General features: G+C 36.0%; 1 long non-coding RNA gene across 1 annotated transcript; it reads right to left on the bottom strand.

Annotated features, from left to right (window-relative positions):
• Positions 1-47,016: 47,016 nt before the first annotated feature.
• On the bottom strand, positions 47,017-55,733 carry LOC124988260 (uncharacterized). Its single transcript, XR_007109399.1, has 3 exons — positions 55,626-55,733; positions 50,739-50,844; positions 47,017-47,154 (listed from the first exon to the last, which is right to left on the bottom strand). It is a non-coding gene; the product is annotated as an uncharacterized LOC124988260 (long non-coding RNA).
• Between the last annotated feature and the right edge of the window lie 16,356 nt (positions 55,734-72,089).

Below are 72,089 nucleotides of genomic sequence, written 5' to 3'. Positions count from 1 at the left end.
ACTAACATTTATTAAGCATGCTCAGTGCTAGATGCCATTGTGCCAGAAATGACTTCCTCAAGTTGCTCCTGATTGAGAAGCCAAAGTGACAAGTAAACTGATGACTATGGTACAACATAACTGTGCAATGATTGAGGAACTTTTAAAGTGTTACTTAAGTATTATAAAGTATGAGTATTATTTGAATGCACAGCAGGTTAGGAAAGATATCAAATAGTATACATGCTTATTCTATTATATTTCAAACTAGAACTTTCCTACAAAGTTTTATAAAGGCTCTCAATTATGATTGAAGAACAGGAGGCTCTTCTAATAACACAGAAATGGTTTGCTAGAATGTGATTTTTTTTTCTAGTAAGTTAACAAATATTGGCATTAATATACTAGTTACAGAGCTTGGCACCCAAATTTTGGAATAGGGGGCTATCAAAGCAATCTGCTTCAAAATGAAGCCAACAGGCTATTTCTGCCAAGAGATGACGGCAGTATTCTAAATGGAATCTTCTTGTGATGGTAGAACAATTTCTTATTTTCTTCTTTTTAATGGCATATCTTATTCACATTTGGTTAATAAATGTACATGCAATTGCCACTACAGAGCAAACTTGTAAAAAGTTTCCTTTTTAAATTTTTTTTTTTTTTAATACATGACAGTAGAATGTCTTTTGACATACATATTTGGGTTATGTTTGATCCACATTTATTTATGGAATATCATCATTATGTTACTCCCTTTGCATGCATCTAAATATCACCTAGTAACAGGACTTTTGAGCACATACTTAAGTCTTATGTGAAGCATATGCTCATTTAGACTGCTCATATAGTTTCTGAGGTATTGGTTGAATTATATAAACTAATCGAGGCATTGTGTGCAATCCCAAAGACCAGTGATAGTTATCTCTCCTTTCCAAGTTGAGGCAGAAGAAATTATAGAGAAGGAGAATTGTGAACATGTAAATAAGTGAAATTGAATAGTAGCAGTAAAATTTTATTTTAAAAAAAGGTTCAGGAAGTGTTGTGGTATAACTAGATTAGATGGCACCTGGCACAGGAAATACACTGGAATATGGGTGCAGGAGGACGTAGAGAAGGAGCTGTCTCCTTTTTGGACACCACTTCCAGATGCATAGTTTATTGCTGTGGGTGTGTGGTGGTAACTTTTGCTTTTCATCAGTATTTGATTCCTACTCTAGAAAATATAGTTTTGCTTCCTGTCTAGGATCATTTATCATACTGATTTAGTCAGACTCTAATGTCTCTGAGCAAGTATAAATTCCATAATATCAGTGAGACCCAAACTTTAGTAAGAAGCTCTGGAAACGCTTGAGTGTGCTTAACTGAAAAGGAAGATTTCCAAGCTTCTCCTGTGAAATTCTGTGTCAGTATACTGGGGCAGGGCCTTGGAAGCTGTGCCCCTATTAATATCCTCAGAATATTTTATCCTTATTTACTATTAATATTTTTGGTATACACTATATATGCCATTTGTATTGTTTATTTTGTAGATTACTATTTTGTGTCTTTTGCCAATTTTTAAACTTCTTTTTTACTGATTTATAACAAATCTTAAAATACATATAAATATATATATGTCCATATATATATATATCACTGATAAAGAGATACTAACTTTGATCTCTTATGTGTATTACAAATATTTTCCTGCAACTTTTTGCATATTTGTGGGGGGAGGTGGCACAGAGGTGGTTTTATGTGTGTGATAAGCAAGTAGTAAAGAGAAGATCTATGCCATATTCCATTGCTTAGAGAACAAAAACTAGAGTAATTGGTTTCAGTGGGATTATGTTTTTGAAACATTAACCAAATTTTAACAGATTTCCCCCTGGCATTTCCTGTTCTCCTTTGTTCCTCTTTCTCTGATTCAAATTTAGAGGTTATTCTAGACTCTTTGCTTTAGGGAAATGATGTATTGGCAAAAGAGCAGCAGAGGAGGAGCTATTTCTGGCTTTTAAGTTTCCAGAGCTCAGGGCTTGCAAATAATAGAAGAGACTGAGGGTAGTCAACAAAAGACTTCAGAGAAAACGACTAGCTGATCCTAGTTTTTCTACTCCCAGATTTTAGAAAAACAAGAAGAATGGTATTCCTTTGCCTGACATAAGAAATCACTTGGGAAGGAAGCTATGGGTTCTGAGATGGCAGGAGGCAGCCTCTGAGTAGAGAGCCTTGTTCCCTCCATCCTCAGGAATGTGTATAGGGATGGAATCCCTGACAGGTTTGCAGGGTCCACAAGAAGACAAACTTGTGGCCCATTTTCTTGGTTAATTTCTTAGTAATCCCAGGGAAGAAGGCAAGTCCAAGAAACAGTTTCTAGGATGTGTCTAGGAACACAAGACCCCAGATGGCTGCATAAAGTTTCCAGCTCTCTTACAAGGCAGAGAAACAGAATGAGTCTTTTATTCTTGATGTTTGAGAAAAATAGCAGAGGTTGATGCTCAATCTGTAGGAAACTTGTAGAGAGAGATAAAAGAGGACTCTGTGGCTGTGTGAAACAACAGTCGGAGGTTCAGTCCCCTTGCATTCTCTTCACACTATTTCTGGTGGATGCACAAACTAGATTCTCTGGGTGACTGCAGAGGCAACCTCAGGAAGAAGGCAGCAGGAGGTGTCAAAGCAAAGATTAAATTCATTTCTGAAAAATAGAGAAAGGAATACTTTTGTGCACCTCCAGTTTGTGTCCAGTGCTTCACCTAGTAAGATAGAACCTTGGAGCATCTGCCCTGAGGTCATTCCAATCCTTGGACAGGGGAAGCTTACACCCCCTGTTTGCTTCTCTGAACAAGAGCTACTGCGAAAGCCAGATGTGGAGGAGGGGTACATGTCAGAGAAGCACTCTGGAATCTAGGACACTTGATTCCCCTCCAGATTGCCCCCAGCCTCCAAACAGCTTTGTTTTAGTTAAAGTACCACAACAGTCCTATTTTCACCTGGTGTGAGAGATAGGATGAGTTTCCAGAATAGGGTGCCATCACCTTTTGCAGGGAGGCTTGGTCTGTTCTATCAGTCCCACATCTGACACTGTGCAGTCAGTTCAGTGTTTACAGGGGGAACTGCTTAATCCCCTACTTCCTCTTCTTTTAACTGGCTCTCTTTCTTGATTCTCTTTAATTGGCTCTAGTATTCTACAGTGCAGATTTAGTTTAGTTGCCTGGGTTTATTCATCAGGGGTCTAGCGCTCCAGCTCCTAACCTTGGACTGCATTTTCTGACCTTGGGACAGGGGTTGACAAACATTTTCTTCAAAGGACTATATAGTAAAAATTTTAGTCATATGGTTCCTGTTAAAACTATTCAGCACTACCATTGCAACAAAAAAACAGCATATGGAATATGTAAATGAGGAGGAGCATGGTTATGTTCCAATAAAACTTTATTTATAAAAAGGTGGCAGACCAGATTTAGCCAGTTAGCTTAGTTTTCTTCCCTTCATCTTTTATCTAAGAATCTTCTCATCAAAATCAAGATTTAGACTATGGTGGGAAGGGATAGTCAAAGCTAATCTGTTTGACTCTCCATGTGAGGTACTGGAATGATCTTGCACAGCACCACATAGACTGGTTAGTTGGTATTATTTAAGATTGACTAACCCAAGCTTTGAGAAGTGAACTGTGAGCTCTTGTCTTTGCTAGAAGTCAGAAAGACCTTACTTGTGGGACTGAGATTTTCAAAATGGCAGTGAATTTTGTCCCAATCAGCCTGGTACATAAAGGACAGTGTTTTTTTTTTTTTTTTTTGTGGAATGTGAGCATGCAGGTGGTGGTTAGATCAGACCTCATTTCTGAGGGAAGAGCCCTACTAGCATCTGCTGAGAGTTTTTTAGCATGTGTGAGCCTGCTGGTAGCCTGGGGGTCTTTAAAGCTGGGCTGGAAACACTCAGCATGGCCACTTTCTGCATCTGCAGTAATGAACTGCCTTCTGGGCTGCACTTCCCTTTTCCCAGACTCCCACGGAGCTTTAAGAAAAGTCCCTGCTTTTCACATTGAACTGGGGGTGAAGAGGAGGTAGTGTCTACCCCACAGGGTCAGAAGGGTTTGGGTGGACGGTCATCTGAAGCCAAGGAACAGAAGATCTGTGGAGGGAGCTGTGAATGAGCATGGTGAGCTAGTCACCTCAGAAACTCCCAGAACACAGTGACTGCTAGCATCTCTGAGTAAAATGAACTTTTGACAAATACATGGTGGGAACTGGATAATTGGAATTCACAATGAAATGTAAGCTCATTTCATATTTGGCAGCAGTTGAGACCACAAGATGGGTAAAAAGTGATTTCTAAACCACACAGTTACACTTATAAATGTACTTGCTATAAATTATATTTTAAGGTTACTTTGATGCCAATTCCTTATGGTAGATTTTTTTTTTAATTTTCCTCAAATATTTGGGAAGATTCAAAAATTTTAGTTACAAATAATTTTTTACAACTTTGTGAATAACATATAGTGTGTCTTTTTCAAATGATTTCCCTTGGATTTCTAGAAAAAGATTTGTCAAGTCAAATTTCATGAGCATTTCCTTGTTCCTGGAACAAATGGACACTTTGCATCCAACAGAGTGGCTTGTCTCATTCAGTTAGGAAGTTGGAGAGATCATTATGAATTTGACAGACAATTTCAATTTTATTTGATTACTAATTAAGTTGAACATTTTATGTGTTTATAAACCATTTGTATGTTATGTACTTTTTGATCTGGCAAGCATCATTATCTTCCTTCCCCAGATGAGGAAGCTCAGGTTCAGAGAGCTCAAGTGACTTGCCCAGAGTCAAACAGCTGGAAAGTTGCAGACCTGGAACTTCCACCTAAATTCTGATTCTCATTTAGTGCTCATTCAATTATACAATAGCATACTAAAAGAAGAGGAATTAGGGCTTTCTCAATTTTCTGTTTCTGATTCTCCTAAAGTATTCATCTTTTTTTTTCTTTTTATTAATTCCTGGAAATTACAACTGACACCAAAACCCCGGGGGAAATTTAGTATAAGAGCTTACAAAGTCTCATTCAAAGATGAAGGTCAATAGAGACAAAGTAGATACATTTTCAATCTGTTTTAATGAATCAAGACTGATGGAGTGAATTCCCTTTTGTGAAGGAAAAAAAGACGGTTCCTGTGGTTTTCTTTCAGAAGAAGATTTTATTCAGTCTTTGATTAGACTAAACAGAACATAATATTTCAAGGACAAAATTCACCTTTTTTTCCATATGTAGAAACACCTTCTCATTTGAAATCCACACTTACTTACTATTAAGACTTAAATTTGTAGAAAGTAAGATTGAGATTATATCAAAAAGTTGAAAAAGAAGACTAAGAAAGTCCTTCAGCAAAAGCCAAAGGAAGTTCTTTACTGAAGTTAATAATTTCTGTCTCCTCTTTTCCTTTATGGACTGTAAAGATCTGTTCTGAGTTCTTATCACTGAGACTTTTGTATCTTCTTCTGCCTTATCCTTTGATATTCTTTCAGTCTGTTACTTGTGCTTCCCTCTATAAATTTTTCCTGTTTTTAAAAAATAAATTTTATTGTATAAATTTAAGGTATACAACATACTCTTCTGAGATACTTATAAATAGTAAAATGGCACTATGGTGGAACAAATTAACATACCCATCATTTCACATGGTTATCCACCCTCCCCCATCCTTTACAATGGATATCTGACCTAGGGCAGCTGCCACAGGTGGTGCCAGCCCACTCACTCTGTTAGTCTCTATGTATAACATATACTGCTTCTACAACATGCTACTGCTTAAAAATCCCACTGCCCTGTGCCTCTGAATTTCCTGGGCATCTTTCCTTCTGAGAGTGGAAGCACACATTTCTTTTGCAATATTTTGTTCACACATGGATCTTTTCCTGAGAACTATCCTTTCAGTTCAGATCCAAAGGCTCAAAGGTGGGTCAGGGAAACTCTGAAGATTTGACTCAGGTTTGAATGACTTTTGGATCCAGACAAGGAGAAAAAGTAATTAGAGAAGTTATCAAGAGGAAGGGCAAGGACCTTTTCTTAGATCCACACCTAGTTTGAGCCTTGTGCAAAAAGAACCAAATATCTCTGAGACTTGAATATGGGCTAAGCGTTTTTCAAAAGGCTAAAACCAGATGCAGATTTTAGTAGTTCAACGACAATTTGAGAGCCTAATGTACAAGCTTCAGCCATAACAGGAAGTTGTAAAAGATCCAGACACTTGGAAAGATACCTTTTAAGAACCTCTAAGCCAAACCCCCCAAACCAAAAGTCAAATGTTCTCTCTGATATGCAGATGCTAACACACAACAAGGGGTGAGAAATAGAAGTTCAGTAGATTAGACTATGGGGAATGAAGGGAAGGAAGGTGGGACAAGAATAAGACAGTGGAATGATTCGGACAATCTTCCTATGTTCATATATGAATACACCACAGTGAAACTCCACATCATGTACAACCATAAGCCTGGGATCTAATTAAAATAAGATACACTCCATGTTTGTATAAATGTTAAAATATACTCTATTATCAAGTACAACTATAAAGAACAACAAAAACAAAAGAATCTCTTAGGTGAGAGGAACATTTGCTATAAGCAATTATGTTACTTTCTTGACTTGCTGGGTGCCAGAAGCATTTTGGAAGGGTTTAAGGGTGTTACATGGATACTGCTATATATTTAGACCAATTCATAATTTGTAGAACTAATTATTTTCTATTTATAATTGAAGATTATTGTTAAGTGTCAATATAACAGAAGTTCTTCAAAAATCACTGTGAATAAAAACAAATGTAAACTATAAATTATTAACTGGTAGATTTGATCAATATTTTCATTATTTTATATTTTCTTGATTATAAACTGAAACTCTAAGAATTGTCTGACTCTTTTATGCTTTAACATATTAAAAGAATCCCCTAAACTCAAATTTTGATTTGTATCAATTTAGATTTTTTATTTCCTTTCTCCTTTGTCTCTCCAGAGTAGTCCAATTTTAAAGCAAAAAATTAAATAATCTATCTAGATAGCATAGTTTCCTTGAATGCATTTTTCTATCCTTCATAGAATTTTAATAGTCTGTAAATGAAAGCGTATGAAAATAAAGATTACACATATAAAAATAACTGACATCAAAGTTAAAGCTAGAGTTGGTGGCCATCTGAATCTCACTTTTAGTTATTTAGGGAAAAAAAGGACTAATGAATTATTGACTTCAGTTATTATCCTTGCACGAATTCCAGCAAGAAAAATAAAAGTTTCAAATACTTTCATAAACAAAACTTTCTTTCAACTAAAAAGTCATATTGAGGGTGGGGAGAAGGCTCAGTGGTAAAGCACTTGTCCAGCATACATGAGGCCCTGGGTTCAATCCCTATCACCACATAAAAAATAAACAATAAAAAATGATTAAAAACAATCATATTGAAAAATGTTTTATATGGTTTATTGATTTGTGATATCCTTAAGATTAAAATGTTAATATATTAATATTTTAAAATTTAAAATAATAATATTTATTTTCAATATGTGTGGAAAGGAAGCTATAACTTCCAACTGCATGTATTATAAACATCTATAATTGAAGTGCTACTCAAATACACAGGTTCCATGTGAGAGCTGTTGGGAGTATATTTTCTGTTGTTGCAATTACTGATTTGGCTTTAATTGAAATTTTATTAACAAAGGTCTTTTGAATGTTGAGATTTCTTAATTTAGCAACATCCAACATCAATTTAAGAACTTCCAATGACTTCCCACTTATTGGTCCCTTGCCTAATTCTTTAACTTAAACAACAAATATTGATTTCATAATTAAGGAAACAAGTTCTGAATGTTTCCATGAGTAATGAGAAAACAGCAAATATTTTTATGTCTGTTTAATAGAAAAGATAATAAAACGTGCTTGCTGTAGGGACATTAAAAATCATGGAGCTGGTGGAGCAGCGACAGACCTCTCAGTCTGGCACTTACAGACTTTATAATAGAACGGATCACCCAAGGCCCTAGTCCCACTTATCCTTCACCAGCTTTGTGGCCTTGAGAAGCCCAGTTTCCTTACAATAAAACACAGGTACTAAGAGTCTCCTCTTCAAAGGGTTTTGGTGAATGTCAGATATGAAAGTGAACATAAAAATTTAGCTTTGTGCTTATGCTTTTTTCATTACAGTTCTTATAGTCATTATATTATTATTATGAACAAGTTTATCTCCCTTGTTTTATGAGATGAGGAAGTTGAGTTCCAAGAAGGTAAATGATAAACCCAAGGTACTTCAGCTTATATTTTTTATGCTACGTTAGATTTATAAAATATAACCTGGTACCCAAGTGAGATTATACTTAAAACACTGGGAGAGAAGAAAAGTTCATTAGATTAGATAAAGGGAATGAAGGGAAAAGAAGGGAGATGGGAATAGGAAAGATAATTAAATGATTCTATGTTCATATGTTTCATATGTTCATATATGAATACATGACCAATGAAACTCCACATCACATACAACCACAAGAATGGGATCCTAATTTGAATAAGTTATACTCCATGTATGTATACCAAAACACACTCTACTGTCATGTATATCTAAAAGAACATATTTAAAAAGAAACAAAACAAACAATAAACAAAGCACAATGGGATCTAACATCCCTAACATCTGTCTCTGAAAGTGTGAAGATAAGCCTACCAAACAGTCAAAGGCATTTAATCACCTTTTCACAAAACAAATATATACTCACATACATATTGAGAGAAACAAAATACATCACACGTTTATTTCCAATGTTACTTTAGAACATCTAATCCCTGAATGACTGAGAGAATGTCCTTGTGCTTATGTTTATTAAAGCTATACTCTAGAAACATCCATGAGGTAGTCAAAGATAGCAACTGTTCAGGAGTAGAACCCTGTGTCCAAGTTCTGCTGCCCCTTCTGAATCACTGACTGTAAACAAGAACCGTTCTGACTCTCCATGTATGCATCTACACATCAGGAATGATGATGATTACCTCTCAGTGCTATTATGAAGTTCAAAACTTTTAGAGATATAAATATGAATTTCAAATTCTAAACACTATACTTTTGAGAGGGATTAGTGAGCAAGCTTTAAAACCCAGTGGGTAGCAGGCAATTATGAAATTTTGTATGAAAACATGTTTCAGTTAACAAGATGAAAGGAAAACATAGGTTTTAGAGCTAAGGGAAAAATAATCAATAAGATTTTGAAATTTTTATTTTACCTAATCTACCTTGATTATGTAGTACTTAGTCTGATTTTCCCCCTCCTGTTATTTAATTTGCAGTTATGGTGTTTGAGGTAATTTTATATTTTAATTTGAACCCCAAAGTATAATTTACAATTAAAAAATAATCAATTTGAAAGAAACCTGCTGTTGTTCATAATTCCTATTTATAAGCTGATAATTTTGAAGACAAACGGAAAAGTATACCAGACTTATAAGTTGAAGAAGTATAAAAAATGAATAATGCAGATCAGAAAAATGAAAGTGGAGATTTTAGAGAACAAAAGAAGTCCTTAATTTTTTCAATGATGTGAATTCAAGTATGTCATCCCATTAATCATTGAGATGAAATAAGCTATTGAGATCCAAATTGTTGTGATAATTTACTATCCAGGTTATAGTTTAAGTGTGATTAGATTAAATCACCTTAGAAGAAATAGGAAAGAATAACAAAGGTCAGAATCTGAGAAAATAAAACATCATTTTTATATTATTTCTAAGCAGTAACTAGAGGTGAAGGAAGATAGTCAGTATAGAATATGATCAGTAAGTCCAGGGCAATGGCATGGATGTGGGAGCTGCTGGATTAAAGGAGAAAGAAGGGAGGAGTGGGACTCAGTGAAAACCAGAGAAAGATGCCCAATATAGGGAGAAAGTGTTCCATAAATGGAAATGCAGACATTTTTGCCAAATTATTGAAATTCATCTAGTTATGATCAGAGAAGGTTCTCATTGAAGAGCAGGCCCAAGTCAGAAAATAGGAGTTCAAGGGGAGGTCGTAGGGGTGGGGAGGACTTAAAAAACATTCCAAACCTAGTTAAAATTTTTTCTTCTATTTGATTAATTTAGATAACTTTTATTAGTATGTGTGAGAAACTACGACTAGCTAGAAAACAAAAGATTTGTCTGCAATTATTTTTTCATTATTTTCTAAAGAGGTCTCTTAATGAATACATTTAGATAGTATGTTTATATATATGTGTGTTTGGAAACTGTTAATATTTGTATAAAAGCCACAATCTTAATATGAGAACGTACTAAAACAAGTTCATCAAAATATTTTACATAGAACAAGAACAAATTATCTAATAGTGTCAAACCTAACAGAAATATGAAGTACCTTGTGTTTTCAGGGTGTTAATTGATATATTCAGAAAATACACACAGTATTTGAGCTTGAAATGATTTCCAATTAGATCACAAAATTACTGGGCTACAGGGAAATGGCCCCCAAATTGCAAAGATGACCTAAGTCAAATGACTGTGATTTCAATACAATATTTTACAGAAATAAGGCATGTCAGCAATTCAGTTTATAGAAGACATTAATTTATGAAACATAAAATTGGTTAAAATACAACATAAAAAGATAAGGGAATTTACAAAGTAAATTTTATACTTTAAGGTATACATGTCATGAAATATTTTTTTTCTTCTATGACCTGATTGAAAAAAAGGAACCTATTGAAAATATTAACTTAGTAATAGTGAAAATAATCTCTAAAACTATACAAGGCTTATATCAAATTAGAAAAATTATTAAGTGGTAGCTCAATAAATAACCATTCATTGATTCCCTGACCTTTAACCGATAATGGACTAAACACCTACTAAGAGGCAGGCACTGTTCCTTGTCCTGGTACAGCAGTGAACAATACAGGTATATGTCCTTTATCTTCTGTTGCAAACATTTCATTGGAAGGACACAGACAAAAATCAAATACACATTCAGTTGGTTTTAAGGCTACGGAGAAAAGTTAAGAAGGATAAAAAGGAACAGGGTGAGAAGCAATATTTTAGGCAATTAAGGAATTTGATGGGATGTATGTGAAAAGAAGCATGAAAGAAAAGAGAAATGACCGGGTGCGGTGGCACATGCCTGTAATCCCAGTGTCTCAGGAGGCTGAGGCAGGAGAATCATTAGTTCGAAGCCAGCCAGCCTCAGCAAAAACCGGTGCTAAGCAACTAATCGAGACCCTTTCTCTAAATAAGATACAAAATAGGGCTGGGGATGTGGTTCAGTGGTCGAATGCCCCTAAGTTCAATCCCCAGTAAACACCCCCCTGCAAGAAGAAAAGAAAGAAAGAGAGAGAGAGAGAGAGAGAGAGAGAGAGAGAGAGAGAGAGAGAGAGAGAGAAAGAGAGAGAGAGAGAGAGAGAGAGAGAGAGAGAGAGAGAGAGAGAAAGAAAGAAAGAAAGAAAGAAAGAAAGAAAGAAAGAAAGAAAGAAAGAAAGAAAGAGAGAAAGAAAGAAAGGAGAAAGAAAGAAAAGAAAGATGGCTATATAGTTATCTGGGAGAAGAACATTCCAGCCAGAGGTAACAGGAGGCTGCTTGGGATATTCAGAAAGTTGGGGGTGGGGGGTGGGTAGAGTAACTGGGATGCAGCAGGCAAGGTAGGTGAAGAGGAAGTAGGAGAGTATAGGGAGGGCTGCATCCAATAGGGCCTATGGCTACTGCAGAGGCTAGGATCTACTTGAAAGGAGATCAGAAGCTATCAGAACATTTAGAGCAGAGAGTGACATGACCTGATATCTTTTAGAAACATTGTTCTGGCTCTTATATGGAAAACAGACTACAGGGTCAAAGGTGGAAGTAAGGAGACAGTTATAGTAACGCAGGTGCTAGAGGTGGTTTGGAGCACAGTGGTGGGATAAAGAGAGGAGTGAGTTAAGGATGATTTCAACCTGAGCAACAGGTTGAATAAATACTGATCTAAGAAGTACCCATGTAAATAGAAAGTTTTGGTGTGGTGGTGGTGGTGGTGAAGGGGGTTGTTTTAGTCAGCTTAGCATTGCTGTAAACAAAAGACCTGAGAAGAACAACTTAGAGAAGGAAGAGTTTATTTTGGCTTATGGTTTCAGAGATTCAGTCCATGGTGCTGACTCCATGGCTCTTTGCCTGAGGTAAGGAGGAATATCATGGTAGAAGGGTATGGAGGAAGAAAGCATCTTAGGACATGACAGCCAGGAAGCAGTTTCATTCATCAGGGACAAAACATAAACCCTAAAGACACATCCTCAATGACCTACTTCTTCCAGCCACACCCTACCTGCCTACAGTTACCAGCCTGTTAATCCATATCAGTGGATTAATCCATTTACTAGGTCACAACTCTCATAATGAAATCTAACTATTTCACCTCTGAACAGACTTGCTTTGAGCTTTTGGGGGACATCTCATATAAGAGTCATAACAGGGTAGGTCAGAATATAATTTTGGGTATGCTGTATTTGAGATGCCTATTGGGCATATAGGATTCTAGAATTCAAGTGAAAGATTTAAGTGGAGATTGAGTTTGGGGAGTGTTTGGCATTAAGATGAAATTTAAAGCAATAGGACTAGATTTGCCATCTGAAGGATATGTGTATTGAAGAATAGAAGTTGCCCAAAGTACTGATCCTCCCGGGATCTTAAAGTTCTCCAACATTCAAGATTGTGAAACTAAGGAGGATTCAATGAAGGAGGACAAGCAGAAATAGTCAGCATTAGGAGGTGAGGAAGTGTTTCAAGGCAAGCATGATGACTTGTGGCAGAAAGTCACCATTGCATTTGGCAGTGTAGAGGTGACTGATGATCTTGTCAAGAAATTAGGTGAAGTAATGGTGATAGGAGCCCCACTGGAGAGTGTTCAGGGGGGACATTGCTGTAGTGGGAACAGAGTGGAGTCAACTCCTTCATAGTTTTGACGTAAAAAGAGGTAATCAAACAGTTTTTTAGAGGAGGATTTGGGGAAAAGTTGAGTTTAAATATCAGATCCAAAACATTTTTGATAACTCAGATAATACATATGATTTGGAGTGATAATATAAGAAACTCAGCTATATTATTTTCAGTTATTCCAGGTGCTTCATTTGCATTTCTGAAAATAAATTTATGTTTTATGCACACAATTACACTTAAAATTCACTGTGAAAACCTTGCCCAAAGCACTGACAGCTCTTCTTTTTTCATCCACATCCCTTATGATCTTTGTATCTAAATATTACATATACTTTCAACCTGCTGCAGGTAGTTATTACATTTGCCTTCAAAAATACAACTCAGAACATTTTTAAATCATGATGATTCTGTTAGATATTGTTGGCTGCCTGCGAAAAACCCACACTCACTTCCCCCTTTTTAACAGAATTCTAACGTTTTATGGAATGGTAACCTGTTTATCTCTCAGCAATGAAAATCTCACTGTCCTTTGCCAGATATTATGTTTGTGGCTATGGCAGTCCTATTATGATCATGAAGAAAAAAAGCCAATAAGCTGAGGATGGCAGAGGACAAGCATAATAAGAGCCTTGGTGTCTATGATTTTGTTGAGCCCCAAGTCTATAACCTCTTGCCAGTAGTCTTCTTATTATATATAGTTAAATGCTTCATCAAACCATGGTTACTCAGTTATACTGTTTCTTGTGGCTGAAAACATTCTTAACTTCTCTTGATTTTCTGGAATTCACAGGTAGAATCAGGTTAGATATCTCACTGAAAAAGCTCTTTATTCCCATTGGGGCACAGAGTCTATAATGCTGTACTATTAGTACTATGGAATCCATATTGTATTATTATTAATAACTATATCACTAATAATAATAGCTAATGCTTGCACTGATAGCATGTCTTATGTTCCAAGCACTGTTCTTGGAACTTATTATATTATTTCATTTAATTCTGTAGGGCAAGTACTATTATTTTTCCCAGTTTTCCCAGTTTTGTAAGAGAAAACTGATACAGGCAGAGATAAGTAACTATGCCAAGGTTATACAACTGATCAGCAAAGTTGGTATCTGAACCTCTAATGTCTATCTCTGAAGTCTATCCTCACATGATTGAGGCTCTGCAGGGATTTGAGGAGCCTCCTTTTGCCTGACTTTTAACTTCTCTGGCAGTAATTGCCTTTGTGCTCTATGTGATCACCAGATGTCCTATCTTGGTTCATTCTTTTCCCTACTGGTGTGTTTCAATCATCTCATTATAAGTATAGGGTTGAACAAAGCCTTTATCTTCCAAGAGGAAGGGATTGAATGTGTCAAGCATCTTCACCTCCTGTTACTTTTGACTAGGCTATAATATTGCAATACTTTCTTGTTAACTCTTTCTACCCGCCCATTCTGTAGAGTTATCAGTGCTGATTATACTTCCCTTTCCTTGGTAAATGAGCTGTGTTTTCTGAGTTGTATCAACTCAGTCTATTTACACTGCTAACATAGATTGTGTGAAATGGAATATAATAATTGTGCAACAGAAAAAATTAAATGTCTGCATATATCCACAGCAACTAATGTACCACTTCACATATGATTACTAATAATTACTTGTGTACATTCATAAATTGTTTATTGATATAATAATGTAAAATTTTCTGTCTATACATATTACACATGTTGTATATATTGTCAGTTTAGTTTTACAAATCTCTATGATGTATTATCAGCTCCCATTTTATTGAGGCCCAGGGTGGTTATATAATTTGTCCAAGGTTTCATTGTTTATAACTGACTATATCATCTCCATATAAACTTTGGCCATCTGGTACCTCTCCTTCCTAATCATTATCCTCAATTTTAATGTATACTTATTTTTATGAAAATTGATTGATGTTTTTCTCATCTATAAGGAATGATTCATGTTGTTATTTACTCAGCATTTATTACCATTATCTAAAACATTGACTGGTACATGGTTGCTGCTCCTGAATGATTGAAAATAATTGTTTTAATATTATATTTAAAATATTATAGCAGGCCTTGGTGGCACACTCCTATAATCAAGGCTGCTGTGGAGGCTGTGGAAGTATCCCCAGCCAGAGGCCAACCTGGAAAACTTTGCAAGACCCTGCTTTAAATGATGTAGCTCAGTGGTAGAGAGTCCCTGAACTACAAAAGAAGGAAGGAAGGAAAGAAATAAAGAAACAAAGAAAGAAGAAAACAAAGAAAGAAAGAAAGAAGATATATATTAAATATAATAAATAAGAAAAAGTTATGCAACCAAGATTCAGACAAAATCTGACTCCAAATCCTATGTTCTCTGGCTGGTTTACTCCTCTGCCTTTCAAAGCACCTAATTCAGACGTGTCAAGTCAAACACATGCAGCCACTGTCCTGTTCCTCCAGCACAGAGGGCTGAACGGCCATTGTCCTTGCATTGGGTATGGCTTCAGAATTCTTCACTTTGGACAATCACTAAATATTGACTAAGATGTAAAATATATTTGCCATTTCTGAATCTAGAAGACAAATGAAAAAAAGTTTGTCTTATCTAACCTGTAGTAGCTCTGTCTCCTCTATAAACTAATCAAAAACACCTCAGGGAAAAAAGCCTGAATGTGAGGAACAACCATTTCACTTCATCATACTTATTGACAGACTTGAGAGTGAACAGAAATCTATCTACCACCTATCAGCTATCTATCTATCTATCTATCTACCTATCTATTATCTACATGGGGGAGAGAGAGAGAAACCACATTTTACTCTCTAAAAAAATTCACTAGAAATCTCCCTTTTCAATACACAGACCCCACGTTCTATAAGCCAGAATAGTAGACACCTCTTTATCTCAAATGAGTTAGGTATATCCATGAGATGTCTGAACAGGGAAACTGCCATCTCAATGTAACTTTGCCTCATTTAATGATTTGTATTTTATGTAATATTGTTCAATTATTTGTCTTTTTTTTTTTTTTTTTTTTTTTGGGTGCTGGGGATCGAACCCAGGGCCTTGTGCTTACAAGGCAAGCACTCTACCAACTGAGCTATCTCCCCAGCCCCTGTTCAATTATTTGTTCACACACCCACTGCAGTCAAAACCAACCTCAAAATGGCTACCAGGTTCATAATTCCCTCTGGGGAAAAATGCACATTTCCTGATGAGAGACGTATTCCTGGGGAGTCCCCTAACCATGTGTTGCTTGACTGCTACTGCATAACCTCAGCCTTTACCACAGGTGATAGAATTGGATGTGAAAATGAATGCAAAGAATGTACAGCAATAGGCTGGGTGAGGAGCTTTAAGGCCAAGAGACCCTTGCATTATCTCAGGAAGTTTAAAAGAGAGATAAGAGAGATAAACACCCTTCTGCTGTGAGGACATTCACAGCAGAAGCAGATGCTGAGGATAGAGCACAGCACTAGGCAGAAGCCAAGAAGCAATGAGGTTGGCAAGAAAGTAGTGATTTTTTTCTAGTTTGTGTGTATAAAAAATATAGAAGGCAAGACATACATGTCTTATTAGTCCAAGGTCCTGAGAAATAATTTTTCTCTTAATAAGCTGTATCTTATATAAAATCAGGATGCCTTCTTTATAATATCTTCTTTCACAAATTACTTTTAATAATGTTCTCCCAGTATTTTCCAAGATATAAATTTTTTATGATTTTCAGATTTGCCTTTCTTTATTATTCCAACAATTATTTGCTGTTTGATTTGTATTCCCCAGAAAACACATCATCTGTTCATAAATTCTCAGCACTTTCTGTATGCAGTTCCCACAGTGTTCTGCATAGTATAATACCAAGTGTTTAAATTGGTCAATAAAGACAAAGGAAGCAGAGTGCTTTAGGAAATGGAATTCTAACTTAAGAGACACTATACCTCATATAGGAAGAGAAGGAGATGGTCATTGATTAGGTGCTGGATGAGTGTAGAGTAATGACTAAGGTAAATGGGATTTGCTAATTTTATGTCTGAGTAAATACACTAATAAGGATACTGACATAGGTGGCTGTTAATCAGCATTTCTGTTAACAATATGACTGAGAAATATTGATTTGGCTGTGACTACAGACTTACACTAAATGCAGTATGACCCTGACTGATCTTTTGCCACAGGATATATCTGGCATAATTCAGGGTAATCAGGAAGTAACAAGGATACACAATTCCTCCTGTTTTTGGTGTCTTTTATAATCAGCTATGTCAGTATTACTTTTATTTCATTTACTAGTTAATATATGAAGATATTTTGAATTTTAAATCCAATATATCTTTATATGAGTGTTACTTCATGACAATTTTCTAATAATTAATTGATATTTTGTTTTTCTTTTATATTTCTCAAGTTTATCTGGTTGGCTAGCTTATTCTTTTTTGTTTTGTTTTTTACTGGATAGTAGTTAATCAATATTAATATTTTATAGAATTTTTCATTAACTGATTTTTATTGTCTTTCGTTAAAGATTTTTCTTATTGAAGAAAATTTAGAAAACTGAAAATAAAAATTCTTGAAGTTACAAAGATGGCCAGTTTTTTTTCCTACACACAAAACATTATCATATTATAATACTTGGAAGGAAAAAGAATGAATTTGGGTGTTGGAGAGCTAACACTTATTCATTTTTTGTATCTAATTGAGAGAACTCAAATTGGAAATCACATGTTCTTTAAATAAAGATACAAATAGAAACTTGTACCAATCTCCCCTATTCTGAATATTAATTAGCTACTTTTACACCTAAAGAAGTGAGAAAAAGAATAGCATTGCGTTTTGTAGAAGGAAAGATAATGAAAATAAGATCTAAATTGGAAATTCATTTATAATAGGGAAGATTAATGTTGCAAGAAGTATTAGTTGTCTTCTAATATCTACTCTCTTTTTTGTCTGTATTTTTAGGTGGGCATATGGTAGCCCACTATAATAAGTGCAAATCAGCTGATGTGCAGTTACTGGAATAGTTTCTAGCTAATGACAAGCTAGAGAACAGTGTTTCAAAAACGTATTTCTGTGAACAGCTTTTGGGAATCTTTCTTTTAAAAAGGGTTACTAAATGCTCTTTGCCCTTTTCTTATTTCTTCTTCTCCTTTGGACCATGAGGACAAAGACAAAATGATGTACTGGAAAGAGCCTGATTCTTTTTTTTTTTTTTTTAATTCTTAATTTTTTTTTTATTGTAAACAAATGGGATACATGTTGTTTCTCTGTCTGTACATGGTGTAAAGGCATACCATTTGTGTAATCATAAATTTACATAGGGTAATGTTGTTTGATTCATTCTGCCATTTTTTCCCTTCCCCCCCTCCCCTCCCACCCCTCCCCTCCATCTATACAGTCCTTCCTTCCTCCATTTCTGCCCCCCTCCCTAAACCCAACTCCAACCCCAACACTAACCCTTCCCAGCCCCCATTATGTGTCATCATCCACTTATTAGCGATATCATTCTTCCTTTGGTTTTTTGAGATTGGCTTATCTCACTTAGCATGATATTCTCCAGTTTCATCCATTTGCCTGCAAATGTCATAATTTTATCATTCTTTATGGCTGAGTAATATTCCATTGTATATATATACCACAGTTTCTTTATCCATTCATCAATTGAAGGACATCTAGGTTGGTTCCACAATCTGGCTATTGTGAACTGAGCAGCTATGAACATTGATGTGGCTGTATCTCTGTAATATGCTGATTTTAAGTCCTTTGGGTATAGGCCAAGGAGTGGGATAGATGGGTCAAATGGTGGTTCCATTCCAAGATTTCTAAGGAATCTCCACACTGCTTTCCAGAGTGGCTGCACTAATTTGCAGCCCCACCAGCAATGTTAGAGTGTACCTTTCTCCCCACATCCTCGCCAACACCTATTGTTGCTTGTATTCTTGATAATCGCCATTCTAATTGGGGTGAGATGGAATCTTAGGGTGGTTTTGATTTGCATTTCTCTTATTACTAGAGAGTTGAACATTTTTCCATATCTTTGTTGATTGCTTGTAGATCTTCTTCTGTGAAGTGTCTATTCATTTCTTTAGCCCATTTGTCAATTGGATTATTTACATTCTTGGTGTAGAGTTTTTTGAGTTCTTTATAGATTATGGAGATTAGCGCTCTATCTGAAGTATGATTGGCAAAGATTTTCTCCCACTCTGTAGGCTCTTTCTTCACATTGCTGATAGTTTCCTTTGCTGAGAGAAAGCTTTTTAGTTTGAATCTATCCCAGTTATTAATTCTTGCTTTTATTTCTTGTGCTATGGGAGTCCTGTTGAGGAAGTCTGGTCCTGAAGCCGACATGTTGAAGCTCTGGACCTACTTTTTCTTCTATAAAATGCAAGGTCTCTGGTCCGATTCCGAGATCCTTAATCCATTTTGAGTTTAGTTTTGTGCATGGTGAGAGATATGGGTTTAGTTTCAGTTCTGTTGCATATGGATTTCCAATTCTCCCAGCACCATTTGTTGAAGAGGCTATCTTTTCTCCATTGCATATTTTTGGAACCTTTGTCTAGTATGAGAAAATTGTATTTATTTGGGTTTGTGTCCGTGTCCTCTATTCTGTACCATTGATCTACCTTTCTATTTTGGTACCAATACCATGCCGTTTTTGTTACTATTGCTTTGTAGTAGAGTTGAAGATCTGGTATTGCAATACCCCCTGCTTCACTCTTTCTGCCAAAGATTGCTTTAGCTATTCTGGGTTTTTAATTCTTCCAGATGAATTTCATAATTGCTTGCTCTATTTCTGCAAGTTACATCATTGGGATTTTAATTGGAATTGCATTGAATCTGTATAGCACTTTTGGTAGTATGGCCATTTTGACAATATTAATTCTGCCTATCCAAGAACATGGGAGATCTTTCCATCTTCTAAGGTTTTCTTGAATTTCTTTCTTTAGTGTTCTGTAGTTCTCATTGTAGAGGTCTTTCACCTCTTTTGTGAGATTGATTCCCAAATACTTTATTTTTTTCGAAGCTATTGTGAATGGGGTAGTTTTCCTAATTTCTCTTTCTGAAGATTCATCACTTATGTATAAAAATGCATTAGATTTATGTGCATTGATCTTATATCCCGCTACTTTACTGAATTCACTTATGAGATCTAAAAGTTTTCTGGTGGAATTTCCTGGTTCCTCTAAGTATACCATCATATCATCAGCAAATAGGGATAGTTTGAGTTCTTCTTTTCCTACTCGTATCCCTTTAATTTCTTTGGTCTGTCTAATTGCTCTGGCTAGAGTTTCAAGGACGATATTGAATAGAGGTGGTGAAAGAGGGCATCCCTGCCTTGTTCCAGTTTTTAGAGGGAATGCTTTCAGTTTTTCACCATTTAGAATGATATTAGCCATGGGTTTAGCATAGATGGCCTTTACAATGTTAAGGAATGTTCCCACTATCCCTATTTTTTCTAGTGTTTTGAGCATGAAGCGGTGCTGTATTTTATCAAATGCTTTTTCTGCATCTATTGAAATAATCATGTGATTCTTGACTTTAAGTCTATTGATATGGTGAATGACATTTATTGATTTCCTGATGATGAACCAACCTTGCATCCCTGGGATGAAACCCACTTGATCATGGTGCACTATCTTTTTAATATGTTTTTGTATGCAATTTGCTAAAATTTTGTTGAGAATTTTTGCGTCGATGTTCATTAAGGATATTGGTCTGAAATTTTCTTTCTTTGATGTGTCTCTGTCTGGTTTAGGAATCAGGGTAATATTGGCTTCATAGAATGAGTTTGGGAGGGTTCCCTCCTCTTCTATTTTATGGAATACTTTGAGAAGTATTGGAATGAGCTCTTCTTTAAAGGTTTTGTAGAACTCAGCTGAGAACCCATCTGGTCCTGGACTTTTCTTTGTTAGTAGACTTTTGATGAACTTTTCTTTGTTAGTAGACTTTTGATGACTTCTTCTATTTCATTACTTGAAATTGGTCTATTTAAATTGTGTATGTCCTCCTCATTCAGTTTAGGCAATTCATATGTCTCTAGAAACCTGTTGTTGTCTTCGAAATTTTCTATTTTGTTGGAGTATAGATTTTCAAAATAGCTTCTAATTATGTTTTGTATTTCAGTCGTGTCTGTTGTGATATTTCCTTGTTCATTCCGAATTTTAGTGATTTGGGTTTTCTCTCATCTTCTCTTTGTTAGTGTGGCTAAAGGTTTATCAATTTTGTTTATTTTTTTGAAGAACCAACTATTTATTTTGTCAATTTTTTGTATTGTTTCTTTTGTTTGAATTTCGTTGATTTCAGCTCTCAGTTTAACTATTTCCTGTCTTCTACTACTTTTGGTGTTGGTCTGTTCTTCTTTTTCTAGGGCTTTGAGCTGTAGTGTTAGGTCATTTATTTTTTGAGTTTTACTTCTTTTATTAAATGCGCTCCATGAAATAAATCTTCCTCTAAGTACCTGCTTTCATAGTGTCCCAGAGATTTTGATATGATGTTTCTTTGTTCTCATTTACCTCTAAGAATTTTTTAATTTCCTTCCTAATATCTTCTGTTATCCATTCATCATATAGTAGCATATTGTTTAATCTCCAGGTGTTGGAGTAGTTTCTGTTTTTTACTCTTTCATTTAATTTCTAACTTCAATCCATTATGATCTGATAGAATACAAGGTAGTGTCTCTATCTTCTTGTATTTGCTGACATTAGCTTTGTGGCATAATATATGGTCTATTTTAGAGAAGGATCCATGTGCTGCTGAGAAGAAAGTGTATTCGCTCTTGGTTGGATGGTATATTCTATAAATGTCTGTTAAGTCTAAATTATTGATTGTGTTATTGAGATCTATGGTTTCTTTGTTCAATTTTTGTTTGGAAGATCTGTCCAGTGGTGAGAGAGGTGTGTTAAAATCACCTAGTATTATTGTGTTACGGTGTATTTGGTTTCTAAAATTGAGAAGGATTTGTTTGACATACATGAATGAGTCACTGTTTGGGGCATAGATGTTTATGATTGTTATATCTTGCTGATTTATGCTTCCCTTAAGCAGTATGAAATGTCCTTCTTTATCCCTTCTAACTAACTTTGGCTTGAAGTCCACATTATCTGAAATGAGAATGGATACTCCAGCTTTTTTCCTGAGTCCATGTGCATGGTATTTTTTTCCCCATCCTTTCACCTTTAGTCTATGGGTATCTCTTTCTATGAGGTGAGTCTCTTGCAGGCAACATATTGTTGGATCTTTCTTTTTAATCCAATCTGCCAGTCTATGTCTTTTGATTGATGAATTCAGGCCATTAACATTCAGGGTTATTATTGAGATATGATTTGTATTCCCAGTCATTTGGTTCATATTTAAAATTTTTGACACGACTTGGTTCCTCCTTTATTTGACAGTTCCTTTAGTATAATTCCTCCCTTTGCTGATTTGCTTCTTTATTTTTTATCTCTTCCTCATGAAATATTTTGCTGAGAATGTTCTGTAATGCTGGCTTTCTTTTTGTAAATTCTTTTAGCTTTTGTTTATCATGGAATGATGTTATTTCATCGTCAAATTTGAAGGTAAGTTTTGCTGGGTATAAGATTCTTGGTTGGCATTCATTTTCTTTCAGAGCTTGAAAAATGTTGTTCCAGGCCCTTCTAGCTTTTAGGGTCTGGATTGAAAAATCTGCTGATATCCGTATTGGCTTCCCCCTGAATGTAATTTGATTCTTTTCTCTCACAGCCTTTAAAACTCTGTCTTTATTTTGTATGTTAGGTATTTTCATTATAATGTGCCTTGGTGTTGGTCTGTTGTAATTTTGTGTATTTGGAGTCCTATAAGCCTCTTGGACTTGATTTTCCATTTCATTCTTCAGATTTGGGAAATTTTCTGATATTATTTCTTCAAATAGATTGTTCATTCCTTTGGTTTGTTTCTCTAAGCCTTCCTCAATCCCAATAATTCTCAAATTTGGCCTTTTCATGATATCCCATAGTTCTTGGAGATTCTGTTCACGATTTCTCACCATCTTCTCTGTTTGTTCAACTTTGATTTCGAGGTTAAATATTTTGTCTTCAATATCTGAAGTTCTGTCTTCCAGCTGTTCTATCCTATTGGTTACGCTTTCTATGGAGTTCTTAATTTGGTTTATTGTTTCCTTCATTTCAAGGATTTCTGTTTGGTTTTTTTCAATATCTCTAACTCTTTATTGAAATGATCTTTTGCTTCCTGAATTTGCTCTGTAAACTGTCGATTGGTGCGATTGTTCAATGCCTGCATTTGCTCTTTCATCTCATCATTTGCTTCCCTAATCATTTTCATTATGTACATTCTGAACTCCCTTTCTGTCATTTCTTCTGCCATGCTGTCATTGGATTTTATTGATGTAACATCTAGATTTGTTTGGGGCATTTTCTTCCCTTGTTTTCTCATATTGTTCAGGAATCAGTGGGTCATTAAGATATTGCAGATTTCCTCTATCAACTTATAATGTCCCTGAAGATTGCTAGTATATCCCCTCTTACCCTTCAGTAGCCTGAAGTCTTGGAGGAGGTTGATAATGCAGAGCTCCACAAAGAAGCTGCCTCTCTAGGGGTGGTGACCCTCAGGTGGGGTATATTCCCTGCTAGTGGGCAGAGGTGTCTCCACTTGTTGACCAATGGTCATCCAATGGGGAACTAGACTGCGGGCTGAGGCAAGGCCTGTTTGTGCCTGTGTCTCTGGTTTTACCGTCCCTGTGGGAAAACCTCCCCCGGCCGGGAAGACTCACTCGGTGGGGACGTCTCACTGGTCAGTTGCCCTCCTAGTGGTTCCCCTCAATCTACAACTATCACCTGGGCTGGGCTGTCTTCCTCTGCAACGATCCCAGGGACCTGGACCTACGTCCTGGGCCTGGGAGCCTCTCCTTTCGCAGGCGAGTCTCCTTAGGCTGCCTCTCCCAGAGAATCTGCCCGCCGCCCTGGAAACTTCACCCCGCCCCTAGGCGTGTCTCTGTGCGGCTCTTCCAGCAAGAAGCCACCTAGCTCCTGGGACCCTGCTCTGCACCAATCGCTTGGCTATGCAGCCCCTCCTCTGAGCCACCACCTGGAGCCCTGTACAATAGCTCCAAGACCCAGAGACCCGCCACACACCTCCTCCTCCGGACAGCCGCCCGGTTTCCGACGCAGTCACTAGGAGTCCAAACAACTCACTTCGGGTCTCCTCCTCCCGCCAACCACCCGTAGCCCTAGGCAGTCACTCCAAGTCCAAGTGTCCCGCCCTGTTCCTCCTCCTCCTCCTCGGGGTACCCCCCCGGGTGTTCAGGAGCGGTGGCTCCGAGACCAAGTGACTCACCACGCTCCTCCTCCAGGCAGGCCACCGGTGTTCAGGAGCGGTCGCTTTTAGTCCAATCAACTCACCACTCGCCTCCTCCTCTGGCAACCACCTGCAGCTCTGATGCAGTCACTCCTAGACCAAGCGTCCCACCGCTCTCCTCCTCCAGGCAGGCCACCAGTGTTCTGGAGCAGTTATTCTGAGTTTAAACAGCTCGCCACTCAGCTCCTCCTCTGGCAACTGCCTGTGGCTCTGATGCAGTCACTCCTAGGTCAAGCAACACGCCGCGCTCCTCCTCTTCCTCCGGGCAACCTCCCGGTGCTCAGGAGCGCTCGCTCTGAGTTCAAACAGCTCACCACGCAGCTCCCCCTCTGGCAATCGCCTGTGGCTCTGATGCAGTCACTCCTAGACCAAGCGTCCCGCGGCGCTCCTCCTATTCCTCTGGGCAGTCCCCCAGTGTTCAGGAGCGCTCGCTCTGAGTTCAAACAGTTCACCACGCAGCTCCTCCTCTGGCAACCGCCTGTGGCTCTGATGCAGTCACTCCTAGACCAAACGACCTGCCGGGCTTCTCCTCTTCCTCCGGGCAATCCCCCGGTGTTCAGAAGCAGTCGTTCTGGGTCTAAACAGCTCGCCACGCAGCTCCTCCTCAGGCAGCCGCCCGGAGCCCCAGCGGTTGCTCGAGTCCAAGCGCTGTGCTGAGCCGCCTCCTCTACGATGATCTCAGTTGTCCGTGTTTACTGCTCCAGCAGGGGGAGGGGCGTCTTGCCGAGCAACTCTACTTCACAAATTCCCTGCGTTCCGGGGCTACCGCCCCATCCAGGACGCCTCCCCAACGGGAAAGACTCACCTGGCGGCTTTGAGTTGGTCCCAAGTCTCTCACTATCTCCTCTTTTGAATCTTGCGTCCTGGAGCAACGTGAAATGCAGCCGCCCTCTAGTCCACCAACTTGGCCCCCAAGAGCCTGATTCTTTAAGGTCTTCATGAAAAAGTCACCATGCTGACCCAAGGATCCCTCTCTGAACTTTTATGTGACAGAGACAGAAAACTCTACATTTATTAAGCCACTGTTACTTGGACTTCTTGTTATAAAATCCAAATCCTACCTCATAAAATCAATGAAGCTAAAGAATGTCTCTTCAAAAAAAGTAATAATATCTGCAAATCTCTAGGTAGACTTAGCCCTACGAAAAAAGGAAGGAAAATGAAGATTAAAAATAGAAGACTCAAACCTATGATATGAAGGAATAAAAAATAGGGCTTAAGTTCTGCTAGCATTACAAATATAAAAAGAAGACAGTATGAAACATTTATGGAATAAATTTTTAAATGTAGATGAAATGCTAAGAATTCTATCACTCATCAACTTATGAAAATATAGAAAACTTGAATAGATTTATAACAATTAGGGAAATTTATTAAGTATTTAAAATTTTTCCTATGAAGCAAACACCAGAACCATTTTATCAGTAAGTTCTATAATATTGCTCATCAATTTATATGGTAAACTGCATTATTCTTTCTAGAGCTAATCAGAATTTACATCACAGGATAAAACAACTTTGTCATTACATATTATCTTTTCAAATATTCCTGGATTGGTCTGTTATCTTGTTTGGATTTTTGTGTCTGTATTTATACTTTGGCTGTTGTATTTCTTACTTTTAGTGCCCCTTTTGTATTTTGGTTCTATTTTGTAAGATCTTCATAAAATGAGTTGTGGGAGTTTCTCTTTTCTTTGTGAGCTCTGAGCTTGCCTAAAGATTAGGATTCGATGTAGATTAATTATCATTTTGTTTCACAGCTCTCTGTCCTCCCAACTTTATCTTTCCTGGAAGCAGCATGCTTTCATTTTTTGTGTGTTTGTTTGTTGGTACCAGGAATTAAACCCAGGGTCGCTTAACCACTGAGCCTCATCCCCACTCCTTCCCCTCTTTCTAATATTTGTTTTGAGACATGGTTTTGTTTAGTTGTTTAGGATCTCCCTAAGTTGCTGAGGCTGACTTTGAACTTGCAATCCTCCTGCCTCAGCCTCCCAAGTTGCTGGGATAACAAGCGTGATCCACCATGCATGGTAAGCAGTCTGCTTTCTGACCCCACTGATGTTGGACTTGGCCATGTGACTCCTTGCCTAATGGAATGTGTGTGTGTGACATATGCCACATCCAATTAGAAGCTGCAATGCAATTAGATGGTTATACAGGGTCTTTCTTGATCTTGTGTCCTCAATAGTGAGAAAGACACATTAGGATAGAGCTACTTTCTTCTGAGTCTCAAAATTAGAAGACACCTGTAGAAGGTATGATCCCAACATACAGCAACAAAAGAACAAATTTGCATGAATGAAAATAACAATGTAAACAAGAAGTATATATATGTTTTTGTGGGGCGGGGGTACAAGTGATAGAACCCAGGACTAGGGCCTCACATATGCTATTCAAGTGCTCTTCCACTGAGCCACATTCCCAGCTAGAAATACATATATGCTGAATAGCACACTAGAACTTCAAGATTGCTTGTACACAGCATACTCTAGCAAGAATTGATTAATAGTCTATATTTTAGAGATTTTGCATATATCAAAATTATTGTTGTACTCGCTAAAATGGTCATCTACTTCCAAGATTCTTCCCATATTTGATCATTAAAATTCTGCTGTGAGGAAGAGCTTCCTTTTCTCACCTATTTATTTATTTATACCACTATGGACTTGTGAGTATTTATTTTACTCTGAGTTATAATCCACACTCTCATTATTTTTTTATAGCTCAAATTGTCTAAGCTTTGGTTATTGGGAGCCACTTCAAGTTAACTCCTATTTTTTTTTAAATGTCCAATTTTCTTGTTCTCTGGACTGAAAAGATGTTCAAAGATCATCATGTACTTTCAGCATCCAGCCCTGGAATCAGCCATTTCTCCAAGGAGCTCTCTTACTTTTTACTGGAGAATGATACTTAAAAATGAAGATCTGGGTACTAGGTGCACACATAGTCACTGGAGTATTATTATGACTTTTAGGCCTCCATCAGCAAACTGAGCTAAAAAAATAAGTACTATTATAGTAATAGTAGCAGACATGGATGTATATTAATGGACATGTATATATCAAGTTAAAAATGTGTATTTAATGTATATTAAATATCTTGAGTTCATATTGACACCATTGGTTTCAGCTCCAACTCCTCTTTCCTTATTTGTTAATTACTTTCTTTGACAATAAGAAATCTCATTGTCCACATGTATTTACTTATTACTCAATCCTCCTATACCCATAATAAGTGTCAGAGTTGCCAAATCATATCCTTGTGAAAACAAGTTTACTAAGTAGAGCACAATATTTATCTATGGTTATTTCTGTCTTCAGCCTTGAATATGTTGTTAAGCATTCCTTTCCAGAGTGATCTTTAGGTTAGCTCTTTTCCTTCCATTCCTTCAGAGTGACTATGCTATTCATTTGAAATGCAGTTACGTTCATTTTTAACAGTGCATGTTCCATTCAGTTTTCTTCCCGCATCCTGTTTGATTTTATATATATTTGAGTCTGTGAAACATGAACATGTTTCAAAAAGTCAGAGGTATAGAAAAGATATGCTCTCAGAAATGCCACTTCTTATCTCTTCTACCCTGTTCTCATCCTCCCATCCTTTCCTTCTCATCCCAACCCACTCCTCCAGGTAACTGTTATTAGTTTCCTGGGACTGCCTTAAGAAATTGCTATAACCTTCAAGGAAGGCTTGAGACAATAGGAACTTGTTCTCTCACAACTCTGGAGGGCAGAGGTCTGCAGTCAAGGTGTCAGCAGGTCCGCCTTCTCCAGGGCCTCTGTGTGGAAACCAATCCCTTGCTTCTTTCAGCTGCTGGCAGTTCCTTGCAGTCCTGGATTTCTTTGACTTGTAGCCACATTTGTTCCAAACATGGCTTGTTTTCACACTGCCTATCCTCTGTGTCTATGTGAAATACCCTCTGCTTCTTTCTTAGAGGAACTTTTCTGATTGAATTCAGGGCCCATTCAGATAATTCAGGATCCTCTTCCCACCTCAAGATTCTTAATTACACCTACAAAGAACCTTTTGCCAAATAAGGTAACACTCATAGGTTCTGGAGATTAGGGTATAAACACACCTGCAGAGCCATTACCCACCTAGCATGATAACTAATTTCACTAGTTTCTGGTTAATTTAATTTATTTATTTATTTTGACATTGTAACTTTTATTTCTTCTTCATATACAAAACATCAGCAGAAGATTGAGTAGGCAGGTATTGGTCAAGATACCCCTTAGCAAATATATTTTCTGGGGAGGAACGGCTTTCACCAATCCCACTGCAAAGGACAGAGCATTCTAGACACAACCAGTCAGTCGGTGGGAGGCTGGGAGGAGCAGAATTCTGCTGCTGCCACCCCCTCACCTCCACAAGGAAAAGTAAAAATCACATTTAAAAATAGCAGAACTATCCATAGACTGTCAGAGAAATGTCTTGCCATTCTCTATGGTGACGCGTTCATGGGTTAACATGAGGGATACAAATGTACTTGGCCAAGGCCTGCGTGGTGTTCCCACGTGCCTCCTCTTAAGCACATTTGAATGGTCTCATTCTGTCATGGGATTATTTTACCTAAGGTTATGGAAGTTAAGAGGATGAGATAAAAAGATACCTTGTCTCAGGAGGTCTCCTGATCCTAGCACTGTGTCATCTGACTCCTGATTCATTTCATTTCGGCTTGCCTTGGCCACCAGACTAGATCCTGGAAAACACTACCTGCCTATTTTTTTTTTTAATTGTAAACAAATGGGGTACAACTTGTTTCTCCAGTTGTACATGAAGTAGAGGCATACCATTTGCGCAATCATACATTTACATAGGGTAATGGTGTTTGATTCATTTTGTTATATTTCCTTCCCCACCTCTCCCACCCATCCTTTTCCTCTATATAGTCCATCCTTCCTCCATTCTTGCCTCCCTCCCACCCCCCACTATGTATAATCATCCACTTATCAGCAAGATCATTTGTCCTTTGGTTTTTTGAATTTGGCTTATCTCACTTAGCATGATATTCTCCAACTTCATCCATATTCCTGCAAAAGCCATAATTTTGTTCTTCTGTATGGTTGAGTAATATTTCATTGTATATATACACCACAGTTTCTTTATTCATTCATCTATTGAGGGGCATGTAGGTTGGTTCTACAATCTGGCAATTGTGAATTGAGCAGCTATGAACATTGATGTGGCTGCATCACTGTAGTATGCTGATTTTAAGTCCTTTGGTATAGGCCAAGGAGTAGGATAGCTGGGTCAAATAGTGATTCCATTCCAAGTTTTCTAAGGAATCTCCATTCTGCTTTCCAGAGTGGCTGCACTAATTGGCAACCCCACCAGCAATGTATGAGTGTACCTTTTTCCCCACATCCTCGCCAACACCTATTGTTGCTTGTATTCTTGATAATTGCCATTCTAATTGGGGTGAGATGGAATCTTAGGGTAGTTTTGATTTGCATTTCTCTTATTACTAGAGATGTTGAACATTTTTTCATATATCTGTTGATTGCTTGTAGATCTTCTTCTGAGAAGTGTGCTCATTTCCTTAGTCCATTTGTTGATTGGGTTATTTGTATTCTTGGTGTAAAGATTTTTGAGTTCTTAATAGATTTTGGAGATTAGTGCTCTATCTGAAGTATGATTGGCAAAGATTTTCTTCCACTCTGGAAAAACTGGAAATCCATATGCAGCAGAATGAAAAGTGAAGAGAGAATCTCTCTTCACATTGCTGATAGTTTCCCTTACTGAGAAAAAGATTTCTAGTTTGAATCTATCCCAGTTATTGATTCTTGCTTTTATTTCTTGTGCTATGGGAGTCACGTTAAGGAAGTCTGATCCTAAGGTGACATGTTGAAGATTTGAACCTACTTTTTCTTCTATAAGGTGCAGGGTCTCTGGTCTGATTCTGAGGTCCTTGATCCTTGAATTGAGTTTTGTGCAGGGTGAGAGATAGGGGTTTATTTCAATCTGCTGCATATGAATTTCCAGTCTTCCCAGCACCATTTGTTGAACAGGCTGTCTTTTCTTCTCCATTGCATGTTTTTGGCACCTTTGTCTAGTAGAGAACACTGTATTTATTTGGGTTTGTGTCTGTGTCCTCTATTCTGTACCATTGATCTACCTGTCTATTTTGGTGCCAATACCATGCCGTTTTTGTTACTATTTCTTTGTAGTATAGTTGAAGTTCTGGTATCGTGATACCCCCTGCTTCACTCTTCCTGCTAAGGATTGCTTTAGCTATTCTGGATCTCTTATTTTTCCAAATGAATTTCATGATTGCTTGCTCTATTTCTGTGAGGCACATCATTGGGATTTTAATTGGAATTGCATTGAATCTGTATAACACTTTGGTAGTATGGTAATTTTAACAATATTAATTCTGCCTATCCAAGAACATGGGAGATCTTTCCATCTTCTAAGGTTTTTCATTAATTTTTTTCTCTAGTGTTCTGTAGTTCTCATTATAGAGGTCTTTCACCTCTTTTGTTAGATTGATTCCCCCAATTTTTTTTTTTTTTGAGGCTATTGTGAATGGAATAGTTTTCCTAACTTCTCTTTCTGAGGATTCATCACTTATAAATAGAAATGCATTAGATTTATGTGCATTGATTTTATATCCTGCTACTTTACTAAATTCAATTATGAATTCTAGAAGTTTTCTGGTGGAATTTCCCATCTCCTTAAATATAGAATCAAGTCATCAGCAATAGGGATAGTTTGAGTTCTTCTTTTCATATTTGTATCCCTTTAATTACTTTGGTCTGTTTAATTGCTCTGGCTAGAGTTTCAAGGGCAATGTTGAATAGAAGTGGTGAAAGGGGGCATCCCTGCCTTGTTCCAGTTTTTAGGGGGAATGCTTTCAGTTTTTCACCATTTAGAATGATATTGGCCATGGGTTTAGCATAGATAGCCTTTACAATGTTGAGGAATATTCCTACTATTCCTATTTTTTCTAGTGTTTTGAGCATGAAGGGATGCTGTATTTTATCAAATGCTTTTCCTGCATCTATTGCAATAATCATGTGATTTTTTTTCTTTTTATTATTATTGTATACAAATGGGATACATGTTTTTTCTCTATTTGTACATGGAGTCAAGGCAAACCATTTGTGTAATCATACGTTTACTAGGGCTATGATGTTTAATTCACTATTTTTTTACCCTTCCCACCCCTCTTTTCCCTCTATACAGTCCTTCTTTCCTTCATTCTTACCACACTCCTTATCCCTAACACTAAACCTAACCCTAAACCTAATGCTAACCCCTCCCACCCCCATTATATGCCCTCATCCGCTTATCAGCAAGATCATTCGTCCTTTAGTTGTTTGAGATTGGCTTATCTCACTTAGCATGATATTCTCCAATTTCATCCATTTGCCTGCAAATGCCATAATTTTATCATTCTTCATTGCGGAGTAATATTCCATTGTATATATATGCCACAGTTTCTTTATCCATTCATCAACTTAAGGGCATCTAGGTTGGTTCCACAATCGGGCTATGGTGAATTGAGCAACAATGAACATTGATGTGGCTGTGTCTCTGTACTATGCTGATTTTAAGTCCTTTGGGTATAGGCCAAGGAGTGGGATAGCTGGGTCAAATGGTGGTTCCATTCCAAGGTTTCTGAGGAATCTCCATACTGCTTTCCAGAGTGGCTGCTCTAATTTGCAACCCCACCAGCAATGTATGAGTGTTCCTTTTTCACTACATCCTCGCCAACACCTATTGTTGCTTGTATTCTTGATAATCGCCATTCTAATTGGGGTGAGATGAAATCTTAGGGTAGTTTTGATTTGCATTTCCCTTATTACTAGGGATGTTGAACATTTTTTCATATATCTGGTGATTACTTGTACATCTTCTTCTGTGAAGTGTCTGTTCATTTCCTTAGCCCATTTGTTGATTGGATTATTTGTATTCTTGGTGTAGAGTTTTTTGAGTTCTTTATAGATTCTGGAAATTAGCGCTCTATCTGAAGTATGAGTGGCAAAGATATTCTCCCACTCTGTAGGCTCTCTCTTCACATTGCTGATAGTTTCCTTTGCTGAGAGAAAGCTTTTTAGTTTGAGTCTATCCCAGTTGTTAATTCTTGCTTTTATTTCTTGTGCTATGGGAGTCCTGTTAAGGAAGTCTGATCCTAAGCCAACAAGTTGAAGATTTGGACCTACTTTTTCTTCTATAAGATGCAGGGTCTCTGGTCTGATTCTGAGGTCCTTGATCCATTTTGAGTTGAGATTTGTGTAGGGTGAGAGATAGGGGTTTAATTTCATTCTGTTGCATATGGATTTCCAATTCTCCCAGCACCATTTGTTGAAGAGGCTATCTTTTCTCCAATGCATATTTTTGGACCCTTTGTCTAGTATTAGAAAATTGTATTTATTTGGGTTTGTGTCCATGTCCTCTATTCTGTACCATTGATCTACCTGTCTATTTTGGTACCAATACCATGCCGTTTTTGTTACTATTTCTTTGCAGTAGAGTTGAAGATCTGGTATTGCAATACCCCCTGCTTCGTTCTTGCTACTTAGGATTACTTTAGCTATTCTAGGTTTTTTATTCTTCCAGATGAATTTCATAATTGCTTGCTCTATTTCTGCAAGTTACATTATTGGGATTTTAATTGGAATTGCATTGAATCTGTATAGCACTTTAGGTAGTATGGCCATTTTGACAATATTAATTCTGCCTATCCAGGAACACAGGAGATCTTTCCATCTTCTAAGGTTTTCTTTAATTTCTTTCTTTAGTGTTCTGTAGTTCTCATTGTAGAGATCTTTCACCTCTTTTGTGAGATTGATTCCCAAGTATTTTATTTTTTTCGATGCTATTGTGAATGGGGTAGTTTTCCTAATTTCTCTTTCTGAAGATTCATCACTTATGTATAAAAATGCATTGGATTTATGAGCATTGATCTTGTAACCTGCTACTTTACTGAATTCACTTATGAGTTCTAAAAGTTTTCTGGTGGAATTTCCAGGTTCCTCTAAATATATAATCATGTCATCAGCGAACAGGTATAGTTTGAGTTCTTCTTATCCAATTCATATCCCTTTACTTTCTTTGGTTTGTCTAATTGCTCTGGCTAGAGTCTCAAGGACGATGTTGAATAGAAGTGGTGAAAGAGGGCATCCCTGCCTTGTTCCAGTTTTTAGGGGGAACGCTTTCAGTTTTTCACCATTTAGAATGATATTAGCCATGGGCTTAGCGTAGATGGCCTTTATAATGTTAAGGAATGTTCCCAATACCCCAATTTTTTCTAGTGTTTTGAGCATGAAGGGATGCTGTATTTTATCGAATGCTTTTTCTGCATCTATTGAAATAATCATGTGATTCTTGACTTTAAGTCTATTGATATGGTGAATGACATTTATTGATTTCTGGATGTTGAACCAACCTTGCATCCCTGGGATAAAACCCACTTGATCGTGGTGCACTATCTTTTTAATATATATTTGTATGCGATTTGCTAAAATTTTGTTGAGAATTTTGCGTCGATGTTCACTAAGGATATTGGTCTGAAATTTTCTTTCCTCGATGTGTCTCTGTCTGGTTTAGGTAGCAGGGTGATATTGGCTTCATAGAACGAGTTTGGGAGGGTTCCCTCCTCTTCTATTTCATGGAATACTTTGAGGAGTATTGGAATGAGCTCTTCTTTAAAGGTTTTGTAGAACTCGGCTGAGAACCCACCTGGTCCTGGACTTTTCTTTGTTGGTAGGCTTTTGATGACCTCTTCTATTTCATTGCTTGAAATTGGTTTATTTAAGTTGTGTATGTCCTCCTCGTTCAGTTTAGGCAATTCATATGTCTCTAGAAATTTGTTGATGTCTTCGAGGTTTTCTGTTTTGTTGGAGTATAGATTTTCAAAATAGCTTCTAATTATGTTTTGTATTTCACTCGTGTCTGTTGTGATGTTTCCTTGTTCATTCCGAATTTTAGTAATTTGAGTTTTCTCCCTCTTTCTCTTTGTTAGTGTGGCTAAGGGTTTATCAATTTTGTTTATTTTTTCAAAGAACCAACTGTTTATTTTGTTAATTTTTCCAATTGTTTCTTTTGTTTCAATTTTGGTGATTTCGGCTCTGATTTTAACTATTTCCTGTCTTCTACTACTTTTGGTATTGGTCTGCTCTTCTTTTTCTAGGGCTTTGAGCTGTAGTGTTAAGTCGTTTATTTGTTGATTTCTACTTCTTTTTTTAAATGCGCCCCATGAAATAAATCTTCCTCTAAGTACTGCTTTCATAGTGTCCCAGAGATTTTGATATGATGTGTCTTTGTTCTCGTTTACTTCTAAGAATTTTTTTATTTCCCTCCTGATGTCTTCTGTTATCAATTCATCATATAATAGTATATTATTTAATCTCCAGGTATTGGAGAAGTTTCTGTTTTTTATTCTGTCATTTATTTCTAATTTCAATCCATTATGATCTGATAGAGTACACGGTAGTATCTCTATCTTCTTGTATTTGCTAACAGTAGCTTTGTGGCATAATATATGGTCTATTTTAGAGAAGGTTCCATGTGCTGCTGAGAAGAAAGTGTATTCGTTCTTTGTTGGATGGTATATTCTATATATGTCTGTTAAGTCTAAATTGTTGATTGTGTTATTGAGATCTATGGTTTCTTTATTCAATTTTTGTTTGGACGATCTATCCAGTGGTGAGAGAGGTGTGTTAAAATCGCCTAGTATTATTGTGTTGTGGTCTATTTGATTTCTGGAATTGAGACGGATTTGTTTGACGTACGTGGATGAGCCAATGTTCGGGGCATAGATATTTATGATTGTTATGTCTTGCTGATTTATGCTTCCCTTAAGCAGCATGTAATGACCTTCTTTATCCCTTCTGACTAGTTTTGGCTTGAAGTCCACATTATCTGAAATGAGGATGGATACTCCTGCTTTTTTTGTGTCCATGTGCATGGTATGTTTTTCCCCATCCTTTCACCTTTAGTCTATGGGTATCTCTTTCTATGAGATGAGTCTCTTGCAGGCAGCATATTGTTGGATTTTTCTTTTTAATCCAATCTGCCAGTCTGTGTCTTTTGATTGATGAATTCAGGCCATTAACATTCAGGGTTATTACTGTGATATGATTTGTATTCCCAGTCATTTGACTCATATTTGTTTTTTGACATGATTTGGTTTCTCCTTTATTTGGCTATTCCTTTAGGCTAGCGCCTCCTGTTGCTGATTTGCATTGTTGTTTTTCATCTCTTCCTCATGGAATATTTTGCTGAGAATGTTCTGTAATGCTGGCTTTCTTTTTGTAAATTCCTTCAGCTTTTGTTTATCATGGAATGATGTTATTTCATCGTCAAATTTGAAGGTAAGTTTTGCTGGGTATAAGATTCTTGGTTGGCATCCATTTTCTTTCAGGGCTTGGTAAATGTTGTTCAAGGTCCTTCTAGGCTTTTAGGGTCTGGATTGAAAAATCTGCTGATATTCTTATTGGTATCCCTCTGAATGTAATTTGATTCTTTTCTCTCGCGGCCTTTAAAATTCTGTCTTTGTTTTGTATGTTAGGTATTTTCATAATAATGTGCCTTGGTGTGGATCTGTTGTAATTTTGTGTATTTGGAGTTCTATAAGCCTCTTGTACTTGGTTTTCCATTTCATTCTTGAGATTTGGGAAATTTTCTGTTATTATTTCATTGACTAGATTGTTCATTCCTGTGGTTTGTTTCTCTAAGCCTTCCTCAATCCCAATAATTCTTAAATTTTGCCTTTTCATGATATCCCATAATTCTTGTATATTCTGTTCATGATTTCTTACCATCTTCTCTGTTTGGCCAACTTTGTTTTCAACATTAAATAATTTGTCTTCAATGTCTGAGGTTCTTTCTTCCGGGTGTTCTATCCTATTGGTTATGCTTTCTATGGAGTTTTTAACTTGGTTTATTGTTTCCTTCATTTCAAGGATTTCAGTTTGTTTTTTTTTTTCAGTATCTCTAACTCTTTATTGAAATGATCTCTTGCTTCCCATATTTGGTCTTTTAACTGTTGATTGGTGCGATCATTTAATGCCTGCATTTGCTCTTTCATCTCCTCCTTCAATGCTTGCATTTGCTCTTTCATCTCCTCATTTGCTTCTCTGATTGTTTTAATTATGTACATTCTGAACTCCCTTTCTAACATTTCTTCTGCTGTGCTGTCATTGGGTTTTAGTCATGTAGTTTCTAGGTTCGTTTGGGACATTTTCTTCCCTTGTTTTCTCATATTGGTCAGATGTCAGTGGGAATCTGAGATATTGCTGATTTCCTCTATTGGCTTATAGTGTCCCGGTAGATTTCTAGTGTATCACCTCCCAGCCTTCAGTAGCCTGAAGTCTTGGAGGAACTTGATAATGCAGTGCTTCCGAAGAAAGCTGCCCCTAGCCCCCTACTGGTTCCAGGGCTTTTAGCTGGCTCTGTGCGGAATGGCTCTCACTGGGGGCCTGCACCGTGCAGCTGGCCGTGTGGGGGGAGCCCACCGCCGGAGTGTGGAAGGCTACCTGGGAAAGACTCTAGCTGCCCTGCCCTGCTCTGATAAGCCACCCCTATTGTGCCTGCCGCCCAGGCCAAGTTTCGCCCAGTGTGGGAGACACACCCCGTGACTCTATTTTTGTCCAAGTCTCTCAATGCCTCCCCTCTTGAGTCCTGGGTTCTGGAGCGACTGGAGATGCAGTCACCCTCTAGGCCGCCATCTTGGATCGCCCCATGGAAAGAGCCTGTGGCCGGAGTGGGTAGAGCCGCCTGAAGAAGTCTCTGGCTGCCCTGCCCTGATCCTAGAGGCTGCTTGCAGATCGAAGCTCTCCGTTGGCTCGGGTACTTGTGGCTGGCTCTATGTAGAATGGCTCTCACTGGGCGGTCTGCTCCGAGAAGCTAGCCTTGAAAGGTGCCTCCTACCGCAGGGGTCCAGGCTGCTTGGGGAGGTCTCTGGCTGCCCTGTCCTGGTCCCTGAAGCCGCTTGCAGACCGGAGCACGCCGCGCTGGCTCCGGGACTTGGAGCTTGTTCCAATCATGTGATTCTGGACTTTAAGTCTGTTGATATGGTGAATTACATTTATTGATTACTGGATGTTGAGCCAACCTTGCATCCCTGGGATAAAACCCACTTGATCATGGTGCACTATCTTTTTAATATGTTTTTGTCTGCGATTTGTTGAGAATTTTTGCATCAATGTTCATTAGGGATATTGTTCTGAAATTTTCTTTCCTCGATGTGTCTCTGTCTGTTTTAGGTATCAGAGTGATATTGGCTTCATAGAATGAGTTTGGAAGGGTTCCTTCCTCTTCTATTTCATGGAATACTTTGAGGAGTCTTGGAACGACCTCTTTAAAGTTTTTGTAGAACTTGACTGAGAATCCATCTGGTCCCAGACTTTTCTTTGTTGGTAGGCTTTTGATGACTTCTTCTATTTCATTACTTGAAATTGATCTATTTAAATTGTGTATGTCCTGATTCAGCTTGGGTGTATCATGTCTCTAGAAACCTGTGGAAGTTTTTGAGATTTTTCTATTTTGTTGGTATAGATTTTCAAATCAATTTCTAATTATGTTTTGTATTTCAGTAGTCTCTGTTGTGAAATTTCCTTTTTCACCCCAAATTTTATTAATTTGAGTTTTCTCTCTCCTTCTCTTTGTGAGTGTGGCTAAGGGTTTATCAATTTTGTTTATTTTTTCAAAGAACAACTTTTTATTTCATCAATTTTTTCAATTGTTTCTTTTGTTTCAATTTCATTGATTTTAGCTCTGATTTTAACTATTTCCTGTCTTCTACTACTTTTGGTATTGATCTGTTCTTCTTTTTCTAGGGCTTTGAGATGTAGTGTTAGGTCTTTTATTTGTTAATTTTTTCTTCTTTTATTGAATGCACTCCATGAAATAAATTTTCTTCTAAGTACTGCTTTCATAGTGTCCCAAAGATTTTGATATGTTGTATCTATGTTCTCATTTACCTCTAAGTATTTTTTGTTTCCTCCCCCTGATGTTTTCTATTATCAATTCATCATTCAATTGCATATTGTTTAATCTCCAGATGTTGGAGTAGTTTCTGGTTTTTATTCTGTCATTTATTTCTAATTTCAATCCATTATGATCTGATGGAATGCAAGGTAGTATCTCTATCTTCTTGTATTTGCTAACAGTAGGTTTGTAGAATAATATATGGTCTATTTTAGAGAAGGATCCATGTGCTGCTGAGAAGAAAGTGTATTTGCTCTTTGTTGGATGGAGTATTCTATATATGTCTGTTAAGTCTAAATTAAGTCCACATTATCTGATATGAGAATGGATATTCTGGCTTTTTTGCTGAGTCCACGTGCATGGGATATTTTTTACCATCCTTTCACCTTTAGGCTGTGGGTATCTCTTTCTATGAGATGAGTCTCTTGCAGGTAGCCTATTGTTGGATCTTTCTTTTTAATCCAATCTGCCAGTCTATGTCTTTTGATTGATGAATTCAGGCCATTAACATTCAGGGTTATTATTGAGATATGATTTGTATTCCCGGTGATTTGACTTATTTTTGTTTTTTAACATGACTTGGTTTTTCCTTTATTTGGCTATTCCTTTAGGGTAGTTCCTCCCTTTGCTGATTTGCTTCTTTGTTTTTCATCTCTTCCTCATGGAATATTTTGCTGAGAATGTTCTGTAGTGCAGGCTTCCTATTTGTAAATTCTTTTGGCTTTTGTTTATCATGGGAGAATTTTATTTCATAATCAAACCTGAAGTTAAGTTTTGCTGGGTGTAAGATTCTTGGTGGCATCCATTTTCTTTCAGAGCTTGAATAATGTTGTTACGGGCCCTTCTAACTTTTAGGGTCTGGGTTGAAATATTTTTTGGTATCCATATTGGTTTCCCCCTGAATGTAATTTGATTTTTTTTCCTCTTGCAACCTTTAAAATTCTATCTTTATTTTGTATGTTAGATATTTTCATCATAATGTGCCTTGGTGTGGGTCTGTTGTAATTTTGTATATTTGGACTCCTATAAGCCTCTTGTACTTGATTTTCCATTTCATTCTTCAAATTTGGGAAATTTTCTGGTATTATTTCATTGAATAGATTGTTCATTCCTTTGGTTTGTTTCTCTGTGTCTTCCTCAATCCCAATGATTCTTAAATTGGTCTTTTTATGATATCCCATAATTCTTGTTGATTCTTTCATGATTTCTTACTGTCTTCTCTGTTTGGTCAACTTTGTTTTCAAGATTAAATATTTTGTCTTCAATGTCTGAGGTTCTGTCTTCCAGGTGTTCTATCCTATTGGTTATGCTTTCTATGGAGTTTTTAATTTGGTTTATTGTTTCCTTCATTGCAAGGATTTATTTTTTTTTTCAGAATCTCTAACTCTTTTTTGAAATGATTTTTTGCTTCCTACATTTGCTCTTTTAACTGTTGATTGGTGCGATCATTCATTGCCTGTATTTCCTTTCTCATCTCATCATTTGCTTCTCTGATCATTTTAATTATGCACATTCTGTACTCTCTTTCTGACATTTCTTCTGCCATACTGTTATTGGATTTTATTGATGTAGCATCTAGGTTTGTTTGGGACATTTTCTTTCCTTGTTTTCTCATATTGCTTAGGTATCTTTCTCTCTAGTAGTGAAAATCTGAGATATTGCAGTTTTCCCCCTATTGACTTATAGCATCCCTGTAGGTTTCCAATAACTCCCCTCCTACCCTTCAGTAGCCTGAAGTCTTTGAGGAACTTGATAATGCAGTGATCCACAAAGAAAGCTGTCCTTCTAGGGATGGTAGCCTCCATGTGGGGTATATTCCGTGCTAGTGGGCAGAGGCCCCTCCACGTATTTACCGATGGTCAACTGAAGGAGCACTAGACTGAGGGCTGGGACCCAGCTGGTCTGGGCCTGGGTCTCTGATTCTAGTGCCCTGGTGGGGAAGCCCTGCCCGGCAGGGAAGACTCACCCAGCCAGGAAGTCCCACCGGGCAGCTCTCCTCCATGATGTTCCTGGCTGTCTGGATCTACTACCCTGGCCGGGGAGTCTCGCCCAGCAGGGAAGTCTCACCAGGTGGCTCTGAGCTGGTCCCGAGTCTCTCAATACCTCCTCTGCTTGAATCCTGAGTCCTGGAGTGACATGGAATGCAGTCACCCTCTAGTCCTCCATCTTGCCATTCCTCTAGTTTATTTTTGCTGTGACTTTTTTTACAAATGAGCACATACATTTAAATTTTCTTATTTCCTTTTTTTATCTAAAAAATAGCATACAAGAGATAACCTTTTTATTTTACTTTTTAATTTAATAACATTTTCACAAAATAAATCCGTATTCATTTATAGAAATAATTTCTTTTTTTATAAATTATAGAATTCCATACTATATAGTGATTATACTATAATTTAGTCACCCATTCTCATGTGTATGGATATTTAATTTGTTATTAATTTGCAACTTCAAATGATATTACATATATATTTTTGCATTACTGGGGGTATATTCTTTTAAGAATTAATTCCAAGAGGTAGGATAACAGGATCAAAACTTAAGTGTAGATAGATAGAATTATTGATATTTCAAAATTACCCTCAAAATGTGCTATATGAATTTGTATTCTAACTAGCAACATATGCAGTTCTTGCTTCTTAGGAGCCTTTCCACAGATTATGTTGTCATTTATTTTAATATTCCAAAAGTCCAGTACATAAGAAATTATTCAATTTTTATTTCTATAATCACGACTGAAGTTGAAGGGCCATTTTAACATCTTTTTGCTTTCAATTATCTTTTCATGAATAAAGAAATTTCTGTGACCACATAAATTGTGCCTCTAAATAAATATAAAGACATTAATAAAGCAATAAAATTAATAAAGAATTGTTTAAAATATTCCATTTTAGATTTGAAACAATAAAAGAATCCTATCAATACTTTTAATTCAATTCAACAAGAATTGATTGTCTTGGTTAATAAAGTAAGACATGAAAATAAAGGAAAAGGATTAGGAGGTAAGAAATAAAACTGTAATTTTTCATAGTCAACACTACTGTCATATAGAACAGCGTAATCTGTACTTAACAAATTATAACTATTGAGATGATTTAACAATGTTCCTGGTTTAAAATATCAAAGACCAATTCATATCTGAATTTCACAAAACAATATATTTTTTTTAAGTATTTTTATTACTGCATTATAGTTACACATAATAGTGGAGTTCTTTTTTTCTTTTTTAACTTGGAGGATTTTGTTTTTTATTCTCACACTTTTTAGAAGTGCTAAATCCACATGTAAATATAATTTTAAGTGTTCTGAGAATATGTGCTTATATTAAAGATATCACATCTAGAATTTCCCTATACATTGGCACATTTAGACTTTAGAGGAGTCTTGTACATATGAATATGCATTATCAATTTTTAACAAATTAAAACAAAATAAGCTTTAGACTTGACATAATGCAATTGTTCTACAATCATTTGGAAAGCTTTTAAAAACTGAAATGCCTTGTGGACAGTATTATAAACATAAATGTTTCTAACCCTTCCTTACCACAGTTCTTTAGAGGTGTTGAATGATAGCATACTTAGTTGGTCAGCTTTAATGTCATTCTTTTTGGAAATTCTACTTTATTTTTTATTTATTTATTTTTTTTGTAAACAAATGGGATACATGTTGTTTCTCTGTTTGTACATGGAGTCAAGGCATACCATTTGTGTAATCATAAATTTACATAGGGTAATGTTGTTTGATTCATTCTGTTATTTTTTCCCTTCTCCCCCACCCCTCCCACCCCTCTTTTCCCTCTATACAGTCCTTCCTTCCTCCATTCTTACCACCCTCCTTAACCCTAACCCTAAATCTAACCCTAACCCTAATGCTAACCCCTCCCACCCCCATTATATGTCCTCATCCGCTTATCAGTGAGATCATTTGTCCTTTAGTTTTTTGAGATTGGCTTATCTCACTTAGCATGATATTCTCCAATTTCATCCATTTGCTTGCAAATGCCATAATTTTATCATTCTTTATGGTGGAGTAATATTCCATTGCATATGTATGCCACAGTTTCTTTATCCATTCATCAACTGAAGGACATCTAGGTTGGTTCTACAATCTGGCTATGGTGAATTGAGCAGCAATGAACATTGATGTGGCTGTATCTCTGTGGTATGCTGATTTTAAGTCCTTTGGGTATAGGCCAAGGAGTGGGATAGCTGGGTCAAATGGTGATTCCATTTCAAGCTTTCTGAGGAATCTCCATAGTGCTTTCCAGAGTGGCTGCACCAATATGCAACCCCATACTGATGGAGTTCATTTTAATATAATCATAAATGCATGGAATACAATTTGCTCCATTTCAGTCCCCAGTACTACTTCTTTTCCTATGTACATATATGAATTTGCCACAGTAAGTTCCACATTTTAAAAAAAATTTATTTGTCATTTTTAGACATACATGACAGTAGAATGTATTTGATATTACATATATGGAGTATAATTTATTCTAACTAGGATCCCATTCTTGTTGATTACATGATGTGGAGTTTTGAATTCCATATTTTAAAAAGTTTTTTTGTTCTTTTTAGACATACTTGACAGTAGACTGTAGTTTGACATTACATAGATGGAGGATAACTTATTCTAATTAGAGTTCCATTCTTGTGGTTTACATGATGTGGAGTTTCAAATTCCACATTTGTGTGTATCTATAAAGCATCAATTAACAAATAAAAATAAATAGAAGGAAGTCCATAGAGTAGAATAATATCATTTTTAATTAAATAGAATGAAAAACAGAATAACATGTTAAGCACTTAGAAATGATCCTGTAGAAACATTCAAGTCACTTATGAAGAAGATTTAATTTTTTATATTTTATTGAAAGTTATTAAAGAAGATCTGAGAAATGTAAACATGTGCTTATACATAAAAGACAAAATATTATGAAATGTTACTGTTTTTCTCAGGCTGAACTATTGATCCAGTATAATTCCATTCAAAATTCCAAGTTATTGCAGTGTAACTTGACTTGCTAAGTCTAAAATGTTACACAGCAAAGTCATTCCTGAAGAATTAAAGACAAGACTGGAACACTTGGCCTGTGAGATACCAACACTTTTCAAAAGGGGATATCTGTGTGGTTAATAAGCATAAAAAAGATGTTCAACCCTTTTCAGGAAAATGTATACAAAACATCAGGTACCATTTCACATTTATCTTGTTGATAAAAATGGTAATGATGGACCAGTATCGCCATAAATAGGAAGCAAGTGGATACTTTATATTTATACTTGCTAGTTAATGTTAAATTTAAAAATATATTCCAAAGCATTTGATTATCCCCTCACAAAATTTAAAAATTGGCTTTTATTTTCATTGTAGAGATTCTATTTTGAGATATATATCCAAAAGGAACAAATTTTGATGTGTAAACTCAGAGATAAGTACAACAGTGCTCCCAACAGTAACAGTTGTAATAGTAAAACATTGATTGATACTGAAATTTCTATCCATCAGGGAGTAAATAAGCTATGGTATCATCAGACAATAGCAAATCTGCAATTCAGTGAAAATGAATGATTTGAGCTATACATAACAATGTGAATAAATCTCAAGAACAATACTGAGCAAATATCAGGCAGCAGAAAAATATATTATATATATATATTCTATAAAGTTTATAAATAAATAAAGCTAAGCAATGTTTTATTTAAGGATATATTGCTAAAGATATGTAGTAAAACTGTTCTTAAAAAATAAAAGTATGATAAACTTCATCATAGTGACTACTTCAGATCTAGGAGAGACATATGCTGAGATCAAGAAAAGGCACCAGAGAAGATCTTAATGTACTGAAAGATTCTGTTGTTTAAAATGGGCACGTTCTTGCCATGGATGATCTGTGATCACTTATTAGCAGAAAGTAAGCATATTTAGAGGGACAGAGGAAAAGCTGTGTGGCAATGTTACAAAGAATAAAATGAGAAGTGACTGCTGCTGGTTTCCTAATACCAGTATCTAAGAAAAATAAAGACATAGTTGATTTAAGGCAATCAAGTTTGGTCATAAGTCCATAGTAATGCTCAAGAAGAGTGAAATTATAGAAGCTGCTAGAGAAGTTCATATATATATATATATATATATATATATATATATATATATCAATAGGAGTCAATTTAATGAGTCCAGTTTCTCACAGATGAAAGGAGTAGTTAACTCATTCGATTTAAAGAAAAGTGAACTAGTTTGATTTTTCTGATTAGTACAATATTGTCTTTTCCTTGAGTAAAGTTTAATTGAAGTAGTAGTGAAGGGCATTTGCTCTGCTCTGGCTGAGTAAGAAATGTCTTACAGTGATAAAGAAAGATGAACCTCCCGAGTTAATACTGTGAGATATTGATCAGAGGACAGTGGCTGGGTTGCAAGTGCAGGCCTCAGGCATGGCAGAAGAGATGTACCCTAGATCGTGAACCTTTAGGATTAAACTGTGGTGTGCTTTACCTGGTAAACAGATGTGGAACTAGAGTTCAGATATGTTGAGGAACTCTCAGGAGCTTAATGGAACACTCATTCCAATCAGGCAGAATTATTGTTGCCTGTTTTTTTTTGCATGACTGTGAAGATGGCATTGCTGCATCTCTGTTCTGCAGAATTGTCCATTATATTCTTTATTTACAAGAGTGTGTGTATTCTTGGCCTGTGACTGCCTTTTCATCAATCACTGACACTATTGTGACAGCTATGCATGTTCCAAAAACACTAGGTCTAAAGCATTTTAAATATAAAAATTATTGTGAGGTGAAATAAATCTGGGCAATTCTGGAGCAATTAAAAACAGGAGTCCTTGAGACTTCCCAGAGTCTTTAATAGATGTTGTGAATCCCCATAAAAGGTACCACAATGCAGGTAGTCAGGGGTTTCTACCCCAATTTGGACAAGAATTCCTTATTTTGAGTAGCCTCTTCTCTGGCAATTATTCAGAAGATTATTGAAATTCTAAGATTATTCACTATATGGGTCATTCCTACCTCTCTACCCTAAGGGCTACAATTCCCAGCCTGGAAGAGCATAGCATCCTGTCCAGTTGCATAAATCAAGTGGAAATTTTATATCTCTGGTGCTTCTTCCTTGCATTCCTCTCTACTCAATCATCTCCTTCCTGGACCACAGTGAAATTGAGCCCAGAACCTAGGGAACCTCCTTGAAAGTTCCCTTTTGAAGAAAAATTTCACCTTACTTCCTTTATAGAATGAAAGCAAATCATATTCTATGACAAATATGTATCAGATTAAAAACCTGTCAGTCACTTCTCTTCTCCTTTGTTAAGTTCCACAATCTTTCCTTAGGAATGCCAAAATAACTTCCGAGTCTCTCCAACTCCACTCTTGGAAAAGCATCACTTCCTTACCTTCTGTACCCTAATCTATTGCCACTGCAACTATTATTTTGTAAAAATGCATATAAAAGGATGTTTTCCTTGCATGGCATGGTTTACTTTTCCCTTATTTCTTTTAGAGTATAATTTTCAGCGTTTAATCAGTATCCAAAAACTTTGAATAATCTGCCTCTTGCCTCCTCCTGCAGCACATTTCATACCACTTTTTACATTACATACCAGGATCTGATCATACGAGACTTGTTTCTTCAACACTCTATGTTTTGTCCTGGCTTAATTGGTTTGCATTTACTGTTCTTCCTGGTTCAAATTTATTTATTTATTTTTTATTTGGTAACTAAAATTTATCTCAGCTGGATCTTCCCTAACCATCCTGTACCTCCTCTTGACCCCATCCAAGAACTTATAGCATCCTAGCATATCTGTATCTCATATGTATCACCCAGTCTTATAGTGATTGCACTGATTACCTAGGCCCTCCTAGTCTGTGAATGAGATCCTTGGGGATCGTTTTAGTCAGTCTTTTCACCTCTGTGACCAAAAGTTCCTACAAGAACACTTTTAGAGGAGGAAAAATTCATTTGGCACTCATCATTTCAAAGGTCGCTGTCTACAGATAGCCAACTCCAGTGTTCTGGGCCAGATGTAAAGCAAAATGAGATGGTGAAAGAATGTGGAGGAGGAAAGCAGCTCAGGACATGACAACCAGGAAGCAGAGTGAGAGCTTCACTTGCAAGTGACAAAATATAAACCCCAAAGGCACATCCTAGTGACCTACCTCCTCAGTAGACAGCCACATACTACCTGCCTACCATTACCACCTAATTAATTCACATCTGTGGAGTAAGCCACTGATTAGGTTACAGCTCTGATAGCCTAATCATTTAGCCTATGAACCTCTTGCTTTGTCTCACATATGAGCTTCTGGGGGACACCACACACCTAAACCATAACAAGATCACATTATTCTGTTTATTTCCTCCATAGCACTTATGACAAACTGAAATAATGTTATCTGTGTGTATTTTGGGGGGTTTGTTTGTTTGTGCACATCTTCCCTTACTGGAAGGTAAGCCCCACTAAGGAATGTGCTTTGTCCATTTTGTTCCCTTCTATATCCCTGGTGCCTTGCACAAACAGATCCTCAATGGATTCTGGTGAATGGATAAAGAAGAATTGAGAGATCTGAGTGCATCAGTCCACTGGGGAATCTGGTCGATATAATAAAGCCAGAGCAATAAAACGTATCCACAATAGTCATTATTTATTGAATGTACTTTTATGCCAGATATGATTGTAACCACTTTATATACATTATCTCACTTAACCTTTTCACCATCCCTGCGAACTAGGTATTATTACAGATGACGCAATGGAGACTCAGAGAGGTTAAGGAATTTGTCCAAAATAAAGCTGATAAGTGGAAGAGAAGGGATTTAAATTTGGGTCTGACTTTAGCATTGTACTACTAACACTGCTATAGCCAAGCTTCCATGAAGAGATCTGAAGAATCCATCAGTGACATGTCAAACCTATGCAGCATCCATTCTGAAGAAATTAGATAAATAATACCTAAATTAGGTATTATCTATCTGGTTTATCTCTGTCCCTTTCATCCAATACAGAACAGTACCCTGAGAGAAAGAAGCATGAGAAAATTGAGTTTGGCCAGTGGTATGGGATGATTTAGAAGCTTAATCTCATAGAAGGAGGAATTGGGAAACAACATGGAAATAGATATGTGATTGAATATTTTATACACATATATTTTCCCAAATATAAATCTGAGTCCCACATTAATATGATTGCAGATTTTGCAGCAATAAGGAACCCACATGAAATTGTACTGTTCAATTTTCAATCTTCATCTGGGGTGGGGGTATTACCTGCATTTTACCTGGACAAAGTGCAGGAAAGGAAAAGTTGAATATTTGACTATATTTGACCTGAAACAAGGAGAATGTCGACAGAGAAATCTCTGAGAATTTAGTGAAGTACCTCTTCCAGTGGGTCCCATTTTTTTAATAAGATTCAGCAGGCAGAATGCTCTCTCCCTCACTCCCTGGATGTTCATGACCAATCTCTAGAGGCTATTTATATATTACCTTACATGACAAAAGGAATTTTGCAGATGTGATTAAAGTAAAAGACTTTGGAATGGACTGAGTATTCTGTGGTATCCTGGTGCCACATCTAATCACATAAAGCCTTGGAAGCAACTACAGTTAGGAAGACATGTCTACAGAAGGGTCAAAGATGCAACATTGATGGTTTTGGAGATGGATGGAGGGGGTCACAGGCCAAGGAATACAAGCAACTTCTAAGGCAAAGAATCAATTCTCTCTTAGAACCTTCCACCAAGAGTGGGGCTCCCAGATATCTTGATAATAGCCCGGTGAGTCCTATGGCAGACTTCTGACCTACAGAACTGTAAGATATTACATTTGTATTGTTTTTAAGCTACTAAGTTAGTAGTAATTTTTTATAGCAGCAATAAAAAATGAATACTATATAGAAAAGTAGAATTTTACACTATTGTTTGAATTTTTCACAGAACTCAGAGCATATTTCAGTAACTCAGATTGAAAGACTTGGATGACTTCACTTCCCTCAGGAGTCCATCAGGAGCAAAAACATACCCACTCAATGAACACCAGTCATCTCTCTGCTTGTTTCAGGAACTTGCTTGGCTAGGTTTCAAAACCCAAATTATGCTAACTCCTCTTTCACAAAAAGAACACAATTTTTTTCCCCCTTGTCAGATGATAGGCAAAATTTCATGAGGAAAGCTGTGGCTCTGATGCTAACCTGCAGTTCTTGCTTATTATTCATTTTGTCCCTGGGACAGTTAGCTAAAATCTCCACTTTATATGATTTTGGAGATGCAATTAGCAAATACCTCATCCTTATATGGAATATGGAATTCTAAATATGAAAATTTAGAATCTTATACAATAAAAGGTGAATCAAAATTTCTAAATTCAGCTAAATCTAAATCTTTTTTTTTTATGGATCTACCTGCTTATAGTTTGCTTTTCATGTACTTTTAGGGCTATATAGAGGCTATTGTTCTTCACCTCATTCATTACAGAAGTTGCAATCTTCTGGCTTATGATTCATCTTTTTTCTCTCCCTCTCCTATAAGAGAACAGAAAGCAGCTACACTGGGAATTGGAATTGTTATCAGGCCCAAAACACTTAATTAAACAATTCATTTGATTACTTCTAATCATGTTAAATTAATCTTTATAGCTCTGCCCTTATATTAGTCAGGAAAAGCTAAACTATGCTGTAGTAATAAATAAATTCTCAGTGGCTAAACACAATGGAAGTTATTTCTCAAAGTCTGCAACTTTCCTAAATCATGTCTCCATATATAGTTAGCCAAAAATCCAAAGTTGTTCTAATAAGTGACTTTTAACCTCATTTTCATGCTACTATGAGTGCCTACGTCCGACCAGAGAAAGAACTGGATCATTCTGGTGCATCAGCTTTTAAATATTTTGTTTTAAATGTGATACTTGTCATGTTTGGCTCATAAAGCAGTCACATAGGTTCCCTAGTTTCATGATAGCTGGAAAATTAGGAGGAGTAGGTAGATATTCAATGACAAGTAAATTTCTGACAAATTCTTCCTAGTCTTAATGTTACAATATTGAGAATAACTTCTTTCAGAAATAATTTCCCGAGACATGTAAACTTTTCTACTGGTAATTTAAGAACAACAAATGCTTTAAGTAGTAATTTCTCATAAAGCACCAGTTTGGTTGGGCTAAAAGTGAATCTCAAATACAAGGAAGGAAAGTAAGACATATCTACCAAATGTGAAACTTAGACAAAAGGTCAAGTTTATATAAAAACAACACATGTGTCTATAGAAAGAGCATTAAATGAAATACTGAATACTGTCCCTTATTCTGCACATGTTGGTGCTCAGGAAATACTTGAATGAACCAATGAATGAATGAACTGCAATGTGATGCAGATAAAACTTCTCATGTCTGTATAGTCATCTATAAAATGAGGGGCATGGTTTGATTTAAATTTTTCCTTGCTTAAAACTCTATTAAATGCAGAATTATAGCAATCCAAATTTCAATTTAATAATTCTAATGGTTTATTTGAAGTAATTATTCTCGAAATATGGTCTGGGGATAGTTTGGGGTCTTTGAGGCCATTTCATGAATTCTGTGAGGTCAGTGTCATACAGAGTAAAAGATCTATACACAGTAAAAGGTAGACTGATTGGTTTCTAAGTAATGGTATGAAAGATGACTGCTATGTTTTCATATTCCACATTGCAAGTAATCTATAAAAGTAATGTGTTAAGTTATAGAGTAGTGTCAATGAAAGATACTTGTGATTACTTGAAAAGTCTTGAAAGACTCCTCCCTTTTCTAACTACATATGTGTGGAAAGCCAGATTTTTCTTCATATACTTTAACCAAAACAACATATCACAATATATTGAATGAACCATTAATGTTCTATCAGGCAAGGCATGAAGGAGGCATGTAAACAGGAAACAACACTTTACATGAGAGGCATGTAAAATGATGGCTCTCACATTTAAAATAAAATAGAGCTATTTTTCATAAAATAAGCTATTTTATGCTCATATGTAGTGGATTATTTTAAATGAATTAACATATATGTATATAAAATCACTCCATTTTAATCTTTAATCAAAAGTAGTGTGTATTAGAGTTTAATCTAAAAGTTTAATCTATAATATGGCACATATATCAATAGATATACATAAACAGAAGATCTTTGGTTTTCTTTTTTAAAATGATGTTCAATAGAGTTCTGAGATCAAAGGAACAAGGGGGGCAGGAGGAGAATGACTGATTTAGAGAGTAAGTATTTTGATATTAAAAATTATGTGTTATTAAATGTAAATACCTTTTCTTTTATAGTTAGGGTTATGTTTTTAAAGAAATACACTTAAGGGAATAATTTAATAATACTGTATTCCAGTTATAGAATGTGAATAATTTGAATTTACAGAATACCTTTATATACTATGACAGAGACTGTTAATTTCCTTTCCAATATGCATTCTCTCCTTTACTAAGACAACTACAATTTTGTGGAGTTCAGTCTTATCATCAAACAAAGACTCCCTTGCTGATAAGTCAGTTCTAGCTGGTAAAATGGAATTGATGTAATTGGAAATTACTGGATGGGACCTTGGGAAGGTTTTTGTGTCTCTCACCTTCTTAATGGAACTGTGGTAGAACTCAGCATCTTGCACTCAGCATCAGCAACGTGGAACTCAGCAATGTGGAATCCACACTCCAAGCATGAGGAAAAGATCCATACTTTCAGATGGGGAAAAAAACAAGACAAGCAAAACCTTAGGATAAGTGTTGTTTCCGGATAAATGACCACACTAATCTGGGCCTGCTTACTCAACATATTTTTGTTATGAGAGAAAATTTTTTTATTGCTTAAGTCATTGGTATTTGTGATTTCTTAATTCATTTTGTAACTTATAGATATTAGATCTCTTAATTTCAACAATCCCTAGTGGAATGGATAAGAAAATCAGTTTTATTTGCATTTAAAAATAAGAAGGGCTGGGGTTGGCTCAGTGGTAGAGCGCTTGCCTGGCATATATGAGGTCCTGGGTTGCTCAGCACCATGTATAAATAAATAAATAAAATAAAGGTCCATCAACAACTTAAAAAAATTATTAAAAATAAGGAGACTGAAGATCAGAGAGTTTAAATGAAGTACCTATAATTGTGTCCTAGGTCTCCTACATAAAGGACTACAAACTGGGTGGTTTAAAGAACAGATATTTATTGTCTCACCCTTCAGGAGGAAGGGCAGTCTAAATCAAGGTGTGCACAGTCTTGGTCCCTCCATGGATTGTGAGGGAGAGCCTTCTGTCTGCTTCACTCCTGGTTTCTGACAATCTGTTGGCAAGCTTTGGCAGTTCTTTGCTTGGAGAAGCTTCAACAAAATCTGTCATTATATTCATGTGAGTTCTTTCTGTATGCCTGTGTTCCTATCAAGTTCCCATCAGCCAACCCTTTACTGTGGTTCTGAAAATTGTACCCAGAGTGATGCATCTCTGAGCTACATTCCCCAGTCTCTTTTATTTTGAGACAGGGTCTCATTAACTGGCCCAGGCAGGCCTTGAACTTGTGATCAGTCTCTAGAGTATCTGGGATTATAGGTATGTCCCAATGAGTCAGGTCCACATTTCCCCCTTTTTAAAAGAAAACTCATCATATTGGGATTAAGATCCAACCCAGTGATCTCACATTAACTTGAATTACCTCTGTAAAGATTGAATTTCCAAATAAAATGTTGCTGGGCACTAGGAGTCCAAATCAAACCATAACAGTACCCAGAGTCACACCACTATTGATTTGCAGATTCTGTACTCCAGTCTTAACTTTCATTCCATTGCATTTTCTTCTAAAGTGAAGTGTCTTCAAAATGGATCACAATGTCAAACTGCTTTAACGTGTGTATGCATCAAAATTCATATTTTTTTACCTCACTTTGGGCCTACTGAATCATGCACGTTGAGGGTAAGAATTTTGAATTTAATTTTTTTAGTACATATCATTTAGTATGTAGTAGTATTGTTTTGGAGTATAAAGTTCCATGAATATTAACACATGTACAGGTTCACATAACCACCACCATAATTAGGGTACAGAATGGTTCCCTTACCTCACAAACATGTCCCTTGTGCAATCCCTACCCTTGCCCCTACAACCACTGCTCTATTCTTCACTGTTATTTTATTTATTTATTTATTTTGGTCAGAAATATAAATACATGAAAGCATGCAATATGTTACAAATTGAAACTAGCTTCTTTATTTCATTAGGATTTCTGTGAGATTCATACGATTGGTTGCATGTACACATAGTTTCTCCTTTAATGTGCTGAGTGGCATTCCACCTTGTGAACCAACAGTATAGGACATTTGGATTGTTTCCAGGTGTGGGCAATTATGAATAAAGCTGTCATATACATTTTATACAGGTTTTGTGAAATGTAACTTTTCAAGTTCCCAGAATGAATACCTAGAAGCAAGATGGTTGTGTCATATAGAAATCACATGCCTAACTTTATAAGAAACTATCAAACCATTTTCCAGAATATTTGTACCATTTTGCTCTTGAGTTTTACTTTTAAACAAGCTTCCTAGGTTATTTTTAGGCACAGGATAGTTTAAAAACACATAATGACTCCGGCATTTCATCCAAAGAACAAAACTATTTACTAATAGTGGTAAGATACATGGAGAAATAAGATTATTTTTTCTAAGGGAACATTCACTTTCAGTATCAAGTAAGCTATAATCCATGTACACAAGTCTATTATCTGTGCTTTTTACCAATTTTTAGAATGTTCCTCCAAAGACAAGAATACAAGTATTCACAGACAATATGCCTTCATATCTAATAATAACTTGTTCTTTTTTTTAACCAAAATGCTTATTAGAGCAATTTTTAAGTGTATTATCTTAAATATACACAGAATAGATATTTTATATAAATAGTTATGCTGAATAATTAATTCATTTTTTTCTCTAGAAGTATATATTATTTATAAAAACTGTCTCAGGTATGTTTTTTAGAATTTCCTTAGGCAAACAGGATAAAACTAATTTGAGACCTTCACCAACATAAATGTAAACTCATACTTATGCTTGTTATATAACATTTTTTACAGACTGAAATTTGTCTCTTTGTTCTATGGGACAGTGTCAATCAGTACTGTATATAAGCAATAAAATTGGCCTTGTGAAATCATAGCAAATATCTCAGATCCTATACATAGTGTTAGACTAGCATTGACCTCAGTAAGTGCCACATACAAAATGAAATTGGGCCAGCAAAAATCATTAAGGGCAACTAAAATCATTAAAAGAAAATAACCTAAAGCCCTGTATACGTGCTTTGGGTAATATTGATTTCCACCTGTATTATTGGAATCCATTTGGTACCACACATATTTTGCAGAACAATTAGTTATTTGTTTGAGGGTATGGAGTCATTTGAAACTTTCATATGTACTGTAGTAATTGAAAAAAATAATTGCTTTCAAAATGGACTCCTGGACAGCAATGTATTCTGAAAAATGATATATGGAAATCTATAACATGGCAGAAAAATTGCTAATACTAAGAGACTGAATGAAAATTCAGGTGTTTATTTTGCAAATTTCATCATTCCTTGCACTAGCTATATTACCTTCACTCATGCTTCTTATCCCTAAATTTGGAACCATGTAACATTATCAAAAATTGCCCAAACCATCTTGCTTGTTGGGCTTTTAGAGGAATAATTAATGAACAAAAAAGGCTTTGGAAATTTAATATGCTATTTAAGTACTAGGAAAAGTTCTTTGTTATTCAATGAAAAGATCTATTGGAATATTGTTTCCATTTATCAGATTGTATTTTTGAAAAGATACTCTCTGACTGAATGTGTAGAGGGTCTTTTCATAAAGTTTTCTATTTTAGTATACTTTTATCAGGAAAGTTTGAAGGATGACCCTTCAGAGGCTACAAAATTGCATCAGAAATATTTCTGAACAGGTGTGATGACAAGTATCAATACTATGGAAGAATGTGCATCATCTTTGCCATTTTAAAAGCATGATGGGGATTTATTTGCTCATATCCCTTTATCTTAACAATTGTTGATGAATAAACAGGATGTCATCACATGACTGGTTTGTGAAGATTTTATTAGTTTATCAGAGAGGGACCAGTTGATTATTGATTACCACTAAATTATACTTAATGTTTCTAAGTTTCAAAATCCTCATATGACATGAAAATTGATATTTTACTTTATAGAGACACTGAAAAGTTTCATTGATATTGCAAAATGCAGTTTAGTTGACTTTGTAAACTTTCTTCTAAGAAGCTATTCCAGAAGACTAAAATGGACTATTCAAATTTTCATCTACTCAAATTTTCATCCATCCAGACATTTCCTGCAACTTTTGGAAATAGTATATTAAAAATATTTTTTTTGTAGAAGGTAATTGCATATATGTTCCTAGACAATATTCAAATGCTAGTAAAGTTTACATTTTCTACTTAAGCGCCAACCGCATAAACCTATGAGCCTAGAACAAGACACATAAATGGTGCCAAATAAATTAAATCATAAATGAATTAAGATACTTAAAATACTGAGTTCTGCTATGAAACCAGGCAAAACGATGAATCTTCATGCTTGTAAGTGATACAAAATAAACTTCTTATGGGATGGGGCAAATTAAATCCCCCTTACCTGCATTGAATTATTGCTGAAATGAAAGAATCCAGGATTATAAAACAAGTCCCATTTATGACTATTCAAACTATACACAGGATGTCCTTAAAATTGACTTTAAGAAACTAAGAGATTCTAAGACACAGAATTAACCAAAAGAATAAGAAAATGATTATTGCTGATATTCTTGCATTGAACACAAATTCAGTGTTTCAACAGATCAATGTATATGTTCAAATGATCAACAGAGAAAAAAGTTGACACATCTACAGTATAAAGAAAATATCAAAACAATGAGAGCTTCTGAAGAAAATGATCTCTGTAAAATTTGAAAACTTGACTGGGCAAGTTTGCTAAGAATTGAAAGCACTATTCTGGAAAATTGGTTCATATTGCTAAGTAATTTTTGACTTTCATTGATACTAAGATGCTGTTAATTGGAAGGCACACTATTAAGCATGACTATGGAAGAAAAAATACTAACATAACAATTGTGGTTTTAGGATATTATTAGTTACACAATTTTGAGATATAAAAAATGTACTTTATAGAATGAGCAAAGCGTAGTATGCATAGCACCAATTGGAGATAACAAATACTGCTCAGAAACAACAAGGATAAGAGGAAAGCACAATAAATTGGGGTGTTGTCAAAAGCCAACTGAAAGTGCTGCCAATGGTCAAAGCAGAACACTTAGAGTAACAAGATAAGAAAAGTAATATTGTATTAAAGCCTAAAGCATAAAATAAATATCTATGAATCTATTCCAATATAACTGATTGAGTACATAAATGGGGGAAAAGAGGAAAAACTGCCATGCAGAAAAATTTATGTAGATACCTTACCTTAAGGAGGTGTATTACAGTTTGTATTTGAGATATCCCCCAATAAACTCATATGAGCTGAAGTGATTAAATTATGAGAGATGTGACCTACTCAGGGAATGAATTCATTTGATGGATTAATAATTTGAACTATAGTAGTGGAGCTTGGCTGGAGGAAGTAGGTCACTGGGGGCCATGTCCTTGGGAATTATGTCTTGTCTCTTGTTCCTCTCCCCCTTTAGTTTCCCATGAGCTGAGAAGCTTTTTTCTATCTTCTGCTCACCTCAGGCACAGAGCAATGGAGTCTGCCAACCATGGAGTGAACCTCTGAAACCATAAGCCAAAATAAACTTATCCTTTAAGTTGTTCTTGCCAAGTAATTTGATAACAGTGACAAAAAAGCTGCCTAATGGTTGTGCATAGTGACTAGTTCCAAGAAACACTACGTGGGATGATAAAAAAGAATAGCTCTGTAGTGGAGAAACCTGACAAACACTACCCAGTCAGGTGAATGAGCCATATTGATAGCATGTGTTATAACAGGAGGTGATGAAAATGGCACTTCAGCTCTGTCATTCTGTGGCCTCCATCCCCACAAACGACAACTCCAGTATAAACATTAGGAAAGCATCAGTAAATCCCACAGGAGGCATATTATGACATAACTTGACCAAAACTCCTTAATACTCTCAAGGTCACAAAAATAATGAAAACAGGAAAGACTGAGAAACAGTCACAAACAGCAGGAGTCTAAGGAAGACGTGACAACCAAATGTAATGTGCATCCTGGATGGGACCCTGGGGAAGAAAAATGATATCAGGCTAAAAATGTAAGGAATCTGAATGAAGTATTCACTTCAGTTAATAATGTATCATTATTAATTATTAATTGTAACAAATGCACCATACTAATGTAAGATATTAATAATAGGCAAAACTGGATTTGGGGCATATGAAAACTCTCTTAAAATCTTTTTGATTTTTCTATAAATATAAAGCTATTCTAAAATTAAAAATAATATTTAAAATTATTTTAAATGAATTATTTTGATAATACAGTGTTTACAGCACAAATCATGGATAACAAATAATGGCTTCCTATTCTCAATCAGAGGAAAAACATTGGGAATGTGATATTGATTTGTGCATTTGCACCTAACAGACCCTTAATGAATTTGCCAAGGATAATTAATGAATAAGCTATTTTATGTTGTTTGTAAGTAAAAGAGATAGTTCTTATATTTGTTGAGCTACTTCATTTTTCAAAACATCATGCTAGGCACTTAATTATTTAATGATCACACCAAGCCCATGAGGATTAAACCTTTTTTTAAAAAAAAAAAAAGAAAACCAGGATCTAAGCTAAGAAATAATAGTTTTGCTAGGGTAGCCATAACAAAGTACCACAGAATGGGTGGCTTTAACAACAGAAATTTATTTTATGTTCTGGAAACTAGAAGTTTGAGATCAAAGGATTGGTAGCATTTATTTCTTCTGAACTCCCTCTGGGTTGTACATGGCCATTCTAATTATCTCTTATTATAGGAGAAGGGTTGTATTACATCTGGACCCATGACCTACTTTAACCTCATTAAAGACTCTATCTTCAAATACAGTCACATGTGGAGTACCTGAGTGTTGGGTGTCATTATTGGAGTGGCAACAATGCAAACCATAACAGTATCTAAATTGGTCTCCCTGCTTCCTAGTCTACACCAGAGATGGACATGATTCTAATCTTGGTCTTTATTACTCCAAACTTGTGCTTATTTCTTTATAGTTTTGTTGTACTCATTAGCTGTGGCTTATTTATGTCTCCTATAATAGTTCAGCCATAGAAGAAAGTGAATTCATCCAACTTGTTTTAGTTTTACATATTCATCCATAGAAAATCTTTTATTTAAAAGTGGGAGTTGGTGCCACATTAGAACAGTAGATGCAGTCAGACAGACCTAGGTTTGGATACTTTTTTGCTATTGTAAAACTGTGCTATCTTCTTTCCAAGATTTTAAGGCACATTAATTGAGGATATAGAGAAGAACAAGATAGTATTTATATTGCCTTATTTAGCAATTCTACCTGTCGGTAAGCACAGTAAATACACATGGAGTACAGCAAGGTGTTCTTTAAGTAAAAGAAATATGTTTGCCTTTTGAGAGTTAAACTTCAAAATTATCACAAAGAGATTTAAAAGAAAAAAAAAAAAACAATCTCTCCTAGCAGCAGGAGTTGATGTAATATGCTGGAGCTATTAATACAACTAACGGAAGGATGTGTCACTCTGAGGTGGGGGTTAGACAACCCATGGGAGCTTGAAAAGGGAGTCACAGAGGCAAATATTAGCAAAACCCATCTGGGTGCTTCCAGGAAACAGAAGATTTGAGCCAGTATAATTTTTAAATTATAAGTTCCTATTGCCAAGCTTCCAACTGTGGGATTTATACTTCAGCCTGTTTTGAGTCTTAAACCATACAATATTGATACATTCCAAAGAGTTCCTTGTGCCTGAAAACCAAATTTTCCAGACCACAATGTGGAGTAGATGTGCTTACAAGACTGTATGGGCTTATCAAGCTGACTTGGGTATATATAATTCTGTTATTTATTTAAAAACTATAATTACGGATTTTTCTAAACTTAAATGTGATTGAACTCTGAATGAAGTCTCATTCTGTTTCTGAAAGTCTGTGAGTCCTGTTCAACCACATTTTTAATTTAACCTATAATTTCCAAAATTTAAGTTATCATATTTAGCAAATAAAAATAAAGAATGCCCAGTTAAATTTGAATTGCAGATTTTAAAAAAGTGAAAAGTAAATTATTTTGCTGACCAAGAACCCATTAGCTAAATAGAAAACCACAAAATCTGTGTCCTTTTATTCCTTGCATGAAAACTTCAATCTTCAGTATTGCGCTTTCCTTGTCAACAAGATCATATTGTCTCTATCTTGCCCATGAAATCTTCAAAAGAATATTTATGAAATGGTCAAAAATGTTTGCTTTATCTCTAAGCCTGGATGATTACAATATATTTCAAACTCTTCCATTGGAGATTCCTTCCTGCTGGTTGGCATGAACTTATGATAGATGTTAACTTGAAAGCCCCAGATTTTAAAAGTTCTTTTCAACCCAGACATATGACTTCTTATATCTTTCTGTTAATACAAGGCAAGAAGCATGGAAGTCCATGGCCATGAGCTGCTCTAAAACATGTGTAGGCAATTGACTTTTAGGATGGATGAATGTCAGCAAAGGGAAGGAATAATACATTTTACTCACTCATCCTAGGTATATGACTGAGGCCACTGTAACAAAAAGAAAAGATTAACAAAAGATAAGCATATATATTTATTTAAGTTTTATGTGACACAGGAACTTCATAAGGAAATGAAGACCCCAAACCACAGTTAAATGTAAGTATGTTTTACAGAAGTTTCTTTTTTATTTTTTTGGTTTGTTCTAATTAGTTATACATGATAGTAGAATGTAAATTGTTGTATTATACATATATGGAGTATAATTTCTCATTCTTCTGTTGTTCATGATGTAGAATTACATTGGTCATGCAATCATATGATACACATAGATAGTAATGTCTGATTTATTCTACTATCTTCTCTATTCTCATTTCCCCTCCCTTCCCTTCATTCCCCCTTTTTTTAATCCAAAGTAAAAGGAAAATCCTGGAGAAACATGAAAGAACCAACTGGATGTGATCTCATGGAGATAAACTAGGGGAATCTCAGTGAGGCTACTCTGATTCCCTTTGTCCCTTCATTTCTGAAGTAAGGGTGCTTCTTTCCTCTGGATATGGGAGGGGCACCTCTCACAAGAGGGTCATTAGACCAGCTTTAGAGGGAGGTCAGAAGATCCTTCCAAGATGTAATGACCTGCTTCAGAGAAGGTGAGGCATTTTCCTGTTTCTGTGGTTTCCTCACATTCCTTCCTGCTTCTGTGGTTTCCTTACATTCCTTCAGCTTAAAACATTTTGGGCCAGTGTGTCCTGAGCCCCCTATCAGAAAAATGAGTAAGGCTTAGCACAAAGATTCATCTATGGGCTAGGCTACACAATGCCTGAGAGACTTCTAAAAGAAGTAAAAATAAAGAATGGGTAATTTTTTAAAAAGCCCTTTTCTTTCCGCATTTGTCTGCTCAACCAAAAATTTCCATAAGATTAAAGGTTGTTAACTTCTTTTTTCAATTACTTCATCTGTTGCTATCCAGACAGGAAGTTTCTCCAGATAATTTGTGTCAAGATAATCAATACATTCTTCCTTTTGTTTTTTCTTCTCTTTCCTGCATTTTTCTTTAATGAGACTCCTAATGTCATGAGATATACCACCTGGTCCTCTCTGCCACATGAAACAGAAATCTATCATTATAAAAAAAAAAAAAAAACAGTATATGTGATTTCAGATTTAGATATATAGGAACATGTAGAAATAAGCAGCAAAAATATATGGTTAAGTTGGAGCTGAAGAAGCACTCTCCCCGAGTCTAGTTTTGATATCTCTTTTCATCTATTATGAGACAACAATGAGATCATTAAAAAGTAAGTGCACAAAACACATTAAAGGAAAGTAAGTGTGCTGTATATTGTCACTGAGCATTCTATATTCATGTATCACCTATTTTAATATGACAACAATAATTTGAAAGGAAAAGGAATGTATCATAAATCAAATTTTCATTTTTAGGAATTATATGTAAAAAGTTTTGGCCTTTTCCAGTCTTCTTTAAAGAAGCAGTTAAAATAAGTCCTCTTTTTACTTAATTTCAACAAATAAGATAAGATAGTGGTTTAAATTATGTGTCTTGTGGAGTGATTTGGTTGGCAAAGCTGAAGTGTGTGCATTCTTTAGGAAATAATTACCCTAACAGCAGCGAGCACTTACTTGGCTTCTTTTACCAAGTCTTACAAGATGCTTTACAATTAAAACACAGCAAGCCGACCTACTTTCTTAAGGGTGTTCAGGAATAGGAATGAGCAGATACGTCTTTAGTTTTCGGTGTCCAGACAGAAAGGTACTATGAATAGAATCTGGAAAGAAATTCTGGGACTCCAAGAGCCTGGAGCTCAAGAGTGAGATAAAGCAAATAGCTCACTGACTCTGACCTTAATGATCCACCAGGGACATATGGTCATCACAAAAGATCTAACACATTTCCTGGGCCTCAGAATTAACCAGCTCATCAATGAATGCTACACCATTTAAGTCAGTATTGGGTTTTATGGGGATTGAATTCTGGAGAGATGAGACACCTGAACCAGGCAGCCAACAGCACCTGAGGGCCACCTCATCTGAAACTCCAGGTCACAGTAGATTGCTGCATCTCTGGTGATGGAGGCCAAGTGCTGGAGAAAAAATTCTCCTTACTCAGGATGGCTCTTTCTGTTAACTCAAGAATGAGTAGTGGGTTTCTGGAACCTGAGCATTCTGAACACTAGTGAATAAGAATCAAGTCTTTCCCCATCCCTTCCTCCCTACTACTCTTCCCAAATGCTTGTCCTTTGGCTTTCCTTTTTATAGACTCCATACAGATCACTAATTTCCTGGTACCAGGTGATCGGATAATTACCAACCAGGTGATCAGATAATTACCTATGATCCAGTTACTGCCAGTTATTATGGTACCACCCACCAGGTATTCAATACAGTTGTAGAAAGCAGTTTCATCACATGTGTTGAAATGAAAAACTTCTATCTGAAGATGTATTCTATTCTATCTGAAGTAGTATATATGGGGTTCAGGAAGGAGGTATCTACAAGAGAACAGGAGAAGCTGAGGTCAGCACTGGAACACCCAAAAGAAGCTTGTGTGACCAACAGCCCCTAAGGTTTCATCTCAGTTTTCAAGCCCAAGCAGTTTTAACCAAGATGGTCTTCCCTCCAGTATGGATTGTAAGAAGTCAATTATCTTCTCTGCCTGGATTTCCTTATCATTAGGGTCCTCTGACAAGGAAAAGAACTAAAGAAAGGACCTGAATATTTCCCAGGCATTGGGGCTCCAGCCTTGGGTATCCGACCCAGAGGCTCTGTGCTCCCAAAGGCTGCAGTCATCTGCAGATAGTGCAAATAACCAGCCTGCATGATTTCAGGATGGAAAACATTGTTGATGAAATAAAGTGTCACATCTGAATTTATGTTTAAGTAATATCTCTAAAAGTATTCCAACATCAGGAGGGTAGGTCAGTGGTTCTGAACTGAGGGTAATTTTTGTCAATGTCTGGAGACATTTTATTTTGTCACATATGAGACATATGAATGGCATCTAGAGGGTAAAAGTCAAGAATGCTGCTAAACATCCTACCCAGCACAGGACAGGCTCCCATAACAGAGAATCATCTTGGCCAAAACATCAATTGTCCTACAGTGGAGAGAACCTGGGTTAGATTACGTTGCATTTAAATTATTTTGATTTAGTTGGGGATGCATGTAGATAATTTGAGAAAGTTGTGGTGATTTTTTTTTTGCCTAAATTAGGATACAGGCACATATGCTGCAGGATTTAAAAGAAGAACCCACTCAGGGCAACACAGAATGTGCAGGGAAGGACTCAGGAAGGAGGTAATAACTTTAGCTGCACTTTAACAATTACATCAGCATAGCAGAGCCATTGTTGGAAGGAGCAGCATGTCAAAACTGGGGAGCAAGGCTCAAAAGTGCAGCACAATCATCCCATTTTTCCAGTTGAAAGTGAATTACAGAAGACTGGAGAACCTTTACTGAAACTGGATGTTTTCCCTTCATCATCCAGGAATTAGGGGGAACCAGTGAAGACTATCAGGAAACTTGGTGAAAATATGAGATTGACCAGAGTGTTGCTCTTAAGGTGGTTCTGGTCATGCAGGCTTTTGGTCTACAAGACGTACTGCCAGTACATTAATATTTAATCATTTTGTGTTCTCTAACAGGTTACCATAAACTGGGTGGCTTATAAACACAGGTATTTATTTGTAATAGTTCTAGAAGCTAGGAAGTCAGAGACCAGGGTATTGGCAGAGTCAGTATCCAGTGAGTGCCTACATCCTGATTTATAGACAGCATCTTCTCCCTACTTTCTCACATGGCAGAAGGAGGAAGGGAGCTCTCTGGGACCTCCCTTTATAAGGGCACTAATCCCATTCATGAAGGCTCCACCCTCATGACCTGATCACCTCATATAGTCCTATCTCCCAAATGCCATCATTTTGAGGATTTTAGGAAGACATAATCATTGAGCCTATATACACATTCAGAACTTATTATTTAATGTATACCTCGTGCTTTTCATGCCTGTTAAATTTCCCATAGTCGAGGATGCTTTGTTAACAGCATCCATCATATATAATATATCTCTTTGTACCGTTCAGTAGCAAAACCTATGTGGCTCTTAACCATTTTAGCATTCCAATTGGCCTGAAGATAGAAGACTTTCACACTTTATTAGTACATGTGAACACAGTAATGTGGGGACAAGGTCAGGAAAAGGCGACTCTGAAATGGGAGATGGTAATAAATGAGGTTACCATTTTGCACATGGAACTTTATCCTACTAGACAGTGGTAGTGACATTTTTCAAGTTTTCTTCTGTTATACCAGAATATGTTTTCAGGTAGAGATTTTTCAATAAATATGATGAAACTGCTTTCTAAAACTGTATTGTTCTGTGTGACTAGTATTAAATTCATGGTGGGTAGTACTTATAATAACTGGTAGTAACTGGATCAGAGGTAATCATCAGATGATCTGGTTGGTAATTTGCTACCAGGAAGTTAGTGATCTATATGGAGTCTATAAAAAGGAAAGTCAAAGGACAAGTATTTGGGAAGAGTAGTAGGGAGGAAGGGATGGGGAAAAGTTGGTGATTCTTATTCCGTAGTGTTCAGGAACAGAATGCTCAGGTTCCAGAAACCCACTACTCATTCTTGAGGTAAACAGAAAGAGCCATCCTGAGTAAGGTGGATCATTTCTACAGCATGCCAGGACTCTATCTTTCTACTTTCTTTTGATATTATTTTATGAAGTGATTCTCTGATCTTGAATACGTTCCTTTGGGTGGCCTTGTCTAGTACAGGGAAATGTCCTTTTTGGTAATGGGCCTCAGTTCTCAAGCTAAGGATGTGTATGTACCATGACTTTCCCTTTACAGAATATATGAATTTTTCACATAGGCTTATTTTATCTAGATACAGACCAGTGGAGTACAATGCACAGTGATTTTTATCAATGCACTATATGGAAAAGAATAAGGAAAACCAAAAAGCCAATTGGTTTGTTAAAATTCAGCCAGTTGGTCTGAGACAGAGCTGAGACTCGAAAACAAGTCTACCTACTCTTCCCATGTTGCAAATGTCCTAGGAGACATCATAACACAAAGATCAGGAAATGAGAGAATTAGTCCTAAGGACACAAAATGTGAAATGTGAATGCTTCTCCTGTATCTTCTCCCAACCTCTACTTCCAGTTCCATTGCCACCCCTCTCCCTATCATTTTCATGACTTTGTTCTCCATTCAGAAGCCTGGTGGGTGACTCATTTTCCTCCCTCACTCCCCCGGTGGCATTGGGATAACATTAGAGATGGGGGAGAAAAACTGTGCCATATCCAGAGACATGCTTAGAAGAAGAGGGATTTCTGCATGTGTAGCTTGTGAAAGGAAGTGACAGGTTATAGAGATGAAGGGCCAGAGTGGTCTGGGTGGCAGGTATTGTGAATCTTAAACTTACTATGTCCATCCTTGATTTTTATGTGATAGGACAAGTGACTACATTTGTCTGCATCAGTATTGCTGTTTGTAATTCTAAGATGAGAATGTAAAAATGTTAACAGGTATAGTAGAACCCTTACTTTTAAGTATTCTCAGGTAACAAATAAGTGTGTCATAAGAAATTATATTTTTCATATCATTTTCAGATTTGACCAATCAATGAATTCATAGACTCATCACATTAAATCAACCAGTTATAGCAAAAACTTTTTTTTGCCTTCTGTGTTTATTTCTTAGTTATTAACTGATGAAATTTCATTGAGGAGTAACATACATGAGATTGTTTGCGGGCCATAGCTTTCTTTCTTATTTTTGAATATCCCATATTTATTATTGCTAAATGTACTGTATTAAGAAATTCTGAGAAATGAAATTCTTAAAGAAATTTCTATATGGGAAGAATTGTGGATAAATCCAATCACATTAAAATTATCAAAACAATTCAATAAAATATTTATGCAAAACTAACATAAACTTTTTTACTTATATATATAATGTAGATTATGGGTTTAAAAAGTTAAATCATAAAAGTGCTACAGAGTCTGTGGTGCATAGATTAAAAACTCAGGAAAGCAAATTCCAGCCTGTAACAATTATTCTTTCTTGTTTAAACTGCTAGTTATCAGATTTACTTAAAGGCATTAGCCTTTAAGAAAAAGCATATTTATTTATGATTTTATCTTCAGATGCAAAGGGTGGTCATCTGGTTTGAATTCGAGGTGATTCCCTTGAATTTATTCACTTTTCTTAGAGGAGCAATCCTATGAAATGCTGCAAGTCTCATTACAGCTTTTCCTGAAGTGCCACGTGCCTCTGGAGCTGCCTAGTTTCCATGATTATGTACTTCATGTTCTGCCAATTTTGGTTCATTTTCATTCTTCATGATATCTCTGTTCTGTACAAGAAGATTTGGGAGTAAAAACAATTGCAACAATAAACTTGCTGCTTCACACTAACCTGCTGCTGCCTATTGTTTTTATCTTCCTTAAGAAAGAAAAATTCTCAGAAACTCTATGCTGCAAAGCACTCCCACCACATGTTTCTCTGTATTGCCTGAAATTAAAAAACCTCAAACTGAAAATTAAAACTTTAAAATTTAGTGTTTGTCATCTAAATTTAGTTGCAGTACATGGACAGGTTTTTAATTAGGAAAGTGTGAAAACAAATGGAATCCTAAGCAAATATCTTATTTTGGAATATTCTCGTGACTCTAGGCTGAAAATTTGCAACAATGTGCCTTAGTTTTGTAAAAGAAAAGAATTGGAAGTGACAGATTTCTAATTATTTTAAAAATGTGTATGTATTTAATATCTCATGGTGGCCTCACCATCTAATGTTTGGAAAGTGTGTTCCTCTTGCTGTGGATCTGATTCCTGAGATCCTCTGGATTCATTTAGAGTTCTGTACTTAGTACATATTTTCTGAAATCATCTTTTGCTTTAAGTGTGGTCAGCATCGGGCAAACAATAATACAGCATTATAAAATTTGTAGAATGCAGATGTACCATAGATATACCATATTCAAGAACCATATATTTGTAAAAATTGTACTGGTGATTATGACTATATATAATAGTGGGATTCACTGTGACATATTCATACATGCACATAACATACTTTGATCAATTTCATTCTTCAGTACTGCCTCTTTTCCTCCCCACTTCCTCCCTTGGTCCCCTTCTTCACTCTACTGACCTCCCTTCTAATACCATGGGCTCCTTTTCTAAACTTTTTTCTCTCTAGATTCTATACATGAGATTGAACATATGACCCTTGATTTTCCAAGTTTGGTTTATTTTGTTCAAAATGACGTTCTCCAGTTCTATTCACTTTCCTGAACTAGAAATAATTTTGCTCTTCTTTATGACTGAGTAAAAGTATACTGTATATATATATACATATACCATATTATCTTTATCCATTCACCTAAGAACCACATACTCTTTGAAAATTATTTATTTATTTAGAGGTTTTATAATAGGGAATGTTTGATTAGTATGATACAACAAAAATAAAGCTGTGAAATATTGTGGATATTCCCCTGGATAGAATATCAAAAACTTTTCAAATGATAAGATATTTTCCCTATAATCTGTTAGCCAATTCTTATGGTTTTGTTTGTTTGTTTTGGTAGTATACTTGGGAGTATTTGAATGAATTTGACAGAATTGAATTTAAATCACTTTAGTAGTTAAGAATAGTAGGAACACAAAAGTTAATGCGATGTACTTTGCTACACTGAACACTGATGTAAAAATTGTAAAAGAGCTCTTATGTGTATTGTGTTTAATAGGTTGTAAGTTCTTTTTGACTTTATTTTATTCTTTAATAGATTGTAAGTTCTTTGACTAAGAGGGCATGATCTTGCATGCATTATTATCAATGGAGAATACATAGTAGATATTTTAGAGTGTTTCTAAAATAAATGCTGAATTTTTTTGTAACAGGAAAAGAAATGATAATGTTAATACACTTCTGTGTAGTTTCTTCTATTAATCAACCTTGCTAGGTCTGCTAGATTAAATTAATTATAATGAAAAATCTTCCAGGCTCTTTCTTCATTAAGCCAAGATCTACTATGCTTTCTAGGAGTAATATCTAGAAGCAATTTATTACTATATTTCTTTTAATCTGCTTTCACAACTATGAGTGCCACTCTTAATTTCCCAGAGCCATCTTTTGGGAGAAGAAGTTAAGGTAGAGAAGTTAAGATTGTTACAGGATTTACATGATTAATGGTAAGAGAAAAATACAGGTAGCATACATCTTGGAAAACTCAATGACCTTTAAAAGTATGCCATTTTTCTGGAAAAGGACTTTCCAACATCCTGTAGCTTCATTCAGCATTTCAACGGTTTGACTTAGCAGCTCCATTCAGCATTTCAATGGTTTGACTTAGCTTTAGAGTCAGACAAAAGGATTTGATATAGGGAAAATAAAAGGAAACTCAGGATTGTTCCAGTGCCCAGAGGATAATGGCATATGTGGTTAAGCACAAGAAGAGAAAAAGTCAACAGATATATATTGCAGGGTTTCGATATCTATGACCTTAGCTCACTAAGGGTTAAGTAAGGGTCTCAAGGTAGGTTATGGGGATGGGGAAGGGTCTCTTGTCTGTAGTCCTAGTTTTGGACTCTGGATGGAGATAATTTCTCCAGCTTCCCCTAAACAAACTGGAGCATGGCAACATTAGCTTAAAGCCCAGTTACAATGGGCATGGATGCTGAGTTGAGTTTTAGAAGGCTGGAGAGTAGGATCTAATAGGGGCTGAAAACATATTCGCCAGGCAGGCCTGGACACTGAATGGAGGAGGTGTGCATGCTTAGAGGTCTCTGGGCAGTGGGAAATAAGAAGTAATCCATACAGCCAAGGCACTTCATTCAGTTCTTACGAAGCCAAGAACAAACTGAACATTTCCCCTGTCATGATTTCGACCAGCCACACCAAAGGACAGGCAGGAGGTGATGGAATCAGAGGTATGATCCCCTAAGACCATAGGAATGAACTTGACAATCAGTAGGTGAGAACCTCTGAAGAATATGTAATGATATATGAATGAATGTGTTACCTTTTGTTGCATATCCAAATTAATTAAAATTCTACAAACCTAATTATGATCAGTTGTTTACCCAAGTCTGAGGGCAGAATGGTCTGGTTTCAACTTCTCAATGACCAGATAGTATTAGTTCAGGGCCAGACCTCTCTTAATAGTCTTTTGGAACAATGTACTTGGATTCTTTAATCAAAAAGTGCTACTGATAAGAGAGGCTCATTCTACTTAAATCCTCTGAAATTTGTAACTGCTTGTCAATAGACTGGAGTTCTTTTATTTTCAGAGTCAGGATAGAGAGTTAATGACTGCTTCCAATTCACAATAAACATCTACAATAATAATGACTTTTAATCATAAATGTAGATTCTTAGTTATGAACACTTGTTCCATTGTTTCGTATGCAGCAGCAAATATAACAGTTTATTATATATTACATTAAATGTATATATACAGTCTTTTAAAATTCTCACAGTCAGAGGATAGAAATTATCAGTATGTTTTCAGGAAGTTGACTCTTTAAAGAGTACAAGATGTCAAATATTACAACTAATAAGAAGGGGCAGGAATTTCTTTGGTGGGTGTTATCATGGGTAAAAACTTTGCATAAATGATTTGAATTAATCAAGACAATCTTATCAAGAGGCTACTGCTATGCCTATTTAATATACGAGAAAGATTAAGTAATTTGCTTCAGATTGAACAAAAAATTAAAACATGTCTGATCTGTTTTAATTGCTGCTGTTCTTTCCACTCTTCTGTCTTGCTTCTAAGAGTCCCTGTTAAAAATCAATTTCGACACTACAAAATTTATAATGTAATGTATTATAGAACTTCATATATTATTTGCAAGATAAAAGGACAAATCAAAATGTAATGGATTGAAATATACTACAAACTTTTTGAGTTCTTATTGCCCTATATTTGATTGTCCTGTCTTGCTGGGATTAATAAGATAATATATTAAAATGTGCAAAAATGGGCATGATACATAATGCAACTATAAATTATTTTACTTTTTTTCTTACCCTATAGACTAAAAAGATACTGTTGCATTTGAATTTGGAATGTCTCCTAGAGTCTTGAGTTAAAGAGTTGGTCATCATCCTATGACTACTGAGAGGAAATGGAATCTTTAGAAAGTAGAGTCTAGTAGAAGAAAGTCAGGTCCTTGAAGATGCGCCCTTGAAAGGGATATTGGAATTCTGACCTTTCTCTCTCTCTCTCTCTCTCTCTCTCTCCTCTCTCTCTCTCTCTCTCTCTCTCTCTCTCCTCTCTCTCCTCTAATCCTCTCTCTGTGTTTCCTGGCCACCATGAATGGTACACTAGAGAGCCATGATGTTCTGTCCCACCACAGGCCCAAAGCAATGGGGTCAAGTGACCATAGACTAAAACATCTGAAATGATGAAAGAAAATAAATCTCTCCTCCTTTTAAGTTGACTTTCTCAGGTATTTTGTCACAGCAGAAAGTTGACTGATACACATACATATACATACCCTTTAATATAACATATATATATACCTATATATAATATATATAATATATAGCTTTATATAACATATAACATGTATCATTTTGTTGATACTATAAAACTATAAAAGAAAATAAATTTTAGCTTTTTCATTGATGTAAAATAATTTAAAAAGTTTCTTATAAAGAATATTAATTAAACACTTAAATGAGGAGAAGCATCACAATTTGATCAAGACTAAAAAACCTTCAATATATAAATATTAAAATTACAAATCTTTATTTTAGTGTAAGTTGAACATATGCTGTTATTGTTGACATTCAAAGATGTGCTGCTGAGCAGAGTCAGGAGAAAGATCTTAAATCTCATTTGAAGATCAAAATATTTTAAAATATACCATATTATGGATTTTTAAAAAACACTATTAAAATTAGGAAAAAAATGTATCTTGGTAAATGCACAAAGCAAAGACACGCTGTCATACTAGGCAATGGCATTCTGTGCAGCCCTTTGCTCTCTGGGACTTCAGCCTGTCCATATGGTCATCTAATAGGGGGCCTGAAGACTGTGGGTGATCTCACAGACCATATGTGCTGCAGTACCTAGGAACAACTGGGTCTTGGCTAATGACGTGGCAAGAGCCTAAATTTGGATTTAACTTGTTTTTATTGAGCAGAACCCAAACCTCACAGCTATTTTTGCACATTGCTTGCTCTGTTTATCAGTAGTATTGAAATGGGGCTGTAAAAATATATCCCTTTCCACTATAGAAATGCTTCAAGTGACCTGTCTGTAGAAATATCATGTCTCTCATTCTATAGAACTTTTTTAAAACTAGAAATAATATTGTAATTTAGTTTGTACTGAGAATTATCAATATAACATACTAATACTCCTTGGAGCCTACCAAGGAGATGGCATTGGACCTGGGCTACCTCTGTGAGTCAAGATTATCCTCTATCTCAGAGCTAAGAAAACATGAATGTTACCACAGGATCTCATTCACATGAAATATAAAAACGTTGATTACGTAGAAGTTGAGAGTAGAATGCTGTTTATCAGAGGCTAGGAATAGTAGGGATGGGGGAGGACTGATCAGTGGGTAGTTCTGCTGTATTGTTGCACAATATGGTGACCACATACAATAATTATGTACTGCACATTTCAAAAAACTACAACAAAGGATTTTGAAAGTTTTCAGTACAAAGAAATGGCAGGTATTTGAGGAAATATATGTGTTCAACCTGATTTAAACATTGTACAATGTGTACATACAGCAAACATTACATGGTGTCCATTAATATATACAACTTTAATGTTTTGTGTGTCAAAAATGCAGACACAGATTGAAAACCAGTAATTTTCATCTTCTCACATTTATTTTAATAAAATATTTTTGTGCCACATGCAAAAAAAAAAAAAAAAAAAAAACCAAAACATGAATATTCAGTTGCTACAGTTGTGGTAGAAACCTGGAGGGAGTGATTAAACCTACTAGTGGGCAAGAAGAAAGTCAAAAGAGAAGGACTATAAAGGACTTATGAGAAGATCATCCCAATCATGGACTGATGGAGTCCTCTATTGTCTCTTCCTGAGCACTCTATTTGTGAGATGCTATCTCATTTGAACACTTCCCCTTCTTCATGTCATGATAGCACCTTTCACAAACACAATGACATTTATCACCAGGGAATAGGCCATGGGAGACAGAACATTAAGGAGATGTTATTATTCTTAGCTGGGGTTCTTTATTTAATTCACCAACTATTTGCTTCATCTCCAATTTCACATTGCTCAATAGAGATGATAAACAAATGCTAATAATATTAAGAAGTTTATTCTCAATTCAAGTTTGGGGAAAAAAAACTACATTATAAAATAAAGGAAATTTCCTTTACATAAAAGGTAAGCATGGAAATACCTTTAAAAGATTGATATGCTCATTCTGAAGAAATCTGCACTTCCAAGGTGGAGTGTTTTCTACCCAGAGAACAACTTTTGTATCTCAGTATCTTTGTGAATAATTTGTACTGGATTAAGAAGCATTAACTCTGATCCTTTTTCTTAGGTTTCACATATCAAAGTCTACATCTGATGTTTAGAAGCAAATTAAAAGTTCAATTAAGGTTTATGTAAATGCCAACATCTATTAAATTTTTTTTTTACAGGTTAGAAAGCAGAAGGGTATGGGACTCTCTTTCATTTGTATTGTGTTGCTTTAAATTCCAGTTTGTTCTGGTTTGTGATTAAAAAACTGGTAAATATGCCAGAGAGATGCCACATTTAATTCTGCATGTGCTGTCAGATTGTTAGGAAGCAGTTTTTTTCCTTGAACAGATATGAGATCATTTGGGTAATATTAACTTTTATGTTCAAAATTGGCATGAGTTACTCTCAAGATCACACTTAATAATGATTACAAAAAGGGAGAACTAAAGTTTAGGTGTTTAGAGGTTTCTGAAAATGTTAAACACTGAATCCTTTTAGTTGGTGGTATTTTGAGTCTTCAGCTATTTTCTTACCACTATCTAATAAAATTTGTTTTTTATTTGTGGAAAGCAATACAAAGAATGGTGTTTAGATTATAGGTGGATTATCCATGCAACAATGGTGTCTTAAAGTGAGACAGGTACTTCTGTTACTGATCCTAGTCCTTGAATGCTGTATTTCATATTAAACAGAGAAACTCCTATATAAGACAATACATTAGT

The sequence above is a fragment of the Sciurus carolinensis genome, chromosome 7, assembly GCF_902686445.1.
Source record: "Sciurus carolinensis chromosome 7, mSciCar1.2, whole genome shotgun sequence".
NCBI lineage: Eukaryota > Metazoa > Chordata > Mammalia > Rodentia > Sciuridae > Sciurus > Sciurus carolinensis.
Note: the sequence above shows the minus strand (reverse complement) of the source record. Positions and strands in the feature narration are given on the sequence as shown.